At 43.2% G+C, this 72,089-nt stretch overlaps 1 protein-coding gene across 3 annotated transcripts; it reads left to right on the forward strand.

Annotated features, from left to right (window-relative positions):
• The first annotated feature begins 35,483 nt into the window (after positions 1-35,483).
• On the forward strand, positions 35,484-58,284 carry LOC122939271 (fucolectin-1-like). 3 transcript variants are annotated; one of them, XM_044295341.1, is made up of 4 exons: positions 35,484-35,848; positions 38,916-39,007; positions 56,227-56,503; positions 58,033-58,284. In XM_044295341.1, exons 1-4 carry the CDS (start codon positions 35,658-35,660, stop codon positions 58,193-58,195), a joined length of 723 nt encoding a protein of 240 aa, XP_044151276.1. In that variant the 5' UTR covers positions 35,484-35,657; the 3' UTR covers positions 58,196-58,284. The 3 variants fall into 3 exon arrangements, with proteins under 3 accessions (XP_044151276.1, XP_044151277.1, XP_044151278.1); XM_044295342.1 differs by lacking the exons at positions 35,484-35,848; positions 38,916-39,007 and adding exons at positions 45,815-47,273; positions 49,911-50,040; XM_044295343.1 differs by lacking the exons at positions 35,484-35,848; positions 38,916-39,007 and adding exons at positions 45,815-47,273; positions 49,949-50,040.
• Positions 58,285-72,089: the final 13,805 nt, after the last annotated feature.

Genomic DNA, 72,089 nt, shown 5'->3' on the forward strand with positions numbered 1-72,089 from the left:
ATCTTTATCGCAAACCTCCTGACAGGAATAATCTACTTTATTTCTCTAGCTTTCACCCACCCGCCTCAACAAAACCACTTCCAGCTCCACCATAGTCGATAATCTTCTAACAAGAACACAACGGGAGGAAGAAATGAAACAGCGGTTCATAGATCGAGGCTATCCACTATACCGCCCTCACATGACAGACGGAAATCCATGACAACTAACAAACGGATTCCATTTGTCCACACTTTCCATCCAAGCACAAACAAGGTTGTAAGCATCATTCAAGGCCACTGGCCACTACCTAAAAAAGCATACCCAGAAATCGATGAATTTAACAACCCATTATTACCTTGTAACAGTAGGACATAAAACGTAGGCGATTTCCTGGTAAAGGCAGACATAGGTTCATCTAATCCATTCCCCAAGCAGATGTCCTTACAGACACAGACGATGGGGACGTTCCCATGTCTCCATTGTGCTCAATGTTCAAATGTACTAAAGGGCTCTGTTATCGCACACCCACATACTGGGAAACCCATACAAATCCGGGGCTCCTTTACTTGCGATTCTGACTACGTAGTATACCTGATAAAATGCCCATGTGTCTTAGTATACGTGGGCGAAACGTCCCAAAGGGTCAAAGAAAGACTATGCCAACACAAGTCACAAGATGGAAAGCACTTAGGGAGGATCCATACCTTACAAAGCCTTACTCCCAAGGGAATGAGTAGAGCATACGAAGTGCAGAATCTCCTATACAAAAATACTATATACCGCCTCCTCCTTTTACATGATTCTATGGTTACTATCAAAGGATGGGGCAAGATTTTGGTATACAATGGCACTAATCAGTCCTTTTACTTGCATTTTCAGGCCCCATGATTTCTATTAGGATCCGGTGCCCCATAAGGGTATCCTTTGATCTTCTTCCTCCTTTTTCATCTCTCTTATCTTTACACTCTTTTCCACTGTGATTTTCCTCATCTTCTCCCATTACCTAGTCCTACATCTCTTTTAGATTTTGCCACTCTATATTTCTCTTTCTCCTGGTGTCCGTCCCCTCCTTCTTTTTGTATTCCCTCCTTTCCGCATAGCTTGCGTTCCATCTCCTACCACTTCCTGTCGATGGAACGCATCTTCCGGCTGCCGTGAGTTCCAGGCCCCGATCTACTTCCGGTGTTTGCAGCGCACGGCGTCCTGCGCTCCGCATGTGCCTCTTGTTTAACCACACACAGCCGGTGTTCCGATAGATTTCCCTACCCTGTGAGATTTCCCTACCCTCGTCACTTCCAGCCGCACCGGACATGACATGCGCAGGTGCACGACTGGTTAGGGAAATTTCACAGCAGAGTTAACTGGACAGTGGCCGACACTGCGCATGCGCCGGGAGCCTCACCAGCAGTTAGGGTAAAGAAAAATTATGGGCCAGTGCGCAGGCGCGGTGATCGGATGGATGTTCTCAGCTGGACACCGGCTGACACTGTGCATGCGCTGGAAGCCTTACCTAACTCTGCTGTGAAATTTCCCTACCCCGTTGTTGTGTGCCTGCGCGGCGCAGCACACCTCCTCACGTCATGTCCAGTGCGGCCGGAAGTGACGAGGGTGGGGAAATCTCACGGAACACCGGGAAGGCCTTCTCCTCCTATTTAGGAGGACCAAGCTTATTCACCCATAAACACCATTACTCTTCTGATACTTGTGAGCTCCTACACCTAAGGTGTATGCCATCTTCTATTACCTCCACTCATTACCTACCTGCGGCACAGGTAAGTCCATAACAATGCATACTATTGACCCTCAATCTGAAGAAATGTTACGTTAGTTATACAGTGTTGTATGGATACTTGTTGACTATAGATATATTCTACTATGGGACATAAATGTAAGCGAGCATATACTCACCGTCAGGTCTAAGCTATGGTACTTACGCATCGATATGTTGATAACCTTTGCTTATAGGTACGGCCTTTTACCCTGATACCTAGTATGATACAATTAAGATCTGTACATACAGTGCCTTGCAAAAGTATTCACCCCCCTTGACTTCTTTCCTATTTTGTTACATTACAGCCTTACATTCAATGTTTTGTTAATCTGAATATTATGTGATGGATCAGAACACAATCGTCTAAGTCGGTGAAGTGAAATGAGAAAAATATATAAAGAAAACTATTGTTTAGAAATAGAAAACAGAAAGTTGTCCTGTGCGTATGTATTCACCCCCTTTGTTAGGAAGCCCAAAAAAAGCTCTGGTGCAACCGATTACCTTCAGAAGTCACATAATTAGTGACATGATGTCACCTGTGTGTAATCTAAGTGTCACATCATCTGTCATTACATATACAGACCAGAGGCTGCAACACCTAAGCAAGAGGCATCACTAACCAAACACTGCCATGAAGACCGAGGAACTCTCCAAACAAGTAAGGGACAATGTTGTGGAGAAGAACAAGTCAGGGTTAGATTATAAAAAATATACAAATCTGTGATGATCCCCAGGAGCACCATCAAATCTATCATAACCAAATGGAAAGAACATGGCACCACAGCAAACCTGCCAGGAGATGGCCACCACCAGAACTGACGGACCGGGCAAGGAGGGCATTAATCAGAGAGGCAGCACAGAGACCTAAGGTGACCCTGGAGGAGCTGCAGAGTTCCACAGCAGAGACTGGAGGATCTGTACATAGGACAACAATAAGCCGCACGCTCCATAGAGTTGGGCTTTATGGCAGAGCGGCCAGAAGAAGCCATTACTGTCAGCTAAAGACAATAAGGCTCGTTGTGAGGTTGTGAAAAGGCCTGTGGGAGACTCCCAAAATGTATGGAGGAAGGGGCTCTGGTCTGAGGAGACTAAAATGGAACTTTTCGGACATCAAATAAAACTCTGTGTCTGGTGCAAACCCAACACATCACCCAAAGAACACCATCCCCACAGTGAGACCTGGTGGTGGCAGCATCATACTGGGGGATGGGACTGGGAAACTGGTCAGAGCTGAGGGAAAGATGGATGGTGCTAAATACAGGGATATTCCTCAGCAGAACCTGCCCCACTCTGTGCGTGATCTGAGGCCAGGACGGAGGCTCACCTTCCAGCAGGACAATGGCCCCAAACACACGGCTAAAGCAACACTTGAGGGGTTTAAGGGGAAACATGTAAATGTGATGAAACGGCCGAGTCACAGCCCAGATCTCAGTCCAATAGAAGATCTGTGGTCAGACGTAAAGATCGCTGTTCACAAGCGCAAACATCCGACCTGAAGGAGCCGGAGCCGTTCTGCAAGGAGGAACGGGCAACAATCCCAGCGGTCAGATGTGGCGACTGCTCCTAGAGACTTATCCAGAGCGACTTGGAGCTGTGATTGCCGCTCTACAGAGTACTGACTGTAGGGGGTGAATAGTTCTGCACATTGACCTCTTCTGTTATTTTGTCCTATTTGCTGTTTGCTTCACAATAAAAAAAAAAAACATCTTCAGAGTTGTCGGCGTGTGCTGTAAATTACAAGATGCAAATCCTCAAACAATCCATGTTAATTCCAGGTTGTGAGGCACCAAAAGTCAAAGGGGTGAATACTTTTGCAAAGCACTGTATATCATAATTTCACATTAATATACATTAGTGTCAACTGACCACTGCTTCAAACCAGTGTTACTGATGCTTTGCATTGGGGTGTTCATATTTATTGGTCACAGAAATGTCTCACTACCTACAAAAGTGATTTAGGTTATGCATTGGTGGGTTCACATAGATCTGCTACGTTACGCAGGTTATACATTGGTGGATTCACATAGATCTGCTACGTTACGCAGGTTATACATTGGTGGATTCACATACATCTGCTACGTTACGCAGGTTATACATTGGTGGGTTCACATAGATCTGCTACGTTACACAGGTTATACATTGGTGGGTTCACATAGATCTGCTACGTTACGCAGGTTATACATTGGTAGGTTCACATAGATCTGCTACGTTACGCAGGTTATACATTGGTAGGTTCACATAGATCTGCTACGTTACGCAGGTTATACATTGGTGGGTTCACATAGATCTCCTACGTTACGCAGGTTATACATTGGTAGGTTCACATAGATCTGCTACGTTACACAGGTTATACATTGGTGGGTTCACATAGATCTGCTACGTTACGCAGGTTATACATTGGTGGGTTCACATAGATCTGCTACGTTACGCAGGTTATACATTGGTGGATTCATATAGATCTGCTACGTTACGCAGGTTATACATTGGTGGGTTCACATAGATCTGCTACGTTACGCAGGTTATGCATTGGTGGGTTCACATAGATCTGCTACATTACGCAGGTTATACATTGGTGGGTTCACATAGATCTGCTACGTTACGCAGGTTATACATTGGTGGGTTCACATAGATCTGCTACGTTACGCAGGTTATACATTGGTGGGTTCACATAGATCTGCTACATTACGCAGGTTATACATTGGTAGGTTCACATAGATCTGCTACGTTACGCAGGTTATACATTGGTAGGTTCACATAGATCTGCTACGTTACGCAGGTTATACATTGGTGGGTTCACATAGATCTGCTGCGTTACGCAGGTTATACATTGGTGGGTTCACATAGATCTGCTACGTTACGCAGGTTATACATTGGTGGGTTCACATAGATCTGCTACGTTACGCAGGTTATACATTGGTGGGTTCACATAGATCTGCTACGTTACGCAGGTTATACATTGGTGGGTTCACATACATCTGCTACGTTACGCAGGTTATACATTGGTGGGTTCACATAGATCTGCTACGTTACGCAGGTTATACATTGGTGGGTTCACATACATCTGCTACGTTACGCAGGTTATACATTGGTGGGTTCACATAGATCTGCTACGTTACGCAGGTTATACATTGGTAGGTTCACATAGATCTGCTACGTTACACAGGTTATACATTGGTGGGTTCACATAGATCTGCTACGTTACACAGGTTATACATTGGTGGGTTCACATAGATCTGCTACGTTACGCAGGTTATACATTGGTGGGTTCACATACATCTGCTACGTTACGCAGGTTATACATTGGTGGGTTCACATAGATCTGCTACGTTATGCAGGTTATACATTGGTGGGTTCACATAGATCTGCTACGTTACGCAGGTTATACATTGGTGGGCTCACATAGATCTGCTACGTTATGCAGGTTATACATTGGTGGGTTCACATAGATCTGCTACGTTACGCAGGTTATACATTGGTAGGTTCACATAGATCTGCTACGTTACGCAGATTCCTATTAGTGTGATAATCAGCATTCATATACAGACCTTAATGAGACTTGTACTAGAGATCCAGATCCTCCAGCTAGATGTGTTACCGTCACCTGAGTGAAGCCTGAAATAACGTTGGTGACTTCGGGATCTCTTCTCTGTACAAATAACTAGAAATCCAGCACATTTCTGTTGTCTTATTTCAATTCAATTGTGTATTATTGCAGTAATTGTAATATTATTATTATTATTACTTTTCAGTCATTTTTATGATATTTATTTAGTGTTTTGCTTTTCCATATCTTCAGTGTCTGATGAAGGCCTGCGAGCCGAAACCTTTACACCTATTGCCGCTTTACTTACCATTCTGCAACAAAAGGCAACACAAGCTGAGAAAAGAAAACTTCTGCTGTGATTTATTCTTACTACCTTCTCCACTGTGTCATCGGGCCACTACTGTCACTGTCACCGGGCCACTACTGTCACTGTCACCTTCTCCACTGTGCCATGAGGCCACTACTGTGACTGTCAACTTCTCCACTCTGTCATCGGGCCACTACTGTCACTGTCACCTTCTCCACTGTGCCATGAGGCCACTACTGTGACTGTCAACTTCTCCACTGTGTCATCGGGCCACTACTGTCACTGTCACCTTCTCCACTCTGTCATCGGGCCACTACTGTCACTGTCACCTTCTCCACTGTGCCATGAGGCCACTACTGTCACTGTCACCTTCTCCACTCTGTCATCGGGCCACTACTGTCACCTTCTCCACTGTGTCATCGGGCCACTACTGTCACCTTCTCCACTGTGTCATCGGGCCACTACTGTCACCTTCTCCACTCTGTCATCGGGCCACTACTGTCACTGTCATCTTCTCCACTGTGCCATGAGGCCACTACTGTCACTGTCACCTTCTCCACTCTGTCATCGGGCCACTACTGTCACTGTCACCTTCTCCACTCTGTCATCGGGCCACTACTGTCACTGTCACCTTCTCCACTGTGCCATGAGGCCACTACTGTGACTGTCAACTTCTCCACTGTGTCATGAGGCCACTACTGTCACTGTCACCGGGCCACTACTGTCACTGTCACCTTCTCCACTGTGTCATCGGGCCACTACTGTCACCTTCTCCACTCTGTCATCGGGCCACTACTGTCACCTTCTCCACTCTGTCATCGGGCCACTACTGTGACTGTCAACTTCTCCACTGTGCCATGAGGCCACTACTGTCACTGTCACTGACCTCACTCTGTCATGGGGCCACTACTATCACTGTCCCTGCCACCTTCCCCATTTTGTCATGAGGCCACTTGTCACGGTTACTGCTGCTGCCACCGTCATGGGGCCACTATTTGAATTTTGGGGCACTGTACGGTTGAGTCCAGAGCGATAAATTAGACCTGATTTCTTTAGGGTTAACCCTCCATTTCTTTATTTCGGACACAGCTCCTGCAGGCGCACACAGCTTTTTGGCCTTACTGAAGGCTGCTGTATGCATTTCTTTTTGTTTAATAGAAGGGATTAGCTATGAATGTTGGTCCCCTGCTCAGTGATGTAGACGGCGATGAATTACACCTGTAATACTGACGGCACAGTACCTACAGGACAGATTAACTATGAACGTGGGCGCACTAGAACATAATGCACACCGCGATACCCTCTCCCTGCAGTGTAAGTTCCAAGCCTTCACACTGAGATTGGGCCACCAAGTGGGATGATTATGATTAGGCAGAGTGACAGAGTTTGGCGAATCATCCAAAACTTTGCTCATCTCTAATTGCCACCTATACACAGACCAATACCACCAATAATACAGCTATATACACTAGAGACCAGCCACCAGACCATAGCACTGAGGCATAACAGGCGCAGTACATACCAAAGGGGCTCACAGGTGATGTCTTCTCCGATTTTTCCCTCCCTCCGGCCCAGACCTCCATAATGACTTCAGCTGATGACTGCTGAGTTTGCTGCCCAAATAAATCGGACCCCAAGCTGGACCCCTAAATGCTGATCCCAGACCAGATCCACAAAATCAACTGAGATCCCAGATTGATTTAAGATTAAGATTAATTCAGATGAAAGACCAGGGCCTCTGATTATTTCAGACCCATAATTAAATATGGACCCCAGAAAGCTTTTGACTCCAGACCAGATGACTAAATCGACTTCCAAAAAATAAATCCCAGACTGAATGAAGTAAAATAATTCAGGCCCTAGACCAGACTCTCTTACCCTCCTCACTCCCGGGCTCTTCAGCTTTGAGAGCTGGACCTGTAGAGTACCATCTGAGTGCCGAGGGTATTATTCCTCATTGTCTATAATGTCCTATTAAAAGCAAGGTGCACTCATTTGTGGGGGGCTATTGTCCACCCCCAGAGCTGCTCCTATCACTTGATGATCTCTGTCTTCTGCCATGATCAGTGCTCACCTTCATGTGGCCTTCTCTGTTGTACTTTTGTCCACAATTTGTCTACAGAAAAAGAGAAGGTACAGTCCTGATCAAAAGTTTAAGACTACATGAAAAATGGCAAAAACTCCTATTTAGCCTGGCTGGATCTTAACAAGGTTCCAAGTGGAGCTTCAACATGCAACAGGAAGAAATGGGAGGGAGACAAAACATTTTTTGAGCATTAAATTTAACGAAAACAACAAATAAACTGAAACAGGCTGTTTTTCAGCTGATGAAAAGTTTAGGGCCACACCTCCAAAAAAGACCTATACCCCCCCAAAACAGAAATCCAACTTCCAAACATGAACTCAGTAATGAGTAGCTCCGCCGTTATTGTTTCGGCATGCTTGATGCAAGCGTTTCCATGAGGTGAGTGGGAACATTTCTCTAAGTGGTGATGACGGCCGCACGAAGGCCATCTACTGTCTGGAACTGTTGTCCATTTTTGTAAACTTCCCTTGCCATCCATCCCCAAAGGTTCTCAATTGGATTTAGATCAGGGGAACACGCAGGATGGGCCAAAAGAGTGATGTTATTCTCCTGGAAGAAGTCCCTTGTCCTGCGGGCATTGTGTACTGTAGCCTTGTCCTGTTACCACACAGACGAGGACCCTCAGTCATGAGGAATGCTCTCTGCAACATCTGGACATAGCCAGCGGCCGTCTGACGCCCCTGCACTTCCTGAAGCTCCATTGTTCCACTGAAGGAAAAAGCCCCCCAGACCATTATGGCGCCCCTCCACTGTGGCATGTAGAAAACATCTCAGGTGGGATCTGCTTGTTATGCCAGTAACGTTGGAAACCATCAGGACCATCAAGGTTACATTTTTTCTCATCAGAGAATAAAACTTTCTTCCACCTTTGAATGTCCCATGTTTGGAGCTCTCTTGCAAAGTCCTAACGAGCAGTTCTGTGGCGTTCAAGGAGACGAGGTCTTTGAATACGTTTTTGGTTTTTCAAGCCCTTCAGTCTCAGATGCCGTCTGATGGTTATGGGGCTCAGTCCATTTTTTGGGGTCTTCCACTTGACTTTTTTGTTCCATAACCCTTGGGATCATTTAAGAATTTAAGAAATTCCCAATGACTGTCTTATGCGTCCCACCTCAGCAGCGATGGCGCGCTGTGAGAGACCCTGCTTATGCAGCTCAACAACCCGACCACGTTCAAAAAGGGAGAGTTTTTTTGCCTTTGCCATCACAACGTGTGACTACCTCACAGAAGATGGCAATGAATCCACATCTTTGCACAGATTGGGCCTTTTAAAAGCACGTGGTCCTAAACTTTGGATCAGCTGAAAAACAGCCGGTTTCAGTTTATTCTTTATTTTCAATTAATTGAATGTTTAGTCTCACTCCCATTTCTTCTTGTTGCATGGTGAAGCTCCACTTGGAACCTTGTTGAGATCCAGCCAGGCTAAATAGGATTTTTTGCCATTTTTCAAGTGGTCTTAAACTTTTGATCAGGACTGTATGTGGCCACAACAGCAAATGCGCCAATTAGGAGATGACTGGTTGGTTGGTTGTCACAGAGGTGGGCTATATGGGGGCGGAGGGCTATTCCAAAGTGGTCTTGTCTCTGTTTTTATGGGTGGTGAGGACATGCAGGTCTCCACGTCTTCTCTAAGGTCACTGCTGACGTTACTGTAGGGCTCAGCTGCACGTCTATTCCATCTCTCACCTCCCATTGAATATGTTTCGTGCTGCTGTCGCCGCTCGCTGATTGATGGCCTCTTTCTCTTAAGACTGTTGCAAACACCTGAAGTCACTTCTGTTTGTGGACGCCGAGCTGCAGATTTCCACCAGTGTACAATGTCATGCTCTGCTGAGAAGGATGAGGTGAGCCAAGGAGAAGACTCTGACGGCACGTATCGAAAGAAGGGTGTGAAAGAGGCGAATGTCTCCCTGATTGATGACCCCGGCTACAGGAAACCAGGTGATGACAGGGTGGGGGGAAGATCAGGTCATGTGGACATACAGGGGATCGGGCCCCACATCTTACCCAGTGACTTCTGGGGGGTAAAATCCAGCCACGGCCATTACACATAATATCACATCATATACACTATACATTATATACACATCATATACACTATACATTATATACACATCATATACACACACTATACATTATATACACACACATTATATAAACACACACACTATACATCATATACACACACTATACATTATATACACACACATTATATAAACACACACACTATACATCATATATACACACTATACATCATATACACACACACTATACATTATATACACATCATATACACACACTATACATTATATAAACACACACACTATACATCATATACACACACTATACATTATATACACACACATTATACATCATATATACACACTATACATCATATACACACACACTATACATTATATACACATCATATACACACACTATACATTATATACACACACATTATATAAACACACACACTATACATCATATACACACACTATACATTATATACACACACTATACATTATATACACACACATTATATAAACACACACACCATACATCATATACACACACACACTATACATTATATACACATCATATACACACACTATACATTATATACACACATCATATACACTATACATTATATACACACATCATATACACTATACATTATATACACACATCATATACACACACACACTATACATCATATACACATCATATACACTATACATTATATACACATCATATACACACACTATACATTATATATACACATCATATACACTATACATTATATACACACACACACTATACATCATATACACACACTATACATTATATACACATCATATACACACACTATACATTATATACACATCATATACACTATACATTATATACACACATCATATACACTATACATTATATATACACATCATATACACTATACATATATACACACTATACATTAGATTATATACACACACACTATACATTATATATACACACACTATACATTATATATACACACACTATACATTATATATACCACACACTATACATTATATACACACACACTATACATTATATACACACACACTATACATTAGATACACACACATCATATACACACACTATACATCATATACACACTATACATCATATACACACACTATACATATATACGCACACTATACATATATACACACACATCATATACACACACTATACATCATATACACACTATACATCATATACACACACTAGACATTATATACGCACACTACATTATATATACACACATCATATACACACACACACTATACATCATATACACACATCATATACACACACACTATACATTATATATACACACACTATACATTATATATACACACACTATACATTATATATACACACACTATACATTATATACACACACACTATACATTATATACACACACACTATACATTATATACACACACATCATATACACACACTATACATCATATACACACTATACATCATATACACACACTATACATTATATACGCACACTATACATTATATATACACACATCATATACACACACACACTATACATCATATACACACATCATATACACACACACTATACATCATATACACACATCATATACACACACTATACATCATATACACACATCATATACACACACTATACATTATATACACACACATTATATAAACACACACACTATACATCATATACACACACACTATACATTATATACACATCATATACACACACTATACATTATATACACATCATATACACTATACATTATATACACACATCATATACACTATACATTATATACACACATCATATACACACACACACACTATACATCATATACACATCATATACACATCATATATACATTATATACACATCATATACACTATACATTATATATACACATCATATACACTATACATTATATACACACTATACATTATATTATATACACACACTATACATTATATACACACACACTATACATTATATACACACACACTATACATTATATACACACACACTATACATTATATACACACACACTATACATTATATACACACACTATACATTATATACACACACTATACATTATATATACACACACTATACATTATATATACACACACTATACATTATATACACACTATACATCATATACACACACTATACATTATATACGCACACTATACATTATATACGCACACTATACATTATATATACACACATCATATACACACACACTATACATCATATACACACATCATATACACACACTATACATCATATACACACATCATATACACACATCATATACACACACTATACATCATATACACACTATATAGGTTATATATACACACATCATATACACACACTATACATTATATACACACTATACATTATTTGTGTAAGGGGCTTACGGTAGTACAGTGAAGAGCCCTGGGAAAGGAGGGAATGAGCGCAGTCGGTTGTGGTGTGCCGAAACCGAGGATGAGGTAGGCCTGAGAAAGAAGAGGGCAAAAATGGAAATAACCAGTTTATTGTAACCAATTGATGTATCAATGGCTTAACCCGACATGTTTTGGAAGCCATTCTTGACTCTTGTGTTGGATTGGGAATGTATTGCGCGTAAGCGGATGACTCCCAGCGCCCCAATCCCCTGATGACATGAGTGAGGATGTTGGCACTGGAGGCCGTGGACGTGGCTCCAACGCGAAAGGAGTGCCCTGAGTAGTTGGCTGCGTTGAGGCCTAGTTGTGTGAGGGATGACCCGGCATGGGTCATGAAGGTGGTGGTGGTGAGTACCGAACCATGTAGTTGAAGTAGCGGTTGAGAGGGTAGAACTTGTGACGCTGATTGTGAGCATCCAGGACCCTGACTGGACACCATCTGTTGTGCGTGGGGTAATGAAATGTTGACGGGTAAGTGCTGACTATTCTTGGAGTGAGGTAAGGACAGGATGTAGTCAACCATGTGTTTTGACAAGTGGGAGACAAGAAGACAAGGTGAGGTTCGGGTCGTGGAGGCTGTAGTGAATTTCCAGGAACTCAGGAATCCGTAGATGGCCAAGTAAATTGCCGTTTTGATGATGGAGTTGGTATCTGTTCCAAGAGGCGTGGCGTCCAGTAAGTCGGATAATGCTTTGAAGATATGATTGATTATGGGTAGCCTCTGGGCTGGACGTGCGGGTTCCGTTTCCTGAATACCTCTGAGTATGGATTTGATCTGGTGCGAGGACATGAAGCTGATGTTATTGGGGTGTGTGATTAGCATATGATGTTGAAATGCCAGTGAGATATAGTTTGATGGTATTGTATGACATGATTTTGAGGTGGCAAAAAGAAGCCAACCCCGGAAGAGACGTCATGACAAAAGGGTTCGTGATGTTGTGTTCCAACAGGACCTGTTGAATAGTGTGAACGCTCTGTCGTGTGTTCTATGTGTATCGTCTGATAGTGCTAAGCGGGACAAAGACTGGCTATGCCGCATGATGCCTTCTAATCCAGAATGAGCTGTTTGAAATGATGGAGTGATGGAGGCCGTGGGTGACGCTGATGGGAGAGCCTGATGAAATGCCTGAAATTTGACGCGAGACAGACTGTCAGCTGCCGTATTGCCCACCCCCGGGACATGGAAACAATGTAAGAAGAAATTATTGCAAGCGGCCAACTAAGGAAGTCTCCGCAGAAACCTCACGATTGTGAGAGATTTGGAACGATCCTGTTGATGAACTGGCAGGTCGTATGGTTGTCTGAATAGCACCGGACCGACATGTTTGCCCCTGAATGACCCCACGCTACGGCAGCCGCCCCGATGGGGTAGAACTTGAAAAGCGCTGAGGCAGCGGAGAATCCCTCCAACCCCGGACCGCAGGAGGCCAGCTGCCCCACAGCCAATCGTTCCCAAAAATGGCCGCGAAGCCTGTGGTAGATGCCGCATCTGACCAGATAGAGGGGGAAGAGTCCGACGGCTGAGGGAGAAACAAGCCCCCGCCACTGCAGGTGGACAGAAATCTCCCCCACATGCCCAGAGCTGCCTGCAGCGTGGGCATCCAGGGACACCCCGTGCGAGTCGTGTAGGAGAAAGGGGAGAGGTGCAGGAGCCGTGACATAAATGAGCGACCCCGAGGTGGATGCGCATGGCAAAGATCAGGGAGCCCAACAGGGACTGCAGTTCTTTGCGGTTGCCGGTGCTGAGTTGAAGGTAGTTGTCTATGTGGGCGAGAATGTCCTGGATCTTCCCGGATGGCAAACTGGCTTGCATTGAGGCTGAATCCAACTGGGTACCCAGGAAAGGTGATGACCGTGTCTGGCCCTTCTGTCTTCTTGGTGGCGATGGGTACCCCAGGTTCCTCCTCCGGTATTATGTGCGCCGGGCTGACTTCTTGGTCCTCCAGGCTAAAGGGTCGACGTGATCACTGGCAATCCGGCCGGCGCCGGTGACGCTGCCGGTGGTGGCCCTGCCAAGGAGAGGGTCGTGGTGACCGATTCCAGCCTCTCCAACCTGGCGTTGACTTTAGACATGGATGACATTTAGGGAGGACAGCATGCTATGTATATCCCCTGTGCTGGACTGGCTAGGTCCTTCCCCTGCCTCCCTGTTATCGATTGGCGTGCGCAGCAGCCGGAAAAGCTCCGCTTCCCTCGCCGTGGCGGGGAAGGGAACATGCCGTCACCTTAACTCCGTCGTTATGCGCGGGATTGTCCAGGATCTGATGGGTGCTGGACTGGCTAGACCGTCTCCCTTATTATACTTGCATGGTGACAGATGAGGCCCTGCTAATTTGCCAAGCGGCTTGAGAGGCTCTACCTATGATTTGGCGCGAGGGGTTAATGAGGCCACTCGTGGTAGTGGCAGGAGCGTTGGCCTCTCGGTGACTGTAAGACAGGACTAGGGGAAGGGAGTGACAGGTGAGGCCCTCTCTATGCAACACGTGAGGCGGCTTACTAACGAGGTGGCGCGTTGGGCGGGTGCCTCTGTACGTTTGAGGCGGGGTGTCGGCCTCGCGGGACCACTAACTGCTGGCGAAGCCAAGAAGGGGGTAACCTAGTGGGATGATGGTGCCCCTAAAGCCAGCACGCTGACCCTAACGGGACCATCCGAAATGTAAGGAAGACTTTTGTTAATGAGCAGGTGAACATACCTGGTGGTAAGAAAAAATTCTCCGGATACACGGTAGTGCAAAATACAATATAGGTTGACCGCCTGAAAAAAAGGGGGAGGGTAGACATAAGATAGTGGGATGAAATGTGACAATGTACATGGTGCATATGCATGACCCGGAGGATCATGACGGTTGTTCATGAAATGATAGCTTGCGCCTGGTGTGAGAAGAGACCAGCGCGTGGCGCATGGCCATGCACAAGTGGGAATGTGCGTTTTGCAATCCAATGGAACGTATTGGTCTGTGTCCTTTAATTAGCTTTTTTTTTTTTTTATTGTGTGGGGCTGCTGGGGTGATGTTTGACTTTGGAGGGGCGTGCTGGAAGGCCCCCCTGCAACCTGCGCAGGAGGGGCCCCCTGTGTGACCGGAGCCCCCCGAGCTCAGCCGACCCGGACCGTCCGACGGCGGCCCCCCGTATCAGATGCGGCGCGCACGGCCGCCGGGACACCGCGCACGCGCCGACGGAATCGCCGCGCATGCGCAGACCAGGCACCAGGACGCGGCCGCGCTGCAGGAGGAGCGGCAACAGGCAGGAGGCGGTTTGGGAGTGGATGTCTGTGCAGCGGTCAGCCCAGAGGAGGTTGCAATGAATAGGGGGTGTGCCGGTTGCACCGCCGCTGGCCCCTGTAGCTGTGCACGTGAATACGGGGGGGGGGGGGCATGAACGTTGCTGGCGAAGTTGTGTGAATCATGTGGATCATGCTTGGAAGTTTATGTGATTGTTTGTGAAGAGTAACATCTTAGAGCATATAAGAATGAAATGCCATTTATTTCTGTTCCCATCCGTCCGGAGTCCCACCACGGCCGCCGGGACACCGCGCATGCACCGACAGAATCGACGCGCATGCGCAGACCCGGCACCAGGACGCGGCTGGGCGCCATCGGCCGCGCGGCAGGAGGAGCGGCAAAACAGGCAGGAGGCGGTGGGGAGGGGATGTCTGTGCAGCGGTCAGCCCAGTGGAGGTTGCAATGAATAGGGGGTGTGCCGGGCGCCCGCAGCTGGCCCCTGTGCAGTGCACATGAATACGAGGAGGAGGGGGGGGGGGATGGCATGAATGTTGGATGTTGAGGGGTGAAATGAAATAACCAGAAATGGGGAATGGGGCTGGAACCAGCAGGGTGCTGACCGGAGTGTCGGTCCTGTGGGGAGACGCCAGAATAGGCATGAGAGCAATGAGCTGCCGGTGATTGCTGCGAGAAGCCGTGACATGGGTGCAGCGGGTGTGAAAAGAACAGAACTGGGGGATTTAATCCAGGAACCATTGGCCGCATGCTGCCAGAGCTGTTGCCCGGAATGGTGGTGCGGTTTGTGAACAAATGCGCATGAACAGGTGCGACAGAAATGAAAGCCGGTGACTTTGTGTGAAAACCGTGACATTGGTGCGCATTGATGAAATGAGATGAACCGGTACAGGGGCAACCGTGAGGCCCTGCTGTACCGTATGAAATAACTCATACGCATTTGTGCTCCTGCAGCCGTGCACATGAACATGAGGGGGGGGGGGGGGGATGAATGTGGATGATTGTGGGGTGATATGGACTGAAAAGGAAATGGGGAACGAGCCTGGAAACCACAGAGGTGCTGACCGCAGTGTTACTGTGGGAAGATTGCTTGAACGAGACATGACAAAATGAGATGCTGGTGACTGAGAAGCCGTGACATTGCGCAGCGTCTATGAAATGAAACAGAAATGGGGGATTAGGCCAGAAACCAGGCCGCATGCTGCAGAGGCGTTGACCGGAATGGTAGTACGGTGTGGACAAATTGCGCATGAACAAGGCGTGACAGAAATGAATACTGGTGACTTGTATGAGAAAACCGTGACATGGGTGCAGCGTTTGGTGAAATGAATAGAACCGGTACAGGGGGCAACCGTGAGGCCTTGGCTGCACCGTATGGATGACTCGCAATTTAACGGGCAAAACGTGACCCACAGTGAACCTGAGTAAAGCTGGAAAAATAGAACCGAAATGCTCCAAATCCAGAACTGATGGCAACGAAAAACTCCCAGAAATTCAGCGACTCGCAGGCAACTCTCCAGACACTCCACAAGCGACCTCCTCTCTCAAAAGCTCAGACCTCAATGATGCAGGAGCCAGGTAAGGGGAGTGCCCTAAATAGGCTGGAGGCGGACCTCAGCCCCTCCCACAAATCCAGGCAATCTGCCTTAATACATACGCACACTATACATTATACAGGGAGTGCAGAATTATTAGGCAAATGAGTATTTTGACCACATCATCCTCTTTATGCTGTTGTCTTACTCCAAGCTGTACAGGCTCGAAAGCCTACTACCAATTAAGCATATTAGGTGATGTGCATCTCTGTAATGAGAAGGGGTGTGGTCTAATGACATCAACACCCTATATCAGGTGTGCATAATTATTAGGCAACTTCCTTTCCTTTGGCAAAATGGGTCAAAAGAAGGACTTGACAGGCTCAGAAAAGTCACAAATAGTGAGATATCTTGCAGAGGGATGCAGCACTCTTAAAATTGCAAAGCTTCTGAAGCGTGATCATCGAACAATCAAGCGTTTCATTCAAAATAGTCAACAGGGTCGCAAGAAGCGTGTGGAAAAACCAAGGCGCAAAATAACTGCCCATGAACTGAGAAAAGTCAAGCGTGCAGCTGCCAAGATGCCACTTGCCACCAGTTTGGCCATATTTCAGAGCTGCAACATCACTGGAGTGCCCAAAAGCACAAGGTGTGCAATACTCAGAGACATGGCCAAGGTAAGAAAGGCTGAAAGACGACCACCACTGAACAAGACACACAAGCTGAAACGTCAAGACTGGGCCAAGAAATATCTCAAGACTGATTTTTCTAAGGTTTTATGGACTGATGAAATGAGAGTGAGTCTTGATGGGCCAGATGGGCCCGTGGCTGGATTGGTAAAGGGCAGAGAGCTCCAGTCCGACTCAGACGCCAGCAAGGTGGAGGTGGAGTACTGGTTTGGGCTGGTATCATCAAAGATGAGCTTGTGGGGCCTTTTCGGGTTGAGGATGGAGTCAAGCTCAACTCCCAGTCCTACTGCCAGTTTCTGGAAGACACCTTCTTCAAGCAGTGGTACAGGAAGAAGTCTGCAAGGTAAGAAAAACATGATTTTCATGCAGGACAATGCTCCATCACACGCGTCCAAGTACTCCACAGCGTGGCTGGCAAGAAAGGGTATAAAAGAAGAAAATCTAATGACATGGCCTCCTTGTTCACCTGATCTGAACCCCATTGAGAACCTGTGGTCCATCATCAAATGTGAGATTTACAAGGAGGGAAAACAGTACACCTCTCTGAACAGTGTCTGGGAGGCTGTGGTTGCTGCTGCACGCAATGTTGATGGTGAACAGATCAAAACACTGACAGAATCCATGGATGGCAGGCTTTTGAGTGTCCTTGCAAAGAAAGGTGGCTATATTGGTCACTGATTTGTTTTTGTTTTGTTTTTGAATGTCAGAAATGTATATTTGTGAATGTTGAGATGTTATATTGGTTTCACTGGTAAAAATAAATAATTGAAATGGGTATATATTTGTTTTTTGTTAAGTTGCCTAATAATTATGCACAGTAATAGTCACCTGCACACACAGATATCCCCCTAAAATAGCTAAAACTAAAAACAAACTAAAAACTACTTCCAAAAATATTCAGCTTTGATATTAATGAGTTTTTTGGGTTCATTGAGAACATGGTTGTTGTTCAATAATAAAATTAATCCTCAAAAATACAACTTGCCTAATAATTCTGCACTCCCTGTATATACACACTATACATTATATACACACACACACACACACACACTATATATACACACACACTATATATTTATATATATATATATATATATATATATATATACATATACACACACACACACACACACATACACATTATATACACACACTATATATACATATACAAACCGGATTCCAAAAAAGTTGGGACACTAAACAAATTGTGAATAAAAACTGAATGCAATGATGTGGAGATGGCAAATGTCAGTATGTTATCTGTAATAGAACGTAGATGACGGATCAAACGTTTAATCCGAGTAAATGTATCATTTTAAAGGAAAAATACGTTGATTCAAATTTTCACGGTGTCAACAAATCCCAAAAAGTTGGGACAAGTAGCAATAAGAGGCTGGAAAAAGTAAATTTGAGCATAACGAAGAGCTGGAAGACCAAGTAACACTAATTAGGTCAATTGGCAACATGATTGGGTATAAAAAGAGCTTCTCAGAGCGGCCGTGTCTCTCAGAAGCCAAGATGGGGAGAGGATCACCAATTCCCACAATGTTGCGCAGAAAGATAGTGGAGCAATATCAGAAAGGTGTTACCCAGCGAAACATTGCAAAGACTTTGCATCTATGATCATCAACTGTGCAGAACATCATCCGAAGATTCAGAGAATCTGGAACAATCTCTGTGCGTAAGGGTCAAGGCCGTAACACCATACTGGATGCCCGTGATCTCCGGGCCCTTACACGACACTGCACCACAAACAGGAATGCTACTGTAAAGGAAATCCCAGAATGGGCTCAGGAATACTTCCAGAAACCATTGTCAGTGAGCACAATCCACCGTGCCATCCGCCGCTGCCAGCTGAAACTCTACAGGGCAAAGAAGAAGCCATTTCTAAGCAAGATCCACAAGCTCAGGCGTTTTCACTGGGCCAGGGGTCATTTACAATGGAGTGCGGCAAAATGGAAGACTGTTCTGTGGTCAGACGAGTCACGATTCCAAGTTCTTTTTGGAAATCTGGGACGCCATGTCATCCGGACCAAAGAGGACAAGGACCACCCAAGTTGTTATCAACGCTCAGTTCAGAAGCCTGCATCTCTGATGGTATGGGGTGGCATGAGTGCGTGTGGCATGGGCAGCTCGCATGTCTGGAAAGGCACCATCAATCCAGAAAAATATATTCAGGTTCTAGAACAACATCTGCTCCATCCAAACGTCATCCTATTTCAGGGAAGACCCTGCATTTTTCCACAAGATAATGCCAGACCACATCCTGCATCAATCACAACATCATGGCTGCGTAGGAGAAGGGTCCGGGGACTGAAATGGCCGGTCTGCAGTCCAGATCTGTCACCTATAGAGAACATTTGGCGCATCATAAAGAGGAAGGTGCCACAAAGAAGGCCCAAGACGATGGAGCAGTTAGAGGCCTGTATTAGACAAGAATGGGAGAGCATTCCTATTTCTAAACTGGAGAAACTGGTCTCCTCGGTCCCCAGACGTCTGCTGAGTGTTGTAAGAAGAAGGGCAGATGCCACACAGCGGGGAAAATGGCCTTGTCCCAACTCTTTGGGGATTTGTTGACACCATGAATTCAACATATTTTTCCCTTAAAATTGTACATTTTCTCAGTTTAAACTTTTGTTCCGTGATTTATGTTTTATTCTGAATAAAGTATTAGAAGTTGGCGCCTCCACATCATTGCATTCAGTGTTTACTCACGAATTGTATAGTGTCCCAACTTTTTTGGAATCCGGTTTGTACACACTATACATTATATACACACACACTATATATACACTATATATACACTATATACACACATTATATACATTATTTACACACTATATACATTATATACACATTATATATACATTATATACACACACAATATATACACATTATATATACATTTTAAACACATCATACACATTATATACACATTATAAAGTCGTGGCCAAAAGTTTTGAGAATTACATAAATATTGGAAAAGTTGCTGCTTACGTTTTTATAATCGCAATTTGCATCTACTCCAGAATGTTATGAAGAGCGATCAGATGAATTGCATCGTCCTTCTTTGCCATGAAAATTAACTTAATCCCAAAAAAACCTTTCCACTGCATTTCATTGCTGTCATTAAAGGACCTGTGAGATCATTTCAGTAATCGTCTTGGTAACTCAGGTGAGAATGTTGCCGAGCACAAGGCTGGAGATCATTATGTCGGGCTGATTGGGTTAAAATGGCAGACTTGACCTGTTAAAAGGAGGGTGATGCTTGAAATCATTGTCTTCCATTGTTAACCATGGTGACCTGCAAAGAAACGCGTGCAGCCATCATTGCGTTGCATAAAAATGGCTTCACAGGATATTCGAGGCTACCAAGATTGCACCTCAATCAACAATTTATAGGACCATCAAGACCTTCAAGGAAAGAGGTTCAATTCTTGTTAAGAAGGCTTCAGGGCGTCCAAGAAAGTCCAGCAAGCGCCAGGATCGTCTCCTAAAGAGGATTCAGCTGCGGGATCGGAGTGCCACCAGTGCAGCGCTTGCTCAGGAATGGCAGCAGGCAGGTGGGAGCGCATCTGCACGCACAGTGAGGTGAAGACTTCTGGAAGATGGCCTGGTGTCAAGAAGGGCAGCAAAGAAGCCACTTCTCTCCATGAAAACCATCAGGGACAGATAGATCTTCTGCAGAAAATATGGTGAATGGACGGCTGAGGACCGGGGCAAAGTCATATTCTCCGATGAAGCCTCTTTCCGATTGTTTGGGGCATCAGGAGAAAGGCTTGTCCGGAGAAGAAAAGGTGAGCGCTGCCATCAGTCCTGTGTCATGCCAACAGTAAAGCATCCTGAGACCATTCATGTGGGGGGCGGCTTCTCATCCAAGGGAGTGGGCTCACTCACAATTCTGCCCAAAAACACAGCCATGAATAAAGAATGGCACCAAAACACCCTCCAACAGCAACTTCTTCCAACAATCCAACATTTGACATTTTGGGTCCATGGCCTGGAAACTCCCCAGATCTTAATTCCATTGAGAACTTGTGGTCAATCCTCAAGAGGCGGGTGGACAAACAAAAACCCACTAATTCTGACAAACTCCAGGAAGTGATGATGAAGGAATGGGTTGTATCAGTCAGGAATTGGCCCAGAAGGCGATTGAGAGCATGCGCAGTCGGATTGCAGAGGTCCTGAAAAAGAAGGGCCAACACTGCAAATACTGACTCTGCATAAATGTCATGTAATTGTCGATAAAAGCCTCTGAAACGTATGAAGTGCGAGTAATTATATTTCACTGCATCACAGAAACAACTGAGACAAAGATCTAACAGCAGTTTAGCAGCAAACTTTGTGAAAACTAATATTTGTGTCATTCTCAAAACTTTTGGCCACGACTGTACACACACACACTATACATTATACACACACAGTGGCGTACCTACCATATAGGCAGACCACGCAGCTGCTATGGGGCCCGTGAGGAAGAGGGGCCCACAGTGGAGGAGAGGCCCCGCCCCCTATTTACTTCTGTCTATCTTTCTAAAGCTAATGGACCTTTGATGATGTCATCACAGGTCCTGTAAGGGAACTGCACAGTAAAGTGTAGTTCCCAGGTTAGAACAGTGCATCTGACAGGACCTGTGATGACATCATATTCAACATCACAGGTCCTGCAGGATGTAGCAAAGAAACTGCACCAAAAATGGTGTAGTTCCTAGTTTTGAAAGGTACATCTGCCAGGACCTATGATGACATCATCCCAGGTCCTTCAACCTCTAACAGCAAGTATTAGAAGTTCACAATCAGCTCTGCATTGATCCATACAGACTGGAATGGTAAGAGACCCTCCACTTCTCTTTATTTACCCCCCCCCCCCCCCCTCCATGCGCCATTTTTACTCATTGCTCACTCATGTATAATACTTCAGACAGATACAGTGACCACTACCTCATGTACCTCACACACACAGTGACCACTACCTCATGTACCTCACACACAGTGACCACTACCTCATGTACCTCACACACACAGTGACCACTACCTCATGTACCTCACACACAGTGACCACTACCTCATGTACCTCACACACACAGTGACCACTACCTCATGTACCTCACACACAGTGACCACTACCTCATGTACCTCACACACACAGTGACCACTACCTCATGTACCTCACACACAGTGACCACTACCTCATGTACCTCACACACAGTGACCACTACCTCATGTACCTCACACACACAGTGACCACTACCTCATGTACCTCACACACAGTGACCACTACCTCATGTACCTCACACACACAGTGACCACTACCTCATGTACCTCACACACAGTGACCACTACCTCATGTACCTCACACACACAGTGACCACTACCTCATGTACCTCACACACAGTGACCACTACCTCATGTACCTCACACACACAGTGACCACTACCTCATGTACCTCACACACAGTGACCACTACCTCATGTACCTCACACACACAGTGACCACTACCTCATGTACCTCACACACAGTGACCACTACCTCATGTACCTCACACACAGTGACCACTACCTCATGTACCTCACACACAGTGACCACTACCTCATGTACCTCACACACACAGTGACCACTACCTCATGTACCTCACACACAGTGACCACTACCTCATGTACCTCACACACAGTAACCACTACCTCATGTACCTCACACACACAGTGACCATAATGTATAACTGACCACATATTTCTATAAACACTGCATCTACGGTATTATACCTTCTATGTCTCACATCAATACACTGCTCTGTGTGTATAAATATACACACACATACACAGTATTATAGATGCAGTGTGTACAGATATACAGTATATACAGCAGTGTACTGATATGTGAGGTACGAGGTATAATAGATGCAGTGTGTACAGATATATAGTATATACAGCAGTGTACTGATATGTGAGGTACGAGGTATAATAGATGCAGTGTGTACAGATATATAGTATATACAGCAGTGTACTGATATGTGAGGTATGAGGTATAATAGATGCAGTGTACAGATATATAGTATATACAGCCGTGTACTGATATGTGAGGTATGAGGTATAATAGATGCAGTGTGTACAGATATATAGTATATACAGCAGTGTACTGATATGTGAGTACGAGGTATAATAGATGCAGTGTGTACAGATATACAGTATATACGCAGTGCACTGATAGTGAGGTGCGAGGTATAATAGATGCAGTGTGTATATATAGTATATACAGGCAGTGTACTGATATGTGAGGTATGAGGTATAATAGATGCAGTGTGTACAGATATATAGTATATACAGCAGTGTACTGATATGTGAGGTATGAGGTATAATAGATGCAGTGTGTACAGATATATAGTATATACAGCAGTGTACTGATATGTGAGGTATGAGGTATAATAGATGCAGTGTGTACAGATATATAGTATATACAGCAGTGTACTGATATGTGAGGTACGAGGTATAATAGATGCAGTGTGTACAGATATATAGTATATACAGCAGTGTACTGATATGTGAGGTATGAGGTATAATAGATGCAGTGTGTACAGATATATAGTATATACAGCAGTGTACTGATATGTGAGGTATGAGGTATAATAGATGCAGTGTGTACAGATATATAGTATATACAGCAGTGTACTGATATGTGAGGTATGAGGTATAATAGATGCAGTGTGTACAGATATATAGTATATACAGCAGTGTACTGATATGTGAGGTATGAGGTATAATAGATGCAGTGTGTACAGATATATAGTATATACAGCAGTGTACTGATATGTGAGGTATGAGGTATAATAGATGCAGTGTACAGATATATAGTATATACAGCCGTGTACTGATATGTGAGGTATGAGGTATAATAGATGCAGTGTGTACAGATATATAGTATATACAGCAGTGTACTGATATGTGAGGTATCGAGGTATAATAGATGCAGTGTGTACAGATATATAGTATATACAGCAGTGTACTGATATGTGAGGTACTGAGGTATAATAGATGCAGTGTGTACAGATATATAGTATATACAGCAGTGTACTGATATGTGAGGTACGAGGTATAATAGATGCAGTGTGTACAGATATATAGTATATACAGCAGTGTACTGATATGTGAGGTATGAGGTATAATAGATGCAGTGTGTACAGATATATAGTATATACAGCAGTGTACTGATATGTGAGGTACGAGGTATAATAGATGCAGTGTGTACAGATATATAGTATATACAGCAGTGTACTGATATGTGAGGTATGAGGTATAATAGATGCAGTGTACAGATATATAGTATATACAGTGTACTGATATGTGAGGTATGAGGTATAATAGATGCAGTGTGTACAGATATACAGTATATACAGTGTACTGATATGTGAGGTATGAGGTATAATAGATGCAGTGTGTACAGATATACAGTATATACAGTGTACTGATATGTGAGGTACGAGGTATAATAGATGCAGTGTGTACAGATATATAGTATATACAGTGTACTGATATGTGAGGTATGAGGTATAATAGATGCAGTGTGTACAGATATATAGTATATACAGCAGTGTACTGATATGTGAGGTACGAGGTATAATAGATGCAGTGTGTACAGATATATAGTATATACAGCAGTGTACTGATATGTGAGGTACGAGGTATAATAGATGCAGTGTTTACAGATATATAGTATATACAGCAGTGTACTGATATGTGAGGTAGGAGGTATAATACATGCAGTGTACAGATATATAGTATATACAGCAGTGTACTGATATGTGAGGTATGAGGTATAATAGATGCAGTGTGTACAGATATATAGTATATACAGCAGTGTACTGATATGTGAGGTACGAGGTATAATAGATGCAGTGTGTACAGATACTATAGTATATACAGCAGTGTACTGATATGTGAGGGTAGGAGGTATAATACATGCCGTGTACAGATATATAGTTATACAGCAGTGTACTGATATGTGAGGTATGAGGTATAACAGATGCAGTGTGTACAGATATATAGTATATACAGCAGTGTACTGTTATGTGAGGTATGAGGTATAATAGATGCGGTGTGTACAGATATATAGTATATACAGCAGTGTACTGATATGTGAGGTATGAGTATAATAGATGCAGTGTGTACAAGATATATAGTATATACAGCAGTGTACTGATATGTGAGGTGCGAGGTATAATAGATGCAGTGGTCAGATATATAGTATATACAGCAGTGTACTGATATGTGAGGTACGAGGTATAATAGATGCAGTGTGTACAGATATATAGTATATACAGCAGTGTACTGATATGTGAGGTACGAGGTATAATAGATGCAGTGTGTACAGATATATAGTATATACAGCAGTGTACTGATATGTGAGGTAGGAGGTATAATACATGCAGTGTACAGATATATAGTATATACAGCAGTGTACTGATATGTGAGGTATGAGGTATAATAGATGCAGTGTGTACAGATATATAGTATATACAGCAGTGTACTGATATGTGAGGTAGGAGGTATAACAGGTGCAGTGTGTACAGATATATAGTATATACAGCAGTGTACTGATATGTGAGGTACGAGGTATTATAGATGCAGTGTGTACAGATATATAGTATATACAGCAGTGTACTGATATGTGAGGTAGGAGGTATAACAGGTGCAGTGTGTACAGATATATAGTATATACAGCAGTGTACTGATATGTGAGGTAGGAGTTAGAATAGATGCAGTGTGTACATTATACCTCCTACCTCACATAACAGTACACTGCTGTATACTATATACTTCTGTACACACTGCATCTATTATACCATTTGTGTGCCAGGGCTGTTTTGTAATCCCGATCCGGCCCTGAAGGCATCAATGATAAAATGTAGCAGCAAGAATAGTTCATGGAACAAAAAGAGAGGCCTGGAGCGGGCAGTGGGAGGGGCTATAAACGGGGAACGGGGGCCCGATTTCGATTCTTGCTATGGAGCCCAGTGATTTCTATGTACTCCCCTGTATACACACACATTATACACACACACATTATATACACACACATTATACACACACTATATATACACATTATATACACACACATTATACACACACTATATATATATACATTATACACACACACATTATATACACACACACTATATATACACATTATACACACACTATATATATATACATTATATACACACACATTATATACACACACATTATACACACACTATATACACACACATTATATACACACACACATTATACACACACTATATATATATACACATTATATACACACACATTATATACACACACATTATACACACACTATATATATACATTATATACACACACTATATATACACACACATTATATACACACACACTATATATACACATTATATACACATTATATACACACACATTATACACACACACTATATATATATATACATTATATACACACACATTATACACACACACACACACATTATACACACACTATATATACACACACATTATATACACACACTATATATACACATTATATACACATTATATACACACACATTATACACACACACTATATATATATACATTATATACACACACATTATACACACACTATATATACACATTATATACACACACATTATACACACACTATATATACACATTATATACACACACACACATTATACACACACTATATATACACATATTATACACACACTATATATACACATTATATACACACACACTATATATACACATTATATACACACACACACTATATATATATATACACACATTATATACGCACGCTATACATTATATACGCACGCTATACATTATATACACATACTATACATTATATACGCACGCTATACATTATATACACATACTATAAATTATATACGCACACTATACATTATATACACACACTATACATTATATACGCACACTATACATTATATACGCACACTATACATTATATACACACACTATACATTATATACACATACTATAAATTATATACGCACACTATACATTATATACACACACTATACATTATATACGCACACTATACATTATATACACACACTATACATTATATACGCACACTATACATTATATACACACACTATACATTATATACACACACTATAAATTATATACGCACACTATACATTATATACACACACTATACATTATATACGCACACTATACATTATATACACACACACTATACATTATATATACACACTATACATTATATACGCACACTATACATTATATACGCACGCTATACATTATATACGCACGCTATACATTATATACACATGCTATACATTATATACGCACGCTATACATTATATACACATACTATACATTATATACGCACACTATACATTATATACGCACACTATACATTATATACGCACACTATACATTATATACACACACTATACATTATATACACACACTATACATTATATACACATACTATAAATTATATACACACTATACATTATATACACACACTATACATTATATACACACACACTATACATTATATACACACACTATACATTATATACGCACGCTATACATTATATACACACACTATACATTATATACACACACTATACATTATATACGCACGCTATACATTATATACGCACACTATACATTATATACACACACTATACATTATATACACACACTGTACATTATATACGCACACTATACATTATATACACACACTGTACATTATATACGCACACTATACATTATATACGCATACTATAAATTATATACGCACACTATACATTATATACGCACACTATACATTATATACGCACACTATACATTATATACACACACTGTACATTATATACGCACACTATACATTATATACGCACACTATACATTATATACACACACTGTACATTATATACGCACGCTATACATTATATACGCACACTATACATTATATACACACACTGTACATTATATACGCACACTATACATTATATACGCACACTATACATTATATACACATACTATAAATTATATACGCACACTATACATTATATACACATACTATAAATTATATACGCACACTATACATTATATACACACACTATACATTATATACGCACACTATACATTATATACACACACTATACATTATATACACACACTATACATTATATACACACACTATACATTATATACGCACACTATACATTATATACACACACTATACATTATATACACACACTATACATTATATACGCACACTATACATTATATACACACACTATACATTATATACGCACACTATACATTATATACACACACTATACATTATATACACACACTATACATTATATACGCACACTATACATTATATACGCACACTATACATTATATACGCACACTATACATTATATACGCACACTATACATTATATACACACACTATACATTATATACACACACTATACATTATATACGCACACTATACATTATATACGCACACTATACATTATTTGTGGTCGGGGTTAATGATGGCGAGAAGGAACTGACCCCATCTGCGGCCCCCTCAACTCTAAAGCGGCTAGAATTATGCCGTAACCGCGGCAATGTAGGGACGCCTGAATAGAGGGCAAAAACAGCAAACTTAAAGGCAGGATTTCCTTCATTACAACACAAAATTACAGAACCAGATTCTGAAAAGCAAGCGACATTTCGACCTTAGGATGAGGAATATACCTGCTAAAACACGATGACCGCCAGCGACCTAACTTTTGGATGACGTGCGTCGGCACCTGATTTTTGAAGCTGCGGATGCAGCCCCGATGCGGAATGAATGACCCGACACCGAAGCTGGATCCACACCTAGCTGGCCAACAGAGGGCATTTGGGACACAAATTGGTGGGTTGTGAGAGGCGATTGGCCGAAAGGCAATAATGGACTACTCGGCCCAAGGCCATCTAATGCTGCCAGTAACTGATTGAGTACACGGACGGGGCGCCAACGGTGTTCTGTGGGGAAGAATGACACCTGAGCCGGAGGACCCACCTGTGACGTTTTCGACACTGTCAATAGTAAAGAGAAACCCTCAACACTCGGAACCAGTTGGCTAATCGCTACGAACTTACTGCTGTTGGAGGAGCTCGTGGACTCACCAGGTCTCAAAAACCCATAAAAGGCTAAATAAATAGCAGCTTTGAGCACTAGGCTAAGGAGGAAACCATAAGGACCCTTGTCTAAGGCGTCAGAGAGATCACGGAAAACCTGACCTGAAATAGCTTGTCTACGGACCCGTCCTTTCATGCTACATTTACCCAGACCCCTCAGAGCGGCCTTAACAGCGTGGACAGAGAATGAGGAACCCCGATCCGGGTAGCTCACAGCCAGAAAGTGCTGAACCCCTGCTAGGTAGGACCTAACCGTATTATGGGATAACTTCAACTCGGAGTGACAAAACCCTATGAAAGCAAGAACGTATTCTACAAAGCTGGACTGCCCCTGAGGGAACCGCTCCTGGAACCTACAATATGTGTTCCACCCTGTGAGGTAAGCTCTGGCCGTATTAGGTGAGAGAGATTTAGCAAGCAACGTGTGAGCAGTAGCTAGGTGTACAGTTAGACCAGGACTAGTGACTCGTGCGGAGGAATCATGGCACCTGTGATGTCCGCTTCTGGCATGATCTGAAAGAAAAGAGAGGTATTAGCTCGTGACAAGGCATCCGCTGCCATGTTCTGTGTACCAGGCAAGTGTGCACAACTGAGATGGAAATGATGCATTAATGAAAGTTGTACTAGACGCCTCAGGAGACTCATAATATGTAAGGACTTAGACAAACCGCTGGTTAAACATCGATAACAGCTGCGTTATCTGTTACAAACAGAACTGAGCAATTAGACCAATTGCTACCCGAAACACGGGCGGCCGCGACAATGAGATACAACTCAAATAGTGCTGAGGTCTGCAAGAAACCCGGGATTCGTCTGACTTCGACTGGCCACTCGCCTGCCAACCAATGGGAGCCAAAAATGGCTGCAAACCCTGAACTTGCAGCTGCGTCAGAAAAAAAAATTGCAGGAGAACTACTACATATTGCGGGAATGAAAAGGGAAATTCCATTCCACTGGTGGAGAAAGTGATCCCACATGTGAAGATCCGCTAGAGCCAGACTGTCTAAGTGACCGGGTTGTCCTGACAAGGTGCTGAGGGGAGGAGGGTCAACAGACGAGAAATGGAGGACCTGCCTTGTGGGATTATACTCATGGCGAAGGTCAGCATGCCCAACAGTGATTGTAACTCGGCCTTAGTGGTCACAGTAGTAACCGTGGACCTGTGTATCACTTCCCTGATCCTGACAAGGTGCTGAGGGGAGGAGGGTCAACAGACGAGAAATGGAGGACCGGCCTTGTGGGATTATACTCATGGCGAAGGTCAGCATGCCCAACAGTGATTGGAACTCGCCTTAGTGGTCACAGTAGTAACCGTGAACCTGTGTATCACTTCCCTGATCCTGACCAGTTTATCTGTGGGTAACTTCGCTAGCATGTTTTGTGAGTCTAAAACAATGCCCAGGAAAGTGATGACAGTGGACGGACCCTCAACCTTCTTAGGGGACACTGGGACGTCTAACCGAGAGAAACAATTCAGAAGCTTCTTGAGACCTACTGGGGCAACTCCTGGCCTCTCTATCAGCAAGAAGTCGTCTAAATAACGGATGACATGCTCACACTGTACCTTGTTCTCTAACACCCAGTGGAGGGCCTGTGCCAACTGATCGAATAGCCACGGGCTGCTTTTAGAGCCAAACGTGAGCTTCGAAGAGAAGTAATACTGGTCTCTCCACCTAATGCCATGCCACTGCCAGAAGGCCGGCATGATCGGGAGAAGCTTAAAGGCGTCGGATATATCCGCCTTAGACAACGCTGCTCCAGGACCTAAGTGCATGATGATAGCTATGGCTTGGTCAATGGAGGAATACTTCATGCTAACCTCCTCCGATGGGATGAGGGAGTCGAGACTAGCTACATGGGACCCATGCGGGGCTGACAAATCAATGATGAGTCTTTCTTTCTTGCTGAATTTGCCTGTGACTACCCCAGCCGGGCTGACTCACCACTGCTGAAAAGGGGGGGTTTTAAAGGGACCGATGAGGAAACCTTTGTCCAACTCAGCTTTAATCAATGCGTCTACTGTGCTGGGCTTTCTACCAATATTGATGACACTCATATAGGCTTTGATTGATTTTAATGTACAGGCAACCTTAGGATGTGCCCTAAAACAGTTAGTACAGATGTGCAACAAACGACATTGGCTGAAATTACATACAGCAAAATTATAGTTGTTGCAAATCTGAGCCTTACCCAGGTATACAACAGGCCGACCTAACTTATCAACTGACCCAGAAGGCCTGAGGGCGTCCGGTCCAGACAGAGAACTAGAGGGGCTAGTCTGAAAACCGGCAGCGGACCTGTGACACCACTCTGTAGAGTGGAAAATATATTGACACAACGTACAGGATGGTGCTTTAAGACCAGCGAAGTGTCTACAAAACAGCTCGGTATCCAAACTAGCCCAGTTTGTTACAAACTGAAACTGCGGAAAAAGAACAGTGGTAATCATAAAATGAATTATACCCCAACTCCGTGACTCTAAACAGATATAAATCAAGAAAAATAAATAAAGTAAAGTCTCTGTTAGATATACTTGTCTTCTCTAGCGCTGCAAATCCGGAGACAATGTGGGAAAAGTCAAATAAGTAAAGTTTTGGAAAAGGATTGCGCTGCAGGAGAAAATTCTTTTGTATAAAAATAAAAATATATAATAAAAAGTTCCTTTGGTAGATCTTCAATCAACGTGGTCACAAGCCAACCTCACAACTTAACACTGGTATGGAAATCTGTTCTGAAAAGAAAAAGCGCACTATGGTGTAGCAAGTTCCACAAACTTAGCGCCCCTGCGAATAGATTATACTCACAGGGTATCTTGCGAGAAAATGCGTATATGAATGGATGGTGTCTTCAATAGTACTCTGTTGAAAAGAGAGGACTATAGTGTAGCATGTAATTACACTTCTAACGCTTGCTGTAAGGTTATACTCACAGGATGTCCCTTATGAGAGGCTTGGAAGGAATCTGTGCAATATTCACAGGCAGCTGGGCGGATGGAGCAGGCAAGGATCAAGATACTCAAGTAGGAATTTCCAAATATCGATCCGACGGATGGAATGCTTCTGCACCTAGATGGTACTAGACCTCAGCTACTCAGAAGGACTGGTAAGTGGAACGGATGCGCACCAAAAAGTCGGATAAAATTTTTTTATTGAGAAATAAAATTACAGCTAAAACCACAAGACTAAAGTCTCTGAAATGTCCGACCCGGGTTTCGCCGTGATGCTTCGTCTGGGGCGTACTCTTTTCAACAGAGTACTATTGAAGACACCATCCATTCATATACGCATTTTCTCGCAAGATACCCTGTGAGTATAATCTATTCGCAGGGGCGCTAAGTTTGTGGAACTTGCTACACCATAGTGCGCTTTTTCTTTTCAGAACAGATTTCCATACCAGTGTTAAGTTGTGAGGTTGGCTTGTGACCACGTTGATTGAAGATCTACCAAAGGAACTTTTTATTATATATTTTTATTTTTATACAAAAGAATTTTCTCCTGCAGCGCAATCCTTTTCCAAAAAAAAAAAAAAAGATATAAATCAAGGCCTGACAGAACAAACAGCATCTCTGTACAGGCTGAAGGCCATGACAAGTTCAGGGATTGTCAGGAAGCACGGACCTAGAAACGAACGTCAAATCATGAAACACCAGTGTACAAGCGTAAACAGGAATTAAAACGAAACAATAGTAATGCGGAGACCAAAGGTGACTAAACTGCGCTGCGTGTACGACTGAGCCTAGTACAAAGAATCATACGGCGTAAGACCCTGCTGTGTAGCAGTACTATAATATAGTACTAAACTGAGTGGAACAAACGCTGCGCTGCGTGTACGACTGAGCCTAGTACAAAGAATCATACGGCGTAAGACCCTGCTGTGTAGCAGTACTATAATATAGTACTAAACTGAGTGGAACAAACGCTGCGCTGCGTGTACGACTGAGCCTAGTACAAAGAATCATACGGCGTAAGACCCTGCTGTGTAGCAGTACTATAATATAGTACTAAACTGAGTGGGACAAACGCTGCGCTGCGTGTACGACTGAGCCTAGCGCAGAGAATCATACGGCGTAAGACCCTGCTGTGTGGCAGTACTGTAATATAGCACCAAACTGAGTGGAACAAACGCTGCGCTGCGTGTACGACTGAGCCTAGTACAAAGAATCATACGGCGTAAGGCCATGCTGTGTGGCAGTACTATAATATAGTACTAAACTGAGTGGAACAAACGCTGCGCTGCGTGTACGACTGAGCCTAGCGCAGAGAATCATACGGCGTAAGACCCTGCTGTGTAGCAGTACTATAATATAGTACTAAACTGAGTGGGACAAACGCTGCGCTGCGTGTACGACTGAGCCTAGCGCAGAGAATCATACGGCGTAAGACCCTGCTGTGTAGCAGTACTATAATATAGTACTAAACTGAGTGGGACAAACGCTGCGCTGCGTGTACGACTGAGCCTAGTACAAAGAATCATACGGCGTAAGACCCTGCTGTGTAGCAGTACTGTAATATAGCACCAAACTGAGTGGGACAAACGCTGCGCTGCGTGTACGACTGAGCCTAGTACAAAGAATCATACGGCGTAAGACCCTGCTGTGTAGCAGTACTATAATATAGTACTAAACTGAGTGGGACAAACGCTGCGCTGCGTGTACGACTGAGCCTAGTACAAAGAATCATACGGCGTAAGACCCTGCTGTGTAGCAGTACTATAATATAGTACTAAACTGAGTGGGACAAACGCTGCGCTGCGTGTACGACTGAGCCTAGTACAAAGAATCATACGGCGTAAGACCCTGCTGTGTGGCAGTACTGTAATATAGCACCAAACTGAGTGGAACAAACGCTGCGCTGCGTGTACGACTGAGCCTAGTACAAAGAATCATACGGCGTAAGACCCTGCTGTGTAGCAGTACTATAATATAGTACTAAACTGAGTGGGACAAACGCTGCGCTGCGTGTACGACTGAGCCTAGTACAAAGAATCATACGGCGTAAGACCCTGCTGTGTAGCAGTACTATAATATAGTACTAAACTGAGTGGAACAAACGCTGCGCTGCGTGTACGACTGAGCCTAGTACAAAGAATCATACGGCGTAAGGCCATGCTGTGTGGCAGTACTATAATATAGTACTAAACTGAGTGGGACAAACGCTGCGCTGCGTGTACGACTGAGCCTAGTACAAAGAATCATACGGCGTAAGACCATGCTGTGTGGCAGTACTATAAAACTGAGAATAAATCCTGATTAACCTACACAAACAGCCTCAGCCACAATGTGCTGCAACTTACAGAGAAGCTGCTGAGAAACTACAAAAGGGGTGCTTAACATAACTGCCTAAACCACATATGTACCCCCCCTTTATATACTAAATATTTTATTTTAACCCCTTAGTGACCATTAATACGCCATTTACTGACTTAAACAAAGGAGGTTTTAGCTAAAACAGCTTGCTTTAATCAATCAGTACATGTACTTAAAATGGTGCATTAAAAACTATAACTTGTCCTGCAAAAAACAAGACCTCATACAAGTACATTGATGAAAAAACACTTGGTCACTAAGAGGTTAATCTTCACCAGCAAGCAGGGTTCTGACCTGTGCACTGAGCTGGAGCAGGCAGACCTGACTAATAGACCACCGAGCCTGCTCCAGCTCAGGCTCCCTACCTTCCTATCTAACTGCACGGCGGCCCGTGCAAGACTTTACGGCTGTGTCGAAGTTGGGAACACGCTGTCCCCTGTAACCCTACGATGAATGGCCGCGTGGGGAGCCGCACGTAGCTCCCTTGCTGATCGTTCCGGTGCAGTGGTGCTCCCCCTCACCTTGGGGAGCCAAAACACCGCCGGCCGGATTACGTGGACATGGCTGCTGGATGAGGCAGCATACTCACCTATGACCGCAGACTCGTGGGCCAGGAACGCCGCCGTCACCTACCTGCATGTGTGGTAGGTGGAAACAAGACGAGACGTTCATTGAGGGAGGGGCGTATGCCGGATATAAAGGCAGCTACACCCCTCCCCCCCCACAAATGCAGGCCAATAAACCGGCCTTTACACATACGCACTATACATTATATACACACACTATACATTATATACACACACTATACATTATATACGCACACTATACATTATATACACACACTATACATTATATACGCACACTATACATTATATACGCACACTATACATTATATATACACACTATACATTATATATACACACTATACATTATATACACACACTATACATTAGATATACACATTATACATTATATACACACACTATACATTATATACACACACTATACATTATATACACACTATACATTATATACACACACTATACATTATATACACACACTATACATTATATACACACACTATACATTATATACACACACTATACATTATATACACACACTATACATTATATACACACACTATACATTATATACGCACACTATACATTATATACACACACTATACATTATATATGCACACTATACATTATATACGCACACTATACATTATATACGCACACTATATATACACACACACTATATATATACACACACTATACATTATATACGCACACTATACATTATATACACACACTATACATTATATACACACACTATACATTATATACGCACACTATACATTATATACGCACACTATACATTATATACGCACACTATACATTATATACACACACTATACATTATATACGCACACTATACATTATATACACACACTATATATATACACACACTATACATTATATACACACACTATACATTATATACACACAATATACATTATATACACACACTATACATTATATACACACATTATACATTATATACACACACTATACATTATATACACACACTATACATTATATATGCACACTATACATTATATACACACACTATACATTATATATACACACTATATATACACACACACTATATATATATACACACACTATACATTATATACACACACTATACATTATATATACACACTATATATATACACACACTATACATTATATACACACACTATACATTATATACACACACTATACATTATATACACACTATACATTATATACGCACACTATACATTATATACACACTATACATTATATACACACACTATACATTATATACACACACTATACATTATATACACACACTATACATTATATATGCACACTATACATTATATACACACACTATACATTATATATACACACTATATATACACACACACTATATATACACACACACTATATATACACACACTATATACACACACACTATATATATACACACACTATACATTATATACACACACTATACATTATATACACACACTATACATTATATACACACACTATACATTATATATACACACTATATATACACACACACTATATATATATACACACACTATACATTATATACACACACTATACATTATATATACACACTATATATACACACACACTATATATACATTATATATACACACTATACATTATATACACACACTATACATTATATACGCACACTATACATTATATACACACTATACATTATATACACACACTATACATTATATACACACACTATACATTATATACGCACACTATACATTATATATGCACACTATACATTATATACACACACTATACATTATATATACACACTATATATACACACACACTATATATATACACACACTATATATACACACACTATATATACACACACACTATATATATACACACACTATACATTATATACACACACTATACATTATATATGCACACTATACATTATATACACACACTATACATTATATATACACACTATATATACACACACACTATATATATATACACACACTATACATTATATACACACACTATACATTATATATACACACTATATATATACACACACTATACATTATATATACACACTATACATTATATACACACACTATACATTATATATACACACTATATATACACACACTATACATTATATACACACACTATACATTATATACACACACTATACATTATATATACACACTATATATATACACACACTATACATTATATATACACACACTATACATTATATATACACACACTATACATTATATACACACACTATACATTATATACACACACTATATATACACACACACTATATATATACACACACTGCCAGTGCAATACCCCGGAGCCAGAGTCTCTGCTCAATTTTATTTTTATCTGTCTCTGGGAAAACGCCCAGGATAACGTATCTAATGCGTGCTTCGTATTTCATAGGGGAACTGTCCCGCAATCTCCCAAATATTTTAATCCAGTACTCCTCTATCCCTGGGCATTCCCCCAGTAAGTGCGTGTAGTCTCCTCTGTCTTTGCTGCATTTATAACAGTTCTGTTTCCTATCCTTATAATGGAGTGCAGTAGAGACGCAGTATGACCCACGCATGGGCGGCGGAGACCGTAGATCTTTGAATATCTCTATACACAGCGTTCCACAGAATGGCCCCCATTTTGCAAGTCCTTTTCCCTCTTGGCCTCACTTCGGAATGTGATTGTTTTAGTGTATTCATATTTTCACTTTGCATAGATGTGTGATATAGAAGTGCTGAAAGTCATTTCTTGACAAAAATCTAAAAAAGTGTTAATTACTATATTTAAATAATTCTTATTCTCCGTGTAGTGAATTGTTCATATCCACATTTATCCATAAATCCTGGTGTGATATCTGGTAGGATTTCATTTAAAGACTTCATCTGTCCTTTATGTAAAACTTGTGCAATTAGACATTTCCCATGTTTTTCCCAATATTGAACGTCGTCCAGTAACATAACTTGTGGTAGATGTGCATCCCCCACAGTGGGGAGCACTGAACTGCCTGGGTTACTCCAAATATACCCGAGCATCCTGCCGAACGGGTTCACTATTATTTTCTTCTCCATAGTGCCGGCTTCGAGAATGTGGAAGAGATCCTCCCAGGGTCAACAGTGCTCCCCGTAGACAAGCCGACATCTACAGACACCTCTCTATATACCGGTACATTGTATGACATCTACAGACTCCTCTCTATATACCGGTACATTGTGTGACATCTACAGACTCCTCTCTATATACCGGTACATTGTGTGACATCTACAGACTCCTCTCTATATACCGGTACATTGTATGACATCTACAGACTCCTCTCTATATACCGGTACATTGTGTGACATCTACAGACTCCTCTCTATATACCGGTACATTGTATGACATCTACAGACTCCTCTCTATATACCGGTACATTGTATGACATCTACAGACACCTCTCTATATACCGGTACATTGTATGACATCTACAGACTCCTCTCTATATACCGGTACATTGTATGACATCTACAGACTCCTCTCTATATACCGGTACATTGTATGATATCTACAGACACCTCTCTATATACCGGTACATTGTGTGACATCTACAGACACCTCTCTATATACCGGTACATTGTATGACATCTACAGACTCCTCTCTATATACCGGTACATTGTATGACATCTACAGACTCCTCTCTATATACCGGTACATTGTATGATATCTACAGACACCTCTCTATATACCGGTACATTGTATGACATCTACAGACACCTCTCTATATACCGGTACATTGTGTGACATCTACAGACACCTCTCTATATACCGGTACATTGTATGACATCTACAGACACCTCTCTATATACCGGTACATTGTGTGACATCTACAGACGCCTCTCTATATACCGGTACATTGTATGATATCTACAGACTCCTCTCTATATACCGGTACATTGTATGACATCTACAGACGCCTCTCTATATACCGGTACATTGTATGACATCTACAGACACCTCTCTATATACCGGTACATTGTATGATATCTACAGACTCCTCTCTATATACCGGTACATTGTATGACATCTACAGACGCCTCTCTATATACCGGTACATTGTGTGACATCTACAGACACCTCTCTATATACCGGTACATTGTATGACATCTACAGACTCCTCTCTATATACCGGTACATTGTATGACATCTACAGACGCCTCTCTATACCGGTACATTGTGTGACATCTACAGACACCTCTCTATATACCGGTACATTGTATGACATCTACAGACTCCTCTCTATATACCGGTACATTGTATGACATCTACAGACTCCTCTCTATATACCGGTACATTGTATGATATCTACAGACACCTCTCTATATACCGGTACATTGTATGACATCTACAGACACCTCTCTATATACCGGTACATTGTGTGACATCTACAGACTCCTCTATATATACCGGTACATTGTATGATATCTACAGACTCCTCTCTATATACCGGTACATTGTGTGATATCTACAGACTCCTCTCTATATACCGGTACATTGTATGACATCTACAGACTCCTCTCTATATACCGGTACATTGTATGACATCTACAGACTCCTCTCTATATACCGGTACATTGTGTGACATCTACAGACTCCTCTCTATATACCGGTACATTGTATGATATCTACAGACTCCTCTCTATATACCGGTACATTGTATGACATCTACAGACTCCTCTCTATATACCGGTACATTGTATGATATCTACAGACTCCTCTCTATATACCGGTACATTGTATGACATCTACAGACTCCTCTCTATATACCGGTACATTGTATGACATCTACAGACACCTCTCTATATACCGGTACATTGTATGACATCTACAGACTCCTCTCTATATACCGGTACATTGTATGACATCTACAGACTCCTCTCTATATACCGGTACATTGTATGATATCTACAGACTCCTCTCTATATACCGGTACATTGTATGACATCTACAGACTCCTCTCTATATACCGGTACATTGTATGACATCTACAGACTCCTCTCTATATACCGGTACATTGTGTGATATCTACAGACACCTCTCTATATACCGGTACATTGTGTGACATCTACAGACTCCTCTCTATATACCGGTACATTGTATGATATCTACAGACTCCTCTCTATATACCGGTACATTGTATGACATCTACAGACTCCTCTCTATATACCGGTACATTGTATGACATCTACAGACACCTCTCTATATACCGGTACATTGTATGACATCTACAGACACCTCTCTATATACCGGTACATTGTGTGACATCTACAGACTCCTCTCTATATACCGGTACATTGTATGATATCTACAGACTCCTCTCTATATACCGGTACATTGTATGATATCTACAGACTCCTCTCTATATACCGGTACATTGTATGATATCTACAGACGCCTCTCTATATACCGGTACATTGTATGACATCTACAGACTCCTCTCTATATACCGGTACATTGTATGACATCTACAGACTCCTCTCTATATACCGGTACATTGTATGACATCTACAGACTCCTCTCTATATACCGGTACATTGTGTGATATCTACAGACACCTCTCTATATACCGGTACATTGTATGACATCTACAGACACCTCTCTATATACCGGTACATTGTATGACATCTACAGACACCTCTCTATATACCGGTACATTGTGTGACATCTACAGACGCCTCTCTATATACCGGTACATTGTATGACATCTACAGACTCCTCTCTATATACCGGTACATTGTGTGATATCTACAGACACCTCTCTATATACCGGTACATTGTGTGACATCTACAGACTCCTCTCTATATACCGGTACATTGTATGACATCTACAGACTCCTCTCTATATACCGGTACATTGTGTGACATCTACAGACACCTCTCTATATACCGGTACATTGTATGATATCTACAGACTCCTCTCTATATACCGGTACATTGTATGATATCTACAGACTCCTCTCTATATACCGGTACATTGTATGACATCTACAGACACCTCTCTATATACCGGTACATTGTATGACATCTACAGACTCCTCTCTATATACCGGTACATTGTGTGACATCTACAGACTCCTCTCTATATACCGGTACATTGTATGATATCTACAGACTCCTCTCTATATACCGGTACATTGTGTGACATCTACAGACACCTCTCTATATACCGGTACATTGTATGACATCTATAGACGCCTCTCTATATACCGGTACATTGTATGATATCTACAGACTCCTCTCTATATACCGGTACATTGTGTGACATCTACAGACTCCTCTCTATATACCGGTACATTGTATGACATCTACAGATGCCTCTCTATATACCGGTACATTGTATGACATCTACAGACTCCTCTCTATATACCGGTACATTGTATGACATCTACAGACACCTCTCTATATACCGGTACATTGTATGACATCTACAGACACCTCTCTATATACCGGTACATTGTATGACATCTACAGACACCTCTCTATATACCGGTACATTGTATGACATCTACAGACACCTCTCTATATACCGGTACATTGTATGACATCTACAGACACCTCTCTATATCCCGGTACATTGTATGACATCTACAGACACCTCTCTATATACCGGTACATTGTGTGACATCTACAGACTCCTCTCTATATACCGGTACATTGTGTGACATCTACAGACACCTCTCTATATACCGGTACATTGTATGACATCTACAGACACCTCTCTATATACCGGTACATTGTGTGACATCTACAGACTCCTCTCTATATACCGGTACATTGTGTGACATCTACAGACACCTCTCTATATACCGGTACATTGTATGATATCTACAGACTCCTCTCTATATACCGGTACATTGTATGATATCTACAGTCTCCTCTCTATATACCGGTACATTGTGTGACATCTACAGACTCCTCTCTATATACCGGTACATTGTGTGACATCTACAGACTCCTCTCTATATACCGGTACATTGTATGACATCTACAGACTCCTCTCTATATACCGGTACATTGTATGACATCTACAGACACCTCTCTATATACCGGTACATTGTATGACATCTACAGACACCTCTCTATATACCGGTACATTGTATGACATCTACAGACACCTCTCTATATACCGGTACATTGTATGACATCTACAGACACCTCTCTATATACCGGTACATTGTATGACATCTACAGACGCCTCTCTATATACCGGTACATTGTATGACATCTACAGACACCTCTCTATATACCGGTACATTGTATGACATCTACAGACTCCTCTCTATATACCGGTACATTGTATGACATCTACAGACTCCTCTCTATATACCGGTACATTGTATGACATCTACAGACACCTCTCTATATACCGGTACATTGTATGACATCTACAGACTCCTCTCTATATACCGGTACATTGTGTGATATCTACAGACTCCTCTCTATATACCGGTACATTGTGTGACATCTACAGACACCTCTCTATATACCGGTACATTGTGTGACATCTACAGACTCCTCTCTATATACCGGTACATTGTATGATATCTACAGACCTCTCTATATACCGGTACATTGTATGACATCTACAGACACCTCTCTATATACCGGTACATTGTATGACATCTACAGACACTTCTCTATATACCGGTACATTGTATGACATCTACAGACACCTCTCTATATACCGGTACATTGTGTGACATCTACAGACTCCTCTCTATATACCGGTACATTGTATGACATCTACAGACACCTCTCTATATACCGGTACATTGTATGACATCTACAGACTCCTCTCTATATACCGGTACATTGTATGATATCTACAGACGCCTCTCTATATACCGGTACATTGTGTGACATCTACAGACTCCTCTCTATATACCGGTACATTGTGTGATATCTACAGACGCCTCTCTATATACCGGTACATTGTATGACATCTACAGACTCCTCTCTATATACCGGTACATTGTATGACATCTACAGACTCCTCTCTATATACCGGTACATTGTATGATATCTACAGACGCCTCTCTATATACCGGTACATTGTATGACATCTACAGACTCCTCTCTATATACCGGTACATTGTATGACATCTACAGACACCTCTCTATATACCGGTACATTGTGTGACATCTACAGATGCCTCTCTATATACCGGTACATTGTATGATATCTACAGACACTTCTCTATACCGGTACATTGTGTGACATCTACAGTCTCCTCTCTATATACCGGTACATTGTATGATATCTACAGACACCTCTCTATATACCGGTACATTGTATGACATCTACAGACTCCTCTCTATATACCGGTACATTGTATGACATCTACAGACACCTCTCTATATACCGGTACATTGTATGACATCTACAGACTCCTCTCTATATACCGGTACATTGTATGACATCTACAGACTCCTCTCTATATACCGGTACATTGTATGATATCTACAGACACCTCTCTATATACCGGTACATTGTATGACATCTACAGACACCTCTCTATATACCGGTACATTGTATGACATCTACAGACTCCTCTCTATATACCGGTACATTGTATGACATCTACAGACACCTCTCTATATACCGGTACATTGTATGACATCTACAGACACCTCTCTATATACCGGTACATTGTATGACATCTACAGACACCTCTCTATATACCGGTACATTGTATGATATCTACAGACACCTCTCTATATACCGGTACATTGTATGATATCTACAGACACCTCTCTATATACCGGTACATTGTATGATATCTACAGACTCCTCTCTATATACCGGTACATTGTATGATATCTACAGACACTTCTCTATATACCGGTACATTGTATGACATCTACAGACTCCTCTCTATATACCGGTACATTGTATGACATCTACAGACACCTCTCTATATACCGGTACATTGTGTGATATCTACAGACACTTCTCTATATACCGGTACATTGTATGATATCTACAGACACCTCTCTATATACCGGTACATTGTATGACATCTACAGACTCCTCTCTATATACCGGTACATTGTGTGACATCTACAGACTCCTCTCTATATACCGGTACATTGTATGACATCTACAGACTCCTCTCTATATACCGGTACATTGTATGATATCTACAGACTCCTCTCTATATACCGGTACATTGTATGACATCTACAGACTCCTCTCTATATACCGGTACATTGTATGATATCTACAGACTCCTCTCTATATACCGGTACATTGTATGATATCTACAGACACCTCTCTATATACCGGTACATTGTATGACATCTACAGACTCCTCTCTATATACCGGTACATTGTATGACATCTACAGACTCCTCTCTATACCGGTACATTGTGTGATATCTACAGACTCCTCTCTATATACCGGTACATTGTGTGACATCTACAGACTCCTCTCTATATACCGGTACATTGTATGACATCTACAGACTCCTCTCTATATACCGGTACATTGTATGACATCTACAGACTCCTCTCTATATACCGGTACATTGTATGATATCTACAGACACCTCTCTATATACCGGTACATTGTATGACATCTACAGACTCCTCTCTATATAACGGTACATTGTATGACATCTACAGACTCCTCTCTATATACCGGTACATTGTGTGACATCTACAGACTCCTCTCTATATACCGGTACATTGTATGACATCTACAGACTCCTCTCTATATACCGGTACATTGTATGACATCTACAGACTCCTCTCTATATACCGGTACATTGTATGACATCTACAGACTCCTCTCTATATACCGGTACATTGTGTGACATCTACAGACTCCTCTCTATATACCGGTACATTGTATGACATCTACAGACTCCTCTCTATATACCGGTACATTGTATGATATCTACAGACACCTCTCTATATACCGGTACATTGTATGACATCTACAGACTCCTCTCTATATACCGGTACATTGTATGACATCTACAGACACCTCTCTATATACCGGTACATTGTATGATATCTACAGATGCCTCTCTATATACTGGTGAGATGAATGTCTGTATGGTCTTGGAGAAGAACAGAACACTGGAGAGAAGCTGGACCTCTTATAGTTTAGGCTAGGCAATAAATGTATGGAGGTGTGTAGAGAAATGCATCTTAAGCCGTCCGACCTGCACGATGACGCATGAAACAGTGGAGAAAGCTGCTCTTCTTAGTGATGAGATCAGGCAATGAACGTATAAAGATGTGAAGACAAATACACGGCGCTTAATTAGTGCAACCTACAAGAGGAAGAAGAATGGAACACTGGAGATAAGTTGACCCCCTAGTGTTGGGACCAGGCAATAAATGTATGGAGTTGTACTGAGCAATGCATGGTCCTGAAGGAGTCCAACCAGAATGAAGAAGAACGGAACACTGAAGAGAAGCTGATCGTCCTTGTGATGGGGCTTAGCAATGGATATATAGCATTGTGTGGAGAAATGCATGGTCCTGCCTGCAAGAAGAAGGTTGGAACTCTGGAGAGAAGCTATCGCTCCTAATGATGGTACTGGGCAATAAATGTATGGAGGGGTGCAGAATAATACAAGGTCCTAAAGAAGAAAAAGAATGGAACACTGGAGAGAACTATTGATCAGACTTGACAATGAATGTATGGAGATGTGCAGAGAAATGCCTGGTCCTGAAGGAGTCCAATCTGCAAGAAGAAGAATGGACCACTGGAGAGAAGCTGATCCTTCTAGTGATGAGGCCAGGCAATTAATGTATGGAGGTGATCGGGGAAATGCATGGTCCAAAAGTAGTCACCAGCTTTCAAGAAAAATAAGGATAGAACATTGGAGTAAAGCTGGCCCTCCTAATGATGGGGCCAGACAATGACTATATGGAGGTGTGTGGAGAAATGTAATGTGGCAGCAAAAGGGAAATTGTGGAAATGTTTACAGGTATGGGGCAGGTGAAGAGAAGGCGTATATGAGAAGTCATTTTCTCTCTGTCCATTCCTGGGGTGTGGTAGGGTTGGAGAAGAACATGTGGTTTATAGATGTTCCCTTGTATATGGGGTGTACAGATAAGAGGTGAGAAGTCATCATGAGTGTGAGAATGGGCGCAGCAGAGGATCTGGATGAAGATCAATAATACTTGGCAGCACTTCTCCAGCCATTTGTCACACTTGTCACTTCATTTGTGTGGCTGAACAAAGGCTTTAATGCAGCGGTACCAAATCTGGATTAGTAAGAAGCAGTCAAGTGGCCAGAACTGGGCTGGAGCCACCTGTGCCCCGGCCAGTGACCTCTGTGAGAAACCTGCACAGTAAACATTAGGACTCTTTAGGTGTGGTCCTACAAGGTATAAATATTGGGGGTGGACACAGAAGACCCAGAGCTGATCCTGAACAGGTGCGTTGTTCTCATACCTTCAATGCGTCTCTTATTCTAACTCTACTAACCCTAACCATGCTTCTCCTATTATTCTAACTCTCACCCTAATTTACTAACCCTAAGTACCCTACAAACCCAACCCTACTAATCTTGCACTAACTAAAGACTATTATTCATAAACCTACTAACCATATTCAACCTACAAAATGTATTCCTACAGGGCTAACCCTAATAACAGTAATTATCCTACTAACCCAAACCATACTATCCATGCTCTTACTAACCATATTAACCCTAAACATACTAACTATAATACTACTAACTCTATTACTAATAATAACAGCCATAATCTACTAACCCTATTGTAACCCTATTACCCTAACCCAAGTAATCCTAACCCGATGAGCCTTAAACCTACTAACCCTAATCTACTAGTACTAATCCTAACAACTCTATAACATATAGCTTTACAAACTCTACTAACGTCTACTAATCTTACTAAGTCTGCTCTTACTAACCAAACTAATCTTAGCCCTGAACCTACTGACCTTCACACTACAGGGACTATTATCCCTTACTCTACTAAACATTTAGCTGATGTTAATCTGAACCTCTTTCTTTCAGACCTGACTTAAATCATACTACCTCTAACCCTGAGATCCGACTCCAACCTTACTACCTCTAACTCTGAAACATGACTCCAACCATGAGACCTTATTCCAACTCTATTACTCCTAAACCTGAGACGTAACTCCAACCCTTCTACATCTAACCCTGAGACTTGACTGAAACCATACAACTTATTTCCCTGGCACCTGATTCCAATGTTAATAACTCTAACAATGAGACCTGACTCCAACTCTACTATCTGTCTCCCTTCGACATGACTCCAACTTTACTACATCTAACCCTGAGACCTGACTGCAACCATATAACTTCTTACCCTGAGACCTGACTACAACTCGACTACAGCTAACCCTGATTCCTGACTCAAACCCTACTACCTCAAACCCTGAGACCTGACTCCAACCCTACTATCTCTAACCCTGAGACCTGACTCCAACCCTACTATCTCTAACCCTGAGACCTGACTCCAACCCTACTACCTATAATCCTGATTCCTGACTCCAACCTTACTGCCTGTAACCCTGAGACCTGACTCCAACCCTACTATCTCTAACCCTGAGACCTGACTCCAACCCTACTACCTATAATCCTGATTCCTGACTCCAACCTTACTGCCTGTAACCCTGAGACCTGACTCCAACCCTACTGTCTCTAAACCTGAGATCTGATTTCACTCCAAATGCCTCTAGCTCTGAGACCTCACTCCCACCATACAACCTCCAACCCTAAAACCTAATTTAAACCCTACTATTTTAAACCCTGACACCTGACTTCAACTTTACTTTTTCTAACCCTGACACCTGACTCCAACCCTACTATCTGTCTCCCTGAGACATGACTCCAACCCTAACTCTCTAATCCTGGGACATGGCTCCAACACTACTACCTCTAACCCTAAGAACTGTGTCAAATCCTACTACCTCTAACCCTAAGAACTGATTCCCACACTACTACCTCTTACCCTGATCCCTGACTCAAACCCCACTACCTATAACCCTGAGACGTGACTGCAACGCTACTAACTCTAACCCTGATTCCTGACTCCAACTCTACTACCTCCAACCCGGAGAACTGACTCCAACCCTACTACTGATAACCCTGAGACCTGACTCCCACACTACTACCTGTAACCCTGAGACCTGACTCCAATTCTAATACCTCTAACTCTGATTCCTGACTCCAACCATACTACCTCCAACCATAAGACCTGACTCCAACTCTACTATTTCTTACCCTAAGATCTCACTCCAACCTTACTTCCTCTAAAATGAGATCTGACTCCAACCCTACTACCGTTAAACCTAAAACCTGAGTTAATACGTAAGATGTCTAACCCTGAGACCTGACTGCAACCATACTACTTCCAGGGGCGGATTGGCCATAGATTTTACAGGGAAATTTCCTGCTGTGCCTATGCCCAGAGGGCTGTCCAAGCACTCCTCTCTGCCACGACCCACATGCTCTCCAGAATTCAACTGCTCTGGCCCACACCTCACCTCTTTAAGCCCCCTGCTCCATATCTCTATCAGAGAGAACAGGAGAAGGAGGACAGAAAATAGCATCTATTGATGGCCACCTCAGAGGAACAGCTGTTGGCACAATATATTGCGCTGCTCTGTGTTATATTGCTCTGGTGAAGCAGCATTTTGCTTTATGGTATTGCAGATCCTGACTATTTGTGTTGTGCCTCCTTCTGTCAATTTAGATCCTCATACAACATGGAGCCACTTTTAGGATTGTTTTCCAGGGGCACTTTAAGTTCCCAGTCCACCCTTCTACCTCTAACCCTAAGACCTGACTCCCACACTTACTACCTGTAACCCCGATTCCTGACTCCCACACTTACTACCTCTAACCATGAAACTTGACTCCATTCATACTGCCTCTAACCCTGACACCTGACTTTAACCCTACTGCCTGGAACCCTGAGACTTCACTCCAACCTTTCTAACACTACATCATAAACCTACTAGTCTTAACTCTACTGACATTTTAAACTCCAGTCTAACTAATCCTAACTTCTCACAGAAGGAACTCACATCCTAACTAGTCTCTCGTGTTTGGAGGTTTGTGGACATGATGGGACATCTCCTTCCTTCCCTGCTGTTTCTGGGGGCACTTGGTGCTGCGCTGGTGGAGTCGTACTGTGTGGAGAAAGGTAATATGTTCCAGATCACAAATTCTATTAAAAATGTAGAAATGTTATCACATCTAATATCATTGAAAAAAATACTCTGTATAACATCTGTAAATCTAATCACAAGATAGATAAAGAATTCAGGTCTCATCAGTATATACAACATGACCAGGTCTATCCATCTACTCTATCATCTATCTACAATGCCTTCAGAAAGTCTATAGACCCGTTCAGTTTTTCATATTTTGTTATGTTATGGCCTTAAGCTAAAACAAAAAAAAAATAATCTAGTGAAAACTTATGTCCATGTAAAAAGGGCTGAGTACTTATGTCCTTGTGAAAGGGGCTGAATATTTACGTCCTTGTGAGATTTTAGTTTTTACTTCTCAATAAATTAGTGAAGATTTGTTAGAGGGTGTGAAGACTTTCCAAATCAATTCTACCTATCTACAATGGTGTTTGAAAGTTTGTGAACTCTTCAGAATTTTCTATATTTCTGATTTAATTTGATTTAAAACTACATCAGATTTTCCTAAAAATAGATAAAGATAACCAAATTAAGAAAATTAGACTTTTATATTTATTTTTTTGAGGAAAATCATCCAATATCACGTGTCTGTGCGTGGCAAACGTATGTGAACCTTTAGGATTACCAGATGATGTAAATGTGTTTTCAACCCATGGGAGGACCATCAGGTGACCTGTGTTATGTAAAGGACAGGGATCTATCAAAGTCCGATGTTTGTGGAATGTATAATGGCAGGAACAAAGGAGATTTCTGAGGACCTCAGAGGAGAGTTGTTGATGCTCACCCTACTGGAAAAGGTTATAAAACTACCTCTAAAGAGTCTGGACTCCAACAATCCACATTCACTCATTCGGGGTCATTTATCAGAGACCAGAGTTTTGCATTGGTGTTTGATAGTCTGTGTGCTGCTTCGAGGATACACCTCATTTATAAGAAGGTGCACTATGTGCCTGGAATGAAATCTACTCCAGCCCCTGACTTTACCCTCCTCAGGAGCAGTCAACCAATAAACATTGCGCCAAGAGGAGGGTGTGTAATAGTCCTCGAGGCCACAACGGAGCCAAAGGTAACCGCTAAGCAACTAAAGGCCTTTCTGATATTAGGGGTTATCCGAGTAATGAAATAAAAACATTCTAAAACTCATCAGGGCTTACATATACATTAAAGTGTAACTGGCTTGTCCCTACCAAGAATGAGATTCCTGATATATGTGATGCTGAAGGGAAGATATTCATGAAGCTGTATTTTTCAGCTAATTTTACCTTTCTGGTGTCTGTATTCTGCCCTTAGCAACCATATTTCTCTGTGCCTCTATGTCAGCAACTTCCTAAGATGGCCTCTGCTGCTCTTCCCGTGATGATCTTTGCCCTTCCTTGAGGCCATCCTGTATTTCCCTCACTTCCCATAAGCCCTTGCTCTCCTCACATGAACTAGCAGGACCAATCAGCACGCAGATAACTTCCTACAGTACTCATAGCAGTGTGAATCCTCACATACAGCTAACCAGAGACAAGCCCTGCAATTACATTAAATCAGTAAGCATTTCTTTTAACCTCTTAATAGCCAGCTGTCCCTCTTCCAGACTGACAGGGGGGGGGGGGGGGCTGCTTATATCTCTGGTTTGGTACCAGCTAAACTACCAGAATGACATAAATCTGTTCAGTACAGGGGAAGATATCAATGGTAGAAATCGGGATGCTGTGAATAAAGCTGAAAGTAAAAGCAGACTTTACCTGCGATTATTCCCGACTCTATTTCTAACAGTGATTTCTCCTCTGTTGCTTGGACTAGAGCTGTCATTCTGGTCTTCTATGAAAGCCTGGACCAGTTGCATATTCTAGCTGCTACCATTGAGAAGATATCACCATCTAAAGCAGCCCTCCACTTTCTGCCCCAGCCCAGCTCCAGGCTGTCAGGGCTGAGAAGACGGACTGCACAGGGCAGCGCTGGGGGATGAGAGCTGCTGAATCGGAGCGTAGCAGGCATTTGTGGGAGTTACAGCAGGGTGCACTATACCATTAGGGAATAAAAAAGGAAACGGCAGCTACACTTTAAGTGAAGCTTGTTGACCTGCTGCAGCAAAGCTGTGGGGGCGAAACAACAGTGACTAAGCTCTCCCCGAATATTTGTGGGTGAGAATAATCTGCCCCTCCCCCTGCACAACCTAACCTTGCAGACAAGCACATGGTCATCTCCCAGCTCCGTAAACATATATCTCTATATACATATATACAGATGATGTATAGAGAGATATATATTTACTGATCTGACCGATGGCCAGTATCTGTCTGCAGTAATATTTTCACACGGCTGCCGGCACCGGTAGGGATCGCGCATGCGCCATTCCTCACAGGAGCCGGAGGCAGAGAGAGGGGGGCGGCCACACAGGCTCTGACGTTTCGCGTACAGAGCCCGGCCACTCGCTAAGGCAGGGAGAAGCCTGTACACGAGACGTCATCACAGGAGCCCAGTGGATGACGTTGGGGGTCACGTGACCCGCATCGGCCGTGCAGAAACACAGCATAATATATGAGTTATAAGCCACATTACCAGAAGTACATACATTCGGAGAACCCTTTTCATGAGCCCACCATCAGGAGCCCACCAACAATGGTGTGCATGGAAGAAGAGCAAGGAGAAAGCCACTGCTCTCCAAAAAGAAACTGGAAGAAAGCAGCAAGACAATGACCCCCAAATTCACAAGTCTTCCTACTACGAATTGTTAAAGGGGTATTCCAGCTTGTAAATCCTAACATTTTCTAATATACATGCATTTGACATTCTGCTTCCTAATATGGGACAGACGACCCCTATGGGCAGTAGGATGTTATAAATAGAGATGAGTGAATTTCATATTTAGAAATTAGTTAAGTCTTCGTTTGGTGGTAAAATCAGATTTGCGTTATGGATTCCAATACCACGGACCATAACGCAATTCTATGACGGAACGCCTTCAGAGGCATTCCATGATTCATTCTGTCATAACAGAAGTCTATGGGCTGCATGAGAGGTCCGCCTGGTCTCCGTTATGCTGGAGTCCTCCAAAGGCTTCCGTTGTGCAGTCTGTCATAGAATTGCGTTATGGTCCGTGGTATTGGAATCCATAACGCAATTCTGATTTTACCAATAAACAAAGCGGAAATGAATTTCTAAATATGAAATTCGCTCCTCTCTAGTTATAAATGATGCATCGGTGCCATATCGATGACATCAGTCACATGACCTTCACATCATGTGATCAGCAGTGTTACATGACATATGAGGGGTCAACACAGGGGACATCCATGTGGAAAGTAAATAGGACTGGTGGTTATTACAGTAACTACTCCACTGTATTTAAAGGGCCGCCTGTCTCTAGGTGATGCTGTCAAATGTCTGTCTGTCAAACTGTTAATAAAGTTTAGTGTTAAAACAAGAAACACTCAGATCTGCGACTACATGGGCGCGGACAGACATGATGAGGCGCTGCTCCTCGGTACACTACTACTCACTAGTTAGATACCTGGGCAGGTAGGTGAAAGCTGGGACCATGATTCATACCTCCCAAGTTTGGAAACGAATAAAGAGGGACACATTGTGCGGCATATTTTCTCCACACTAAGCCACGCCTCTAATGCCGCCAAAACATAATTTAATGCCCCCACATAGTAATTATTCCCCCTTCATGCCACCGCACAGTATTTATGCCCACATTGTGTATTCACAGAATTATGCCTAGCTGTGCCCCCGGTAATATGCCTAGCTGTGCCCCCGGTAATATGCCCACATTGTGCACCCAGAATATCCCCAGCTGTGCCCTCAGTAATATGCCCACATTGTGCCCCCATTAATATGCCCACATTGTGCACCCAGAATATCCCCAGCTGTGCCCCCAGTAATATGCCCAGCTGTGCCCCCAGTAATATGCCCACATTGTGCCCCCATTAAAATGCCCAGCTGTGCCCTCCAGTAATATGCCCACATTATGCCCCCAGTAATATGCCCAGCTGTGCCCTCCAGTAATATGCCCACATTGTGCCCCCAGTAATATGCCCATATTGTGCCCCTCACAGAAAGTAAAAAATAAATAAACACTACATACTTACCTTCTTCCTAGCACCAGCAGGACATCCTCTGCTCTGTGAAGGAGGCGGAGCCTAAGCTGACTGCCGGCTGGCCCCGTGTCCCTCACAGACCAGAGGTGTGGATGCTTCATCATAATACAGGCAACTGCCAGAAAGCGACAAACCTCCCTCGTACCGGGACAGAGGGACAGCCACTGTAATCCGGAAAGGTTGGGAGGTATGCATGATGGCTCACATGACTGACGCCATGTTTAGTTCTATCCAGCAAGCATTGTACAGAACGGGGCGCACAGCTTGGGCCGCCTTCCTTAGTACATAGCCTTTGTGCTGCTGCCTGAGGCAAAAATTGAAACGGCGACTTCTCCCTCTCGCCCCTGGTACAGAACTAAAACGGGGTGTGCCATTTTCTTTCTTTAAAGGGACACTGACAGGCCCAATAAGCATATTTAGGGGTATATATGACAGTACAGGTCTTATCAAGTGTATTCAAATCATCTAAGTATCCCCCCCGTCCACCTTGTAAATACAGAAAACTAGAGTTTTATAACCTGCTTGACTCGTCTCCAATCTGCCCAAGGGGCGGCGTTTCATCTCAAAATGCGCCCAGCCAGCTGCTCCCAACTGCCGTTCTGAAGCCCCGCCTTCTACTCTCCCCGACTCAAGATCCTGCGCATGCCCAATTCAATCCTCTGGGCATCGTCCTCCGCCTAATCTTCAGCGCATGCGCCCGGCCGGGGTCACATTGCGCCTGCGTACAGACAGTCTGCGTCTTAGAGGCCGCGGCAGCCTCTGCTTTATGCGCTTTGATTGCCCATGCGCAGGATCTTGAGTCGGGGAGAGTAGTAGCCGCCGCCCAGCGAAGTGAATATTGATGAGCTGGGCGGGGCTTCAGAACGGCAGTTGGGAGCAGCTGGCTGGGCGCATTTTGAGATGAAACGCCGCCCCTTGGGCAGATTGGAGACGAGTCAAGCAGGTTATAAAACTTTAGTTTTCTGTATTTATAAGGTGGACAGGGGGGATACTTATATGATTTGAATACACTTTATAAGACCTGTACTGTCATATATATACCTAAATATGCTAATTGGGCCTGTCAGTGTCCCTTTAAGGAGAGTCTACTGTATGGAATTTATAAGGGCATACAAACAAAATGTTACATAGATATATATTAGAAAAATAAGTTTTGTATTTACAGCGTTCCCTATGAGATAAAACTGTCCTGTTCCCTTCATTCTCCGGGTCAGTACGATTACAGTGATACCACATTTATATAGTTTATGGGTTTTGTATTTACAGCGTTCCCTATGAGATAAAACTGACCTGTTCCCTTCATCCTCCGGTCAGTACGATTACAGTGATACCACATTTATATAGTTTTATGGGTTTTGTGTTTACAGCGTTCCCTATGAGATAAAACTGTCCTGTTCTCTTCATTCTCCGGTCAGTACGATTACAGAGATACCACATTTATATAGTTTTATGGGTTTTGTATTTACAGCGTTCCCTATGAGATAAAACTGTCCTGTTCCCTTCATTCTCCGGGTCAGTACGATTACAGAGATACCACATTTATATAGTTTTATGGGTTTTGTGTTTACAGCGCTCCCTATGAGATAAAACTGACCTGTTCCCTTCATCCTCCGGTCAGTACGATTACAGTGATACCACATTTATATAGTTTTATGGGTTTTGTGTTTACAGCGCTCCCTATGAGATAAAACTGACCTGTTCCCTTCATTCTCCGGTCAGTACGATTACAGAGATACCACATTTATATAGTTTATGGGTTTTGTATTTACAGCGTTCCCTATGAGATAAAACTGACCTGTTCCCTTTATCCTCCGGTCAGTACGATTACAGTGATACCACATTTATATAGTTTTATGGGTTTTGTGTTTACAGCGTTCCCTATGAGATAAAACTGACCTGTTCCCTTCATTCTCCGGTCAGTACGATTACAGTGATACCACATTTATATAGTTTTATAAGGCCAGTCAGATCTCCATGTGCAATGTCTCCATTATTAGTGACGATCTCATTACAGTGAGGGTCTTGCCATATATTAGGGTAGGGTTTGAAATAGGGGTAACTCTTGCCATTGATCCTGTATTGCAGGGAAGAATCTCGCCCTGGAAGGGAAGGCCAGCCAGATCTCCGTGTACCATGTGAATGGTAACGCACTCAATGCTATCGATGGGAATCGGGATGGAGTTTACCGTATGAAATCCTGCATCTTGACTAGAAGTGAAATTTCTCCCTGGTGGAGAGTGGATCTCCATGAGCCACGAAGGATCGGGGCTGTGGTTGTCACTAACAGGAAGGACTGCTGCTGGAATCGTCTGATAGGAGCTCAAGTGCTTATTGGAAATGCCACCAGGAATCAAAACCCAGTGTGAGTAAAGCAAGGTCCACATGCAAGGCAAACATGTTCCTTGATGAGTAAGACAACTAGTGTAAGAGCACACAAGTGTCTGGTGTAGTTGAACACATGGCCTCTTGATAACCATGCTTCCGATGTAAATGGGTACATGGCCTCTAGATCAGTGTTCCTCAACTCCAGTCCTCAGGGCCCACCTATCAGTCATGATTTGAGAATATCCCACAGAATTAATACCTGAGGTAAGTCCTGATGCATTGACACTAATTAAATCACCTGCTTGGTACTAAGGAAATCCTAAAAACATGACCAGCAGGTGGGCCCTGTGGACTGGAGTTGAGGACCCCTGCTCTAGATGACCCCATTGTCTGGTGTAGGTGCACACATGGCTTCAAGATGACCCCATGTCTGGTATAAATGGGCACATAGCCTCTAGATGAACCCAGTGTCTGGTGTAGGTGCACACATGGCCTCTAGATGACCCCATGTCTAGTGTAAATAGGCACATGGCCTCTAGATGTCCCAAGTGTCATAATGTAAATGGGCACATGGCATCTAGATGACCCCATTGTCTGAGGTAGGTGCACACATGGCTTCTAGATGACCCCATGTCTGGTATAAATGGGCACATAGCCTCTAGATGAATCCAGTGTCTGGTGTAAATGGGCACATGGCCTCTAGATGAGCCTGTGTCTGGTGTAAATGGGTACATGACGTGTAGAGGACCCGATGTCTGGTGTAAATGGGCACATAGCCTCTAGATGAATCCAGTGTCTGGTGTAGGTGCACACATGGCCTCTAGCTGACCATGTGTCTAGTGTAAATGAGCACATGGGCTCTAGAGGACCCTATGTATGATGTAAATGGGCACAAAGCCTCCAGATGGCCCCAGTGTCTGGTGTAAATGGGCACATGGCCTCTAGATGAGCCTGTGTCTGGTGTAAATGGGTACATGACGTGTAGAGGACCCGATGTCTGGTGTAAATGGGCACATGGCCTCTAGATGACCCCAGTGTCTGATGTAGGTGCACACATGAGTGAAAGGACACAGATCCATAATTTTTAGCAATCTCACTGACATTTTGTGTATGACTTTTCGGCAGATTTTAAGGTTTGTTGCCCTTTTTGTATCCTTTGGATTTCACACACTAAACGCACCCTTGATTTGCACCAAACAATAAATGAAGAGCTTCACGTTCATTTTGTCTTTTAGAAACTTTTTGTGCTTCACATGACTGAGCAGGAAATGGGCCTGGCCTCAGACTCACTGAGGTGCCAATTGTACCATTAGTATCCGGCCCACGCGTCTGTGATAGGTCTGGCGCTTCTGTAGACTGCCAGTTAGAACACCCGTCCAATGGGTGCAATTTGCTTTTCATCCAGTGCCAAGAGCACTTGACCTATGACTTCCTGGGAGTAAAAAGCAAGGCTGACTGGCAGTATATGGGGTGGATATGGTGCCTTGGGTGGCTTCTCAATTAGACATTTGGCAGCAATGATGGCAGTGGAGAAGTGATGACATTGGTGTCTGTCTCTGTTCTCAGGTGTGGCACCATTACTGAGGCAGAACCGGGACTGGTCACCAGATTATGCTGTCCAGGGATGGTGGGACGCTATGTCAGCATTGTCATCCCTGACCGTGAAGAGATCCTTAACCTGTGTGAAGTGGAGATCTACCCCGAGGGCGAGGAGAAGCCGTGCGAGTAAGCCAAGGCTGGAAATTCAGAGGATACAGGGTTAATGATTGCGAGAAATTACATGAATGAACAGAATCTAGAACAATCACAATAAACCTCTCTCAGAACATCAGCAGCCTCGAACCTCTTATTTTCAGACAATAGATTACCGTTTCTCCATCCCGGTCCACAAAGGAGACACATGTCTGTAGTCACATACAGAATTTCACCCTATCTGTCCAATGCGACGTTAAAGCCACAGAAAATATTCACGTTCCTAGTCCCAGAACTGTGCAAAAATCAGCAGTCTACACAGTCTATCAGATGAGGAGTTTTTAGCTGATATACAGTAAGTGACAGTTTTGGCAGCAAGATGGTGGACTGGGGACCCCTCAATAGGGCCTCGGCTGCTATGAGAACCCCATGACACCCCATGACTACAGATGGAGGTAGAAAGATGGAACTGACCGGAAACGTAAAGTGGCCCTGGAAAAAAACTAAAAGGAGGAGGAGGAGTTATCAGTGACAGCTATCAGTACAGGAGGAGGAGTTATCAGTGACAGCTATCAGTACAGGAGGAGGAGTTATCAGTGACGGCTATCAGTACAGGAGGAGGGGTTATCAGCGACAGCTATCAGTACAGGAGGAGGGGTTATCAGTGACAGCTATCAGTACAGGAGGAGGAGTTATCAGTGACTGACAGCTATTAGTACAGGAGGAGGAGTTATTAGTGACAGCTATTAGTACAGGAGGAGGAGTTATCAGTGACTGACAGCTATCAGTACAGGAGGAAGAGTTATCAGTGACAGCTATCAGTACAGGGGGAGGAGTTATCAGTGACAGCTATCAGTACAGGAGGAGGGGTTATCAGCGACAGCTATCAGTACAGGAGGAGGAGTTATCAGTGACAGCTATCAGTACAGGAGGAGGAGTTATCAGTGACTGACAGCTATCAGTACAGGAGGAGGAGTTATCAGTGACAGCTATCAGTACAGGGGGAGGAGTTATCAGTGACTGACAGCTATCAGTACAGGAGGAGGAGTTATCAGTGACAGCTATCAGTACAGGAGGAGGAGTTATCAGTGACTGAGAGCTATCAGTACAGGAGGAGGAGTTATCAGCGACAGCTATCAGTACAGGAGGAGGAGTTATCAGTGACTGACAGCTATCAGTACAGGAGGAGGAGTTATTAGTGACAGCTATCAGTACAGGGGGAGGAGTTATCAGTGACAGCTATCAGTACAGGAGGAGGAGTTATCAGTGACAGCTATCAGTACAGGAGGAGGAGTTATCAGTGACTGACAGCTATCAGTACAGGAGGAGGGGTTATCAGTGACTGACAGCTATCAGTACAGGAGGAGGAGTTATCAGTGACGGCTATCAGTACAGGAGGAGGTGTTATCAGTGACAGCTATCAGTACAGGAGGAGGAGTTATCAGTGACTGACAGCTATCAGTACAGGAGGAGGAGTTATCAGTGACAGCTATCAGTACAGGAGGAGGGGTTATCAGTAACAGCTATCAGTACAGGAGGAGGAGTTATCAGTGACTGACAGCTATCAGTACAGAAGGAGGGGTTATCAGTGACAGCTATCAGTACAGGAGGAGGAGTTATCAGTGACAGCTATCAGTACAGGAGGAGGAGTTATCAGTGACAGCTATCAGTACAGGAGGAGGTGTTATCAGTGACAGCTATCAGTACAGGAGGAGGAGTTATCAGTGACTGACAGCTATCAGTACAGGAGGAGGAGTTATCAGTGACAGCTATCAGTACAGGAGGAGGAGTTATCAGTGACAGCTATCAGTACAGGAGGAGGAGTTATCAGTGACTGACAGCTATCAGTACAAGAGGAGGAGTTATCAGTGACTGACAGCTATCAGTACAGGAGGAGGAGTTATCAGTGACTGACAGCTATCAGTACAGGAGGAGGAGTTATCAGTGACAGCTATCAGTACAGGAGGAGGAGTTATCAGTGACAGCTATCAGTACAGGAGGAGGAGTTATCAGTGACTGACAGCTATCAGTACAGGAGGAGGAGTTATCAGTGACTGACAGCTATCAGTACAGGAGGAGGAGTTATCAGTAACTGACAGCTATCAGTACAGGAGGAGTTATCAGTGACAGCTATCAGTACAGGAGGAGGAGTTATCAGTGACTGACAGCTATCAGTACAGGAGGAGGAGTTATCAGTGACAGCTATCAGTACAGGAGGAGGAGTTATCAGTGACTGACAGCTATCAGTACAGGAGGAGGAGTTATCAGTGACTGACAGCTATCAGTACAGGAGGAGGAGTTATCAGTAACTGACAGCTATCAGTACAGGAGGAGGAGTTATCAGTGACAGCTATCAGTACAGGAGGAGGAGTTATCAGTGACTGACAGCTATCAGTACAGGAGAAGGAGTTATCAGTGACTGACAGCTATCAGTACAGGAGGAGGAGTTATCAGTGACAGCTATCAGTACAGGAGGAGGAGTTATCAGTGACAGCTATCAGTACAGGAGGAGGAGTTATCAGTGACTGACAGCTATCAGTACAGGAGGAGGAGTTATCAGTGACAGCTATCAGTACAGGAGGAGGAGTTATCAGTGACAGCTATCAGTACAGGAGGAGGAGTTATCAGTGACAGCTATCAGTACAGGAGAAGGAGTTATCAGTGACTGACAGCTATCAGTACAGGAGAAGGAGTTATCAGTGACTGACAGCTATCAGTACAGGAGGAGGAGTTATCAGTGACAGCTATCAGTACAGGAGGAGGAGTTATCAGTGACAGCTATCAGTACAGGAGGAGGAGTTATCAGTGACTGACAGCTATCAGTACAGGAGGAGGAGTTATCAGTGACTGACAGCTATCAGTACAGGAGGAGGAGTTATCAGTAACTGACAGCTATCAGTACAGGAGGAGGAGTTATCAGTGACAGCTATCAGTACAGGAGGAGGAGTTATCAGTGACTGACAGCTATCAGTACAGGAGGAGGAGTTATCAGTGACAGCTATCAGTACAGGAGGAGGAGTTATCAGTGACTGACAGCTATCAGTACAGGAGGAGGAGTTATCAGTGACAGCTATCAGTACAGGAGGAGGAGTTATTAGTGACTGACAGCTATCAGTACAGGAGGAGGAGTTATCAGTGACTGACAGCTATCAGTACAGGAGGAGGAGTTATCAGTGACTGACAGCTATCAGTACAGGAGGAGGAGTTATCAGTGACCGCTATCAGTACAGGAGGAGGAGTTATCAGTAACTGACAGCTATCAGTACAGGAGGAGGAGTTATCAGTGACAGCTATCAGTACAGGAGGAGGAGTTATCAGTGACAGCTATCAGTACAGGAGGAGGAGTTATCAGTGACAGCTATCAGTACAGGAGGAGGAGTTATCAGTGACAGCTATCAGTACAGGAGGAGGAGTTATCAGTAACTGACAGCTATCAGTACAGGAGGAGGAGTTATCAGTGACAGCTATCAGTACAGGAGGAGGAGTTATCAGTGACTGACAGCTATCAGTACAGGAGGAGGAGTTATCAGTGACTGACAGCTATCAGTACAGGAGGAGGAGTTATCAGTAACTGACAGCTATCAGTACAGGAGGAGGAGTTATCAGTAACTGACAGCTATCAGTACAGGAGGAGGAGTTATCAGTGACAGCTATCAGTACAGGAGGAGGAGTTATCAGTGACTGACAGCTATCAGTACAGGAGGAGGAGTTATCAGTGATTGACAGCTATCAGTACAGGAGGAGGAGTTATCAGTGACAGCTATCAGTACAGGAGGAGGAGTTATCAGTGACTGACAGCTATCAGTACAGGAGGAGGAGTTATCAGTGACCGCTATCAGTACAGGAGGAGGAGTTATCAGTGACTGACAGCTATCAGTACAGGAGGAGGAGTTATCAGTAACTGACAGCTATCAGTACAGGAGGAGGAGTTATCAGTGACAGCTATCAGTACAGGAGGAGGAGTTATCAGTGACAGCTATCAGTACAGGAGGAGGAGTTATCAGTGACAGCTATCAGTACAGGAGGAGGAGTTATCAGTGACAGCTATCAGTACAGGAGGAGGAGTTATCAGTGACAGCTATCAGTACAGGAGGAGTTATCAGTGACTGACAGCTATCAGTACAGGAGGAGGAGTTATCAGTGACAGCTATCAGTACAGGAGGAGTTATCAGTGACTGACAGGTATCAGTGCAGGAGGAGGTGTTATCAGTGACAGCTATCAGTACAGGAGGAGGAGTTATCAGTGACTGACAGCTATCAGTACAGGAGGAGGAGTTATCAGTGACAGCTATCAGTACAGGAAAAGTTATCAGTGACAGCTATCAGTACAGGAGGAGGAGTTATCAGTGACAGCTATCAGTACAGGAGGAGGAGTTATCAGTGACAGCTATCAGTACAGGAGGAGGAGTTATCAGTGACAGCTATCAGTACAGGAGGAGGGGTTATCAGTGACAGCTATCAGTACAGGAGGAGGAGTTATCAGTAACTGACAGCTATCAGTACAGGAGGAGGAGTTATCAGTGACAGCTATCAGTACAGGAGGAGGAGTTATCAGTGACAGCTATCAGTACAGGAGGAGGAGTTATCAGTGACAGCTATCAGTACAGGAGGAGGAGTTATCAGTGACAGCTATCAGTACAGGAGGAGGAGTTATCAGTGACAGCTATCAGTACAGGAGGAGTTATCAGTGACTGACAGCTATCAGTACAGGAGGAGTTATCAGTGACAGCTATCAGTACAGGAGGAGTTATCAGTGACTGACAGGTATCAGTGCAGGAGGAGGTGTTATCAGTGACAGCTATCAGTACAGGAGGAGGAGTTATCAGTGACTGACAGCTATCAGTACAGGAGGAGGAGTTATCAGTGACAGCTATCAGTACAGGAGGAGTTATCAGTGACAGCTATCAGTACAGGAGGAGGAGTTATCAGTGACAGCTATCAGTACAGGAGGAGGAGTTATCAGTGACAGCTATCAGTACAGGAGGAGGAGTTATCAGTGACAGCTATCAGTACAGGAGGAGTTATCAGTGACTGACAGCTATTAGTACAGGAGGAGGAGTTATTAGTGACAGCTATCAGTACAGGAGGAGGAGTTATCAGTGACAGCTATCAGTACAGGAGGAGGTGTTATCAGTGACAGCTATCAGTACAGGAGGAGGAGTTATAAGTGACTGACAGCTATCAGTACAGGGGGAGGAGTTATCAGTGACAGCTATCAGTACAGGAGGAGGAGTTATCAGCGACAGCTATCAGTACAGGAGGAGGAGTTATCAGTGACAGCTATCAGTACAGGAGGAGTTATCAGTGACTGACAGCTATCAGTACAGGAGGAGGAGTTATCAGTGACTGACAGCTATCAGTACAGGGGGAGGAGTTATCAGTGACAGCTATCAGTACAGGAGGAGGAGTTATCAGTGACAGCTATCAGTACAGGAGGAGTTATCAGTGACAGCTATCAGTACAGGAGGAGGTGTTATCAGTGACAGCTATCAGTACAGGAGGAGGGGTTATCAGCGACAGCTATCAGTACAGGAGGAGGGGTTATCAGCGACAGCTATCAGTACAGGAGGAGGGGTTATCAGTGACAGCTATCAGTACAGGAGGAGGAGTTATCAGTGACTGACAGCTATTAGTACAGGAGGAGGAGTTATTAGTGACAGCTATTAGTACAGGAGGAGGAGTTATCAGTGACTGACAGCTATCAGTACAGGAGGAAGAGTTATCAGTGACAGCTATCAGTACAGGGGGAGGAGTTATCAGTGACAGCTATCAGTACAGGAGGAGGGGTTATCAGCGACAGCTATCAGTACAGGAGGAGGAGTTATCAGTGACAGCTATCAGTACAGGAGGAGGAGTTATCAGTGACTGACAGCTATCAGTACAGGAGGAGGAGTTATCAGTGACAGCTATCAGTACAGGGGGAGGAGTTATCAGTGACTGACAGCTATCAGTACAGGAGGAGGAGTTATCAGTGACAGCTATCAGTACAGGAGGAGGAGTTATCAGTGACTGAGAGCTATCAGTACAGGAGGAGGAGTTATCAGCGACAGCTATCAGTACAGGAGGAGGAGTTATCAGTGACTGACAGCTATCAGTACAGGAGGAGGAGTTATTAGTGACAGCTATCAGTACAGGGGGAGGAGTTATCAGTGACAGCTATCAGTACAGGAGGAGGAGTTATCAGTGACAGCTATCAGTACAGGAGGAGGAGTTATCAGTGACTGACAGCTATCAGTACAGGAGGAGGAGTTCATCAGTAACAGCTATCAGTACAGGAGAAGGAGTATCAGTGACAGCTATCAGTAACAGGAGGAGGAGTATTAGTGGACAGCTATCAGTACAGGAGGAGGAGTTATCAGTGACAGCTATCAGTACAGGAGGAGGAGTTATCAGTGACAGCTATCAGTACAGGAGGAGGAGTTATCAGTGACAGCCATCAGTACAGGAGGAGGAGTATCAGTGACAGCCATCAGTACAGGAGAAGGAGTTATCAGTGACAGCCATCAGTACAGGAGGAGGAGTTATCAGTGACTGACAGCTATCAGTACAGGAGGAGGGGTTATCAGTAACTGACAGCTATCAGTACAGGAGGAGGAGTTATCAGTGACAGCTATCAGTACAGGAGGAGGAGTTATCAGTGACTGACAGCTATCAGTACAGGGGGAGGAGTTTTCAGTGACAGCTATCAGTACAGGAGGAGGAGTTATCAGTGACTGACAGCTATCAGTACAGGAGGAGGAGTTATCAGTGACTGACAGCTATCAGTACAGGAGGAGGAGTTATCAGTGACAGCTATCAGTACAGGGGAGGAGTTATCCAGTGACAGCTATCAGTACAGGAGGAGGAGTTATCAGTGACAGCTATCAGTACAGGAGGAGGAGTTATCAGTGACAGCTATCAGTACAGGAGGAGGGGTTATCAGCGACAGCTATCAGTACAGGAGGAGGAGTTATCAGTGACTGACAGCTATCAGTACAGGAGGAGGAGTTATCAGTGACTGACAGCTATCAGTACAGGAGGAGGAGTTATCAGTGACAGCTATCAGTACAGGGGGAGGAGTTATCAGTGACAGCTATCAGTACAGGAGGAGGAGTTATCAGTGACAGTTATCAGTACAGGAGGAGGAGTTATCAGTGACAGCTATCAGTACAGGAGGAGGAGTTATCAGTGACAGCTATCAGTACAGGAGGAGGAGTTATCAGTGACAGCTATCAGTACAGGAGGAGGAGTTATCAGTGACTGACAGCTATCAGTACAAAAACCACACGGCGCTCCTTTCCCTCTATGCTCTACTGTGTGCCCATACAGTAGTTTACGACCATATATGGGGTGTTTCTATAAACTACAGAATCAGGGCAATAAATATTGAGTTTTGTTTGGCTGTCAACCCTTTATTACTGGAAAAAATTTATTAAAATGGAAAATCTGCAAAAAAAATTAAATTCTGAAATGTCATCTCCATTTGCCAATAACTCTTGTGGAACACCTAAAGGGTTAACAATGTTTGTAAAATCAGTTTTGAATATATTGACGGGTATAGTTTCAAAAATGGGGTAATTTTTGGGTGGTTTCTATTATGTAAGCCTCACAAAGTGACCTGAACTGGTCCTGAAAAAGTGGGTTTTTGAAAATTTCTGAAAAATTTCAAGATTTGCTTCTATACTTCTGAGCCTTGTAACATCCCCAAAAAATAAAATAGCATTCCCAAAATGATCCAAACATGAAGTAGACATATGGGGAATGTAAATTAATAACTATTTTTGGAGGTATTACTATTGTGGACTGTTACACCTTCCTGCGGGGTTGTTTTGGGCAGGAACAGCAACACCGACACCTTTGTAGCTTGTGCGTCAGACTGTCGCTAGTTTATTTTGCAAGTTGCTCAAAATAGCATATAAAAACCAAAGTAACAATAGCTGTCTGGCTCCTGCCTATCTCACTCGGCAGCCCTAGCTAAACCCATAACACAAAACACAAAGAGCATTGTCAAGGGGAAAACAGAGCAACTTACAGTTCAGTAGTTAGGTGGAGAAGCGACTGCTCTCAGAGCTCCTAGGCTTGCAGCTTCTCAAACAGACTGCCAGAGAGAGAGCTCCTGGGTCAGGGCTGCTGACTTAATTAGTACATCTGTGTGAGCAGTCCTCCAGGCAGGTAAAACCCTTGCATTATGATCTTTGGCCCGTGACATCCAGGTAAGAGGGGAATGATCTGTCACTAACTGAAATCGACGGCCGAGCAGATAGTATCGCAGAGTCTCTAAAGCCCACTTGATGGCCAAACACTCGCGCTCCACAATAGTATAGTTTTTCTCAGCTGGGGTTAGCTTCCTACTCAAATATATCACTGGGTGTTCTTCTCCATGCACCAACTGTGACAACACGGCCCCTAGGCCCACATTGGAAGCATCTGTTTGAACAACAAACTTTTTTTTTAAATCAGGAGCGATCAAAACTGGCCTACTGCATAACACCTCCTTGAGTTTACAGAACGCAACCTCAGCATCTTTGTTCCAAGAAATTCCCCCTGAGCTTTTGCCCTTGATTAGGTCCGTAAGTGGAGCAGCTATGGTGGCAAAATCTGGAATAAACCTCTGGTAATACCCTACCATGCCCAGAAACGTCCTCACCTGTTTTTTTGTGCAAGGTTGAGGCCACTCCTTAATTGCCTGTACCTTTTGAGTCTGAGGCTTGATGAGGCCTTTACCAATAATGTACCCTAGGTATCATGCCTCTTCAAGGCCCAGGGCACATTTCTTGGGATTGGCCGTCAGACCAGCCTGCCGAATTGAGTTCACCACCGCTTGGACCTTGGGAAGATGACTTTCCCAATCCGAGCTGAATATCACCACGTCGTCAAGGTACGCCGACGCAAAGTACCGATGTGGCCTGAGGACTTCATCCATCAACCTCTGAAAGGTGGCAGGGTCTCTATGAAGCCCAAATGGCATTCTCACATACTGGAACAGGCCCTGTGGAGTAGAAAATGCTGTCTTATAACCTCTGGTTAGATCCAGGGTGGTAATGTACCTGGCTGGACCTAACCTTTCTATCAACTCATCGACCCGTGGCATGGGATAAGCGTCAAACTTTGAGATCTCGTTTCATTTGCGAAAGTCGTTGCAAAACTGCAAGGACCCATCTGGTTTTGGTACCAACACCACAGGGCTACTCCAATCACTATGGGATAGCTCAATAACACCTAGCTCCAACATTCTCTGGATCTCACCGGCTACTGTCTGTCTGCGGGCTTCAGGAATGCGATATGGCTTCAAGCGAACCCGAGCTTGTGGATCTGTAACAATATCATGCTTAATTACATGAGTGCAACGTGGCCACTCTGAAAACACATCAGCATTCCTAAGGAGGAATTCCTTTACCTCTTGGGCTTGTGCCCTTGACAGAGTCTCCAAGACCTTCACCTCAGTAACTCCCCCCTGAAGTGTAGGGCTGAGGCTCAGCCGCCATAGAAACTAACGGTTCCTTCCAGGCCTTTATTAAATTGACATGATAGATTTGCATTTTTTCCAATTGTCGGGTTGGTGCACTTTATAATTCACATCCCCTATTTTCTCTACAACCTCATAGGGCCCTTGCCATTTCACTAGGAATTTACTTTCCGCGGCGGGAACCAGAACCAGGACCCGGTCACCCGGCTGAAAAACCCTGAGTCTGGTTCCCCGATTGTATATGTGACTTTGGGCCTCTTGAGCCTGTCTCATATGTTCTTATACTATGGGCATTACAGCTGTGATGCGGTCCTGCATCTGTAGAACATGTTCCACCACGGAGCGGTGGGGAGTGGGCTCCTCTTCCCACGACTCCTTTGCAATATCCAAAAGCCCCCGGGGGTGTCGCCCATACAAAAGCTCAAACGGGGAAAACCCAGTAGATGACTGAGGCACCTCACGAACAGCAAACATCAAGTAGGGGAGCAGGCAATCCCAATCTCTCCCATCTGCCTCAACGACCCTTTTTAACATTCTCTTGAGGGTTTTGTTGAAGCGCTCAACCAACCCATCAGTTTGAGGATGATAGACAGATGTCCTTAACTGTTTTATACCCAGCAGCTTACACAAACCTTTCATTACGTTGGACATAAAAGGTGTTCCTTGATCCGTCAGGATCTCTTTGGGAATGCCTGTTCTAGGAAAGATATGAAACAGCTCCCGGGCAATTGTTTTAGCTGATGTGTTCTGCAGAGGAACCACCTCGGGATATCTAGTGGCATAGTCTAAAACCACAAGAATGTATTGATGTCCCTTTGCAGACTTCACCAGGGGCCCCACCAAATCCATTGCAATCCGGTGAAAAGGTACCTCAATGATGGGTAACGGTACCAAGGGTCCCCGGTAATGAGGTGCAGGGGACGTCAACTGACATTCTGGGCAAGACGCACAGAATCGTTTGATTTCTGCAAATATACCAGGCCAAAAAAACTCTGGAGTAGCCGTTGCTGAGTTTTCTCAGCTGCCAGGTGTCCTCCCATGGGGTTTTTATTAGCAAGGTCAAGTACCACTTTCCTATGCGATTTGGGAACAACTAGTTGCTCTACGACTTCACCCCTTATATTATCAACACGATAGAGAAGATCATGGTTGACAGCAAAGTGAGGGTACACCTACTCCATACCCATACTGTGGGCAACCCCATTAACCACAGCAATATTTTCCCAAGCATGAGCTAACGTTGGGTCCCTCAGTTGGGATGTGCCAAAGTTATCTTGAGAGCAGTTTATTTCTGGCATAGGTAACTCTTTCACAGACTCTTGAGGTCTCTCGGATTCCCCCACTAGCATAGAGAAGGGGAACTAGTCAGGCTCAACTGGGGGCCAGTCCACCGGCTGGTACTTCAGAATCGGAATCCCCAAAGTCAGGCAGGCTAGCCGGAGTTTCATCCCCCACACTTAGGGAAATTTGAGGTGGAAACTCGACCATCCACAGGTCCCAGAACAAAGGAAAGTCCCGCCCTAGTATGACACTATGCATCAGGGATTTTGATACTCCAACCTCATGGGACGTCAACCTCAAGGGGAAAACAGAGCAACTTACAGTTCAGTAGTTAGGTAGAGAAGCCGACTACTCTCAGAGCTCCTAGGCTTGCAGCTTCTCAAATAGACTGCCCAGACTCCCAGAGAGAGAGCTCCTGGGTCAGGGCTGCTGACTTAATTAGTACATCTGTGTGAGCAGTGCCCCAGGGAGGTAAAACCCTGACTGGCTCCAGGTGGTCAGGGAACCCACCCAACTCATCCCTGACCGGCTCCAGGACCCTAAACTGGCTTTCTTTTTCCCGGGAAGTTTCTGGATACAAAGAAAACCAAACCTTCCTGGAGCCTTTTAACACATTAAGTGCCGGAAACTTGGTGCAATGTACACACCATCCAGCACTTTCTCTGCAGAACATTGTGACACCCTGTCATACTATGTATTATAGAAGTAGAGAAATTGAAACTTGAAAATTAGCAAATTTTTCCAAATTTTTGGACTCCATTTTACCAGTGTCATGAAGTAAAATATGTGACGAGAAAACAATCTCAGAATGGCCTGGATAAGTAAAAGCGTTTTAAAGTTATTCACACATAAAGTGACACTGGTAAGATTTGCAAAAAATTACCTGGTCCTTAAGGTGAAAATGAGCCCAATCCATAAGGGGTTAAGTCTGATTACATACAGCCACCCCCTGGCAAATTCACCAAAGAGGATTTATATGCTAAAAGGAGATGGCGAAGAGTTCAATATCTATAAGAACAGTTTTGGAATAGATGGAGGAAAGAGTCCTCAACCAATCTTATGCTAAGAAGTAAATGGCAAACACCCAGAATAAATGTCCAAGTTGGTGACATAGTGTTAGTGAAAGAAGAAGATTTACCTAGAAGTCAATGGAATTGGCCAAAGTTCCAGAAGTTCAAAAGGATGAAGACAAACTAGTAAGAAGAGTGTTGTTACAAATAGGAGACTCAAAACTTGACAAAAAAGGAAAGCGTCTCACTACTCCACTCAAGTTGGAACGTTCTATACAGAAGTTAGTTGTTCTACTTGAGAGTGATAAAAGACACTTGGAAGTTGAGAACCTGATGGAAAATTCCTCAAATTCATGTTCAAGTCCTACCACTAAGAACATAGAATTATAGGTAATTTTGGTGGGAGTGTAGCTGACCAGCTAGGACCTGTCCTAGGTTGCTAGTATAGCTTATATGTGTTCATACAGCTGGACCTGCCAATAGCCTTAATACAGTTCCTATGTTTATGTGTTAAAGATAAAAGCAGAGTTATTTGCTGTGACATCATGTTTTGGATGTCATATAACTGTTATATTTTGTGTTCACAGAAGCAGAAAAAGATAATATGCCTTTATGATTCATTTTGTATTTGTAAGGTAAGCTCAGTGACGCAGCAGAAACAACAGCAAGCATAGTGATAATCTGTTGTTGCTGGGCAGAAGTCTAGACCAATCACAGCCAGATTCTCACACAGCAGGAGTTTTCACCAATCATAGCCAGCCTCACACACAGCCTGTCTGGGAAATCTCCTAGCAGGAGCTGCTAGAATCATTATTCACCAGAGAGAGGAGCTGAAGAGACATTTACTCCACTGAGAGCTGTGTTTTTATGGGAACAAGAGGCCAAAATAGGTATTTAGAACAGTTATATAATGTTCATATTGTTAATATAGTGCTTAGAACTGTATACTGAACCAGTTATATGTGTGTTTACTTACAGTTCCACCAAATTGCAAGCATCCAATTGCAAATTGCATCCAATTGCAAACTACAAATACTAATTGCATCCATTCAAATGCATTTCTGCAATCCAAATTGCATACAACCATACCAGATCATACTCAACCAATCTGCAAACAGTTACTGCTAACTGCATAGTGCAAATTGTGACCGAATTCAGCAAGTAGAACTATTAGTTAGACCTCAGATGTACCTCTCAGAGAGATCATAAAGTACTTAAATAACTTAAAGTGAGAGTATAGATACTGAAGGGGGAAATATATCCACCATTTTATGATGAATGACAAGATCGAACAGTTGATACTTTATTCATCACGTGTTATGTACATGGACTATCTGCTGCGGAGGCGGCAGTGTTATATATGAAGAAAAGTTGAAGCTAATAAAGAAGTTATTTCAAGCATTTGGTGTGTTCTTTACAACCTACTGTTTCCATAGAACGGCACTAGAGGAATTACAGAGTAATAGACAGTCTGGTTAGACAAAAAAAAATCAAATATATAAAAATTCTTCTAATGCCACAGCGCAAAAGGCACTTAATAGTGTTGCGCCTGCCCCATGTGTTCCCTTCAAAAACACATCAAGATCCTTGATTAACTGAAGAGATTTCTTCCTGACATGATGCTGCTCCTGGAGACGGAAGGGTGATTTTGCTAGACTCCATAAATTCTGGGTTGGTCGAGTCCTAGGGTCACCTGCCACTGAGATACTTTCTAGTACTAATCCTTCTACACAAGAATTTTGCAGGTACAGTGATATCTACGGCTCATGACCAGGAGGGTAGGTGGTTCCATATGGTGATACAATATGAGGGATCTCAATACAGTATCTATAACATATACATACCAAATGGGGAGAACAGGACAGTTTTCTGTAACCTTGAGTCCATGCTCCATAAAAATGCGATACCCCAGAAAGTGGTAGGAGGGGATCCTAATACTGTTCTGTCCCATGCAGAGGACAGGAAAGGTGGGGAGGGTCCCAGAGTTGCTCCACGCCCTAGGGTTAGAGTATTACAGCCTCTTCTAGAATCAGTGGGCCTTCAGGATATGTGGCGATTACTTAACCTGGACAGTAGGGAATATTCTCACTTCTCTCACTTGCATCACACTTAGTCGAGAATTGATCACTTGCTCATGAGTGTTGAGCGCGAATATTCGAAAAGCAAATTTTTATCACGAATATCGGCACTGCGAG

This window comes from Bufo gargarizans, chromosome 5 (genome assembly GCF_014858855.1).
Source record: "Bufo gargarizans isolate SCDJY-AF-19 chromosome 5, ASM1485885v1, whole genome shotgun sequence".
NCBI lineage: Eukaryota > Metazoa > Chordata > Amphibia > Anura > Bufonidae > Bufo > Bufo gargarizans.

Excerpts from the sequence above, each read along its gene's own strand:
- LOC122939271 (XM_044295341.1), top strand. The coding sequence starts at position 35,658 with ATGGCCGCGTGGGGAGCCGCACGTAGCTCCCTTGCTGATCGTTCCGGT. Across the intron at positions 39,008-56,226 it reads AGACACCTCTCTATATACCG|GGAAGAATCTCGCCCTGGAA; the intron begins GTACATTGTATG and ends CCTGTATTGCAG. Across the intron at positions 56,504-58,032 it reads ACCAGGAATCAAAACCCAGT|GTGTGGCACCATTACTGAGG; the intron begins GTGAGTAAAGCA and ends CTCTGTTCTCAG.